Here is a 63,771-nt window from a genome sequence, read left to right on the forward strand (position 1 = left end):
TGCAGGGATTGCAAGGAAAACGAAGGGGCCAGGGTGGCAGCAGCGGAGGTGTAAGGGAGGCCCCAGAAAACTCAAGAGTGGCCCTTTTGGTGTCCCTTTGTGGGGAACAGCTTGGGGAAGAGGAGCCTCTCGGCTGTTCCAAGTGTTAGCCATGAGCTCCTCGGGTAAGTTCTACCCGCACCTTCTGAGCCGGCCGCGCCCCCATCTCGCTCCGCAAGCAGGCGTGGCGGCCGCGAAGAGGCTGCGGGCCGGCTGGGCGCCGCGGGAGCCCCGCCTTCCGCGCCCGGCGGGGGTGGAGCCAGAGCGAGCAGCCGGCCTGCAGCCGTCTCTCCCCGGATGACGAGTGGCAGGACAACATGGAGTCCGGCAAGATGGCGCCGCCCAAGAACGCTCCGAGAGATGCCTTGGTAAGTTCGAACGGTGACAGCCGGACGGGAAGCTCGGCGCGGCCAGGAACCGGGGAGGCAGGCCCAGGCGGAGGGCCTGAGAACGGTCTCGCGTGCTGGCTTCTGCCTAAGCCAGGTGGCCCGGAAGGAGTGGGATGCGGGTGTCTGGCTGCGGGTCGCTCTCCCGCCACCCCGGCAGCCCCGCCGGAGTGCGTAGGCCAGCCGGCCGGCTTTGTCTGCGGGACCCGGGCTCCCGGCCGCCTCTTCGTCTCGCCGGACCTGCGAACCCTGACTCGCGTCCACACTTGTGATGCGAGCTTCCCCCATCATAAGCCTAAATGACAACCAGCTGTAGCCACCCCCCCACCTCCGCCGGGAAAACCAACCCCGGTCTTTTTCTTCTCTTTGCCCCCGCCCCCACCCCCCGCCAGAAAAATAAAAGTTTTCAGCAAAGAGGGTACGACGGCATTTGGTGTGTTCCTGACACTTACTGGGGGAAAGTAAAGATAACTAAAACTTTGCAGCCCAGATAAGGGGGACCTTGCATCATAAATATAAATGCTACCTTGGGTCCAGTCTGGATTTCTAATAATTAGATCGCGCATCTGGCGTTTTTTATTTCAATCCACAGGTAATGGCACAGATCCTGAAGGATATGGGAATTACAGAGTACGAACCAAGGGTTATAAACCAAATGTTGGAATTTGCTTTCCGTAAGTTAACAAAACACAAAAAAACCCGCACAACTTGTGAATTTGAAAAGATTCCTTTATTCTAAGAACATTTTCAACCAAATTACTTTAACAGAATCATAAAATTCAGCCTAAAGCAATAAAAAAAGAGCTCAGGATAGGGGAAAATAGTATTTATACTGTGATATACTTTTAAAAATTGATCGTACGCAGAGGACAATTAGATATTAAAACCAAAATGCATAAACTTTGTGGAAATTAATGGATTCTTCCATTAGGAAAAATAGCCATATAAATAGTAAGCTATTGTCGTATCTGTTAAAAAAAATGTTTTGTTCTTAAAGGATATGTGACCACAATTCTGGATGATGCAAAAATTTATTCAAGCCATGCTAAGAAACCTAATGTTGATGCAGATGATGTCAGACTGGCAATCCAGTGTCGTGCTGATCAGTCTTTTACGTCTCCTCCCCCGAGAGATGTGAGCAAACTTTCATTTGAAGTTCATTTTACTTACAGTCTTTTCATTATAGGTCTAATTAACGATATTTTGCTTTTAGTTTTTACTGGATATCGCAAGGCAGAAAAACCAAACCCCTCTACCTCTGATTAAGCCATATTCAGGACCCAGACTGCCACCTGACAGATACTGCTTAACAGCTCCAAACTATAGGCTGAAGTCCTTACTTAAAAAGGTAAAACTTTTTGGCCAATTTAGCTTTTTAAAGACTTGAAATGTGTTAGCACAGCTGTAAAAAGCAAGTATCTGAACATAGTGCAGTAAATTAAAAGCTAATTTACTAGGATTTTTAAAAATTTACTGCTTTGGCTCAGGCTGGTATGGGTTGAGCGTTGGCCTGCCGACAGAAAGGTTGCTGGTTCGATTCCCAGTCAGGACACATGCCTGGGTTGCCGGCCAGGCCCCCAGTTGGGGGCATGCGAGAGGCAACCGATTCATGTATTCTTGCACACTGACATTTCTCTCCCTGTTTTTTCCCCTCCCTTTCTCTCTCTCTAAAAATAAATACAATCTTTTTAAAACATAAAATGTACTGCTTTGAAAATACCATGTATTTTAGCTGCTATGTAAAATATAAGGTTTTTAGAGCTAAAGGAATTTCAGTGTTCATCTAACACAACACTTATTTTTCACATCAGGAAACTGACCCTAAACTTTCCTGTTGGGTTAGTACCAAAGGTAGGACTGATTCTCAGGTAACTACCAATCTTTCCACTATACCATAGTTTTTTAGCGAAGCCCGATAACAGAGTAAATGCTGTACTGTCAGGAATTGGACTTGTTTTCTGAAATATGACCTAAGGCTCTCCCACCACTTAAAAAGTTCTCTTCTCACGGGGCTGCATTTGATGTCTGAAATTCCACTATAGGAGAGTTTATTTATTTGGGAGGGGCGGTTTAAGATGTTGATTAGTTAAGATTTAAAATTATAAGGAATTTACTTGTTATCAAAAAAAACCAAACACTCTACCTTAAACCAAACACTATATAAAATTATATATATGTGCATACACATACACTCATATCCACTTACAAAAACCCTAGTTTTCATGTGAAATGTAGAACACTAGAAGAACAAAAAACCGGACACTCTTGCCATGGATTATCCATTAATAATTCACATCAACAATCCTAATTTCATTCCTGGTAAATTCAGGTGTCAGATCTGAACAGTAAAACTAATTTGTTTGTTAAATCCCCTAGGGACCTAACCAAGGAAGACTAATTCCACGGTTAAGTGTTGGTGCTGTTAGTAGCAGACCTACCACTCCTACTATAGGTAAGTGAGAAAGGGAAATGCCTTTTCTGGCGGGTAAAGAAGAAGTGCCTCAGCACTTGATTTTGAACTATAATCCAAGTCCAAAGGTGAGTCAGAAATTCCCACATATATGTTGCCATTGTTCTGTTTACTCGTCCTCTAGTAAAGCGACATATATTTTATCAGACTTCAAAATGAGAAAGCCATAAAGAATATCTGATGCCAGATGAGTATGAAATGGGACATTAACCCCGTTGTTGGTATGAACGGTAATACCAAAACCAGGAGTTTAAGCTGTGCTCTTTGTGCCTTCTATACAAATCAAGTTGCCAAACACACTCACAGCAGTAGCCAACTTCTTATCAGAAATTACAGAAATTTCGGAGTACGTTGGCAAAAGAATGTAGTCAAGACAAAGTTCAAAAATGTACAAAAAGCGTAAGGATATTAAGGGGAAAAGTCATTCCGTTTTTAATACTAACCTTTTCAAAAGTAGTATTGACTGTCCTGGATTGGCCCCGTCATCTGTGCCATCTGTCTCCTTCATCCTTTGAGCATTTCTTGCTTTCCGGCACAAGATGTTCCAAGCTTATCTTTATTTTTAACCTCAGTCCTAGAATCAGCCATTTCTCCAAAGAGCTCTGCTTCCTTTTAGTGGAGAACGGTGTTTAGAAACCATTATTTCCACCTTTTTAAGGTCATTGTTTAGGTAATAAGAAAAATAGAAATAATGGACTTAGATTTCCTGATTTTTTTTTTTTTGGTCCTAAATTCTTGCTGGATTTCTTTCACAGTCCAAGTATTTTCAGAAAATAGTTCCCTTCTCTTGGATCTGCATTGGTTTTTTTTGGCTCTTATTGCTAATAACTGAGTCCTGTAGATGTCATATAGCTCTAGTGTAAGCAGCATTTGATTTTTCAGGTGTGTAGATAATCTCTTCATATTCTCAGGATGTGAATTTACATTTCAACATTTTCAAACCAGCCTGGTATAGTATTACTTGTACACTTCTAATTACCTGCATGCGACCTTTGTGGACAGAAATTTGCATGTATAATTTGTGTAACTTTGTGGTCATAAACTGTTTCTCTGTGGATTCATGTTAAGTGAATGCCATTTTTTTTAAAGTCAAGGCTTTGGTAATCACTTACACATATTGGCAAGTTAACCAATTTGAGTTATCAGTAGTGATTTTTATTTCTAGTTAGATCGCTTCTCAGCCTTTTTGCTGAGATGAATAGTGTAGCGTTCCTAGTTAGATATTGTACATGTTTTAGGTAATTTTTAAACCCATAGTTGAGGGAGCTGCTAAAAACTATTAAAGGTGCAGTTTTTAACTTTAAGCATTTTTTCAATGAGTTTTATAACATATAAGACCTCAGCATCTGTGCTGAATTTTAAAGCCTAAACTCCATACTTACCTAAATGTTAACAATTCCTTATAGTAGTGGCCAAGAAAACACCTACGTACTGTGAATTCCCTTGCCAAAATAAAAAATACTCATATTGACTGCTTCATTAAGCTTCACCAAATTGTTTGGACTGCTCCTTAATACATGAGAAACGTTGCCTAGGGATGAAGGTATATTAGAGTAAGATCTCACTTCCTGGGTTTGTGAGAGAAAGCACTAGAGCCTGGATTCCTGGGTACCTTGGGCCTTCCCTCTCCTTTGTGCCTGGTGAGGATGAGAGCTTTAGGGGTTTTTTGATGATAGTTGTAGTTGTCCCCTGCGCCAATAACTCTCTCTCTGGGCAGACTGCTAGTTCCAGAGGAAAGGGATGTATGGAAAGCCTGCATCCCCAAAGGAAAAACTAGGAACGTGTTTTCCGAAAAGGCATTTTTTTTTGAGAGAGCTGTGACGTCAGTACACATGTTGAGTCTTGCAAAATTCCTTCATTAAGCGAACATTTGTTGAGTGCCTGTTAGAAGCATGGCATGAAAGCCATGTGCTCACAAGAATAAAAGAACATTAGCTGAGGCTTGTAATTTAGTGAACAGTGTCTTAAGACACTAATAATAAGGCTCCTATATGGGATTAAGGGGGAATTTCGGAGACTGGCAACGACTTCTGAACAAATCAAAGATTTTATAAAATGGGAGTATTTGAATTTTACCTTGCAATAAAGGGTAGAATCAAAACGAGGGGCACTTGGAATAGTTCATCTCCAAGGTCCCTTTTACTGGGAAAAAAAAAATCTAGATATAGAAAAAGAACATTGTTGCGCCCACCTGGGACCCCAACGGCTGTATTTGATAGACTTTTGTTAGATGTATGTTGATTTAGCTTCGTGGGTATAGTAGACATCTTTGAATTCTCAGCAAGTGACAAAGATTAAAAGTGCCACATAGGGTAACTGATAGAACACTTGGGTCTTCATTATGGTAGTTCATATAAACGCTCACCTTTATGACTTCCTGTCACTAAAATTCAGTGCCAGTAGCTGTTTGAAGAGCTTTACATGGATGGACATTTTTTTTGTTTAATTCTCACAAGAATCCTATGAAATAGGTACCATTGTCCCCATTTGACAGATGAGAAAACAGAGGTACAAAAAGATTAAATAACTGGCCCAAGGACACTCAGCTAGTAGGCGATAAAAGCCTGAATTCAAACAAGCAGGTAGGCTCCAGAGCCTATATTCTTTTTTTTTTTTAAACCCTCACCCAAGGATATGTTTACTAGTATTTTTTTAGAGAGAGAGAAACATCGATTAGTTGCCTCCCACACACACTCTGACTGGGGATCAAACCCACAAACTTTTTTTTTCTTGGTGCACAGGATGACGCTCCAACTGACTGAGCCACCCGGCCAGGGCCAGCTTACATTCTTTACCACTACACTGTCCTCAACTTTTAGCCTCTAAAAGCTTATAAACACTTTTGAAGCTACTGTAGTCTCATACGTCTGATTTTTTCCTCACCTTTTATTATTTCCTGTGCTTTGAAGGTAGTTTCTGGTAAGCTAAGGAGGGCAGAATATGAGCCTGTTTCATAAGCCACCTAACTAATACGGTCTGTTAATTACAACTACAGCAACCCCACAAACAGTGTCTGTCCCAAATAAAGTTGCACCTCCCGTGTCAGTGACAAGCCAAAGGTTTACGGTGCAGATTCCACCTTCTCAGCCCGCACCCGTCAAACCAGGTAACGTCATATGCAGGGGGGAGGGGGTGTCAGCGGTTCTTTCAAAATATTTTTCCTGAATTTTAAAATCTCTGAATAACGTGATTATAGAACAGTCTGTGCTCCTATAGCAAGAGTTCAATTGTTTTAGTATTGTCACAGGAAGGGGGCAGCAATGCTGCCAATCTTCAGAGGGGATCTGTGAGCCCACTTAAAATTGTATCATATTTTAAATACATGTACCACTTGGGGGCAGGGAGAGTATAGAGTGTGATTCATTGATTCTCCAAAAAAAAAAAAAAAAAAAAAAAACGAAACAACAGCAACAAAAAAACCCCACTGAACTGAACTAAGTTAGGGCCACAGATCTAAGGCATCTTCAGGGAAAAGCACTTGGGGCAATATCTGAATCTGAAATGGAACCACACACAATAAACTGCTTATATAAAATATCGGCCTCTAAGGGAAGCATGACTGCTCACCTTGAACATACGTGTGCCTTTAGTGTGTGCCAAGAATCCAGTGCACTGCTTCCCATGACTAAGTACTAAGTAAAATTTTAGGTAGTTCAGTTAGGAAAAGACTAACAGAACTCCTTTAACATTATACTAGATACTAATTTAAGTATTTAAAAATTTAACTTTTAGTGCAGCATAATACATGCGTTTCTCCTACGATGTCGTTGCACTCCATGCTGTTGAAATGATTAATTATGGTCAGGTCTGCTGAATAATTTTTACCATATATTTCTGATCCTGGGTAATTCATACCTTGGGGGTGTTTTCTCCTCTGTTTACAGTTCCTACAACAACTGCAGTTCAAAATGTTCTGATTAATCCTTCAATGATTGGGCCCAAAAATATTCTTATTACCGCCAACATGGTCTCATCACAGAACACGGCCAATGAATCAAACCCGCTGAAGAGAAAACATGAAGATGATGATAACGATACTATGTAAGGAATACAGTCTAGAGGCCTTTCAGATGCGTAGTTGGTTTTGAGCCCAATATACTGAACTAGAACGTTCTAGATCTCAAGTTTTACCTTAAGAAACTTAAAGAGAGCTGCAGTATTTTTCATATTTCTGTAAACCATTAGATGTCTTAAGGCTGCCAGTGTGTTTTTCATTAGGCTTCCAGTAGAGAAAGTTGAGCACTTGTTTAATGGTTTCACTAATGTTGAGTCCTAGTACAGCAGTTCGGTTTTTGGAAGCAGTTTTCTGCCCTGTGTCACTGACAGGATGTAAGTTTCAGTTTGTGAGGCCTGATCAGTGGACTAATCTTTACCAGCACAGTTTCTCATCTACATTACAATACCATTTTCTCTTGTAAGGTAAAATAGTCACTTTTATTGTCACCAGCTTTTTAAACCAAATCTCTCAATTTAGAAGGCATTTTTGGAGAGGATGGATTTAGAAGGACTCTAAATCCGATTTTGAATGTATTTAAGTTGTTTTTGGTGTTTCCTAACCTCCTACCTCCTCAGCCCCATTTCTAGCTCCCATTCACTTTCTGCACCATCTCCTCTCGCCATTGCTCTTAAATTTAAAAGGCCAAAACTGGAATTTTAAAAATTATCATTCCCGATAATACACCTTAGCATCATTTTTATATTGTTAAAACCTACTTGATAATGCCTGCTGTTCCACAGTTCACTTCACCCTGAATGTTTCCATTTGCTTTTCTCTCTCCATACCAGAGTAGTCGAGTTTCATCCCTTGTCTTTTAAACCCATTCCATTGGACTCTGCTTATGACAGGTAGTTTTGGGTCAGGTACATTCAGTTTCAGTCTTTATTCCAAGTTGATAGCTCTACCGTACTTCGCATTTCTCAATGTAATGTAGCTAGTTTCAAATCTGCCTTGATAAGTACATTTACATTAGGCCTAGGCAAAACCACTAAAGAGCAAGGGTTTTTTTTTTTACTTTTTACCACATGCAGACATTTTTTTCCACCTTTGGTCACTACTGCTTGAACCCTCCTCCTATTGGTTTAGTTCAGATCCTTTTTCTAGCTTGTTGCTGAGGGCATCACACTTAACACATTGCGTACCGCTCATGGGTTTTCTCGTGTTTCACGCGCTGTTATGGACTTTAGATGTCAACACACTGTCTTGTCCACATCGAATGAAGCGATCTCATTGGTGGAAACTGTGCAGGTCAATCTACAAAAAATTATATAACTGCACGAACCCATAAAGCATTGCAGTTACACTGTATTTTGGTCATTCGACCCTGGCGTATGTCTTAGAGATTTCTACGCGGTACGCAATGTATTAAGATGGGATCACAACTGCAGGTGTTTGAATGGTTTTCCTTCCTCCAGAAGGGCAGCCACAAATACACGGAAGCGTGCGGTGAGCTGCACTTAGATGCACTCTATGTAGGTTTCCCAGTAATGTTACTATACACCTTTCCCTGTTTTCCATTTATACCCATCTAAACGCCTTAACTGGGGAAGATTTCAAAGTTTCCAAAAACAGAAGCAGGTTTGTAGTTTGACATATTCAACACGAGTACTTTTGCAGAATTTTCTAAGATTCATTTTCCTATTTGAAGATCCTCAAAATTTAAAACACAAGTAAGTTTCATCCTAGGATGGTGCTCGACACACCTGGTGAAACCAGTCCAGTAACGGAGGAACCGTCTCATCCTAGTTTGAGTGTTTTGGGATGTTAGGAAAAAGGTGTAAACTTCTATCAACAGATCTGATCAGCATCATAGGAGAGAAATGTTCATTATTTATAGCATAGGGTACCATTACTTGAATGTTCTCAGGGAGGCAGCACGTGAAAAGGCCTAGGTTCTAGTCCTGGCTCTTATCTCCTACCAACTGTGTGACCTTACTTCACCTCTGAGCCTTGTTCTCCTCACTAGTAACAGCAAAGTAACACCGACCCTGCCCTACCTCACAGGGATGTTGTGAGGGTGTAACTGGTGTATGCGAAAGTTCTTTGGAAATTGTAAAATGCTGTATTAACTAAAGGATTGTTAATGTATTTGTTCCAAGATTATTAATAAAAGTTGATGTTATCATTTCTCTTTCCTTTGTGACTTACGAGACCCGAGGAATGAACAAGGCCCAGACATTCTGAGGTCCAGAAAGCAATGATGATTTGCTTAATGGATGAATTAATAATAAAGCAGGGAATTGCTTGCTTCTATTTAGAATCGGCGTAGGATTCAGAGTGAAGCAAAATGAAAACGATAGAGGTTTAAACGTATCACGCTCTATCTTTGGCGGGAATCTGTACATGTAATTGAGTGTTCATCCACTTACTAGGCCAGCTAGTGCATAGTTTGCTCTTCCAGGGGAAGGCTGCTTGACCTCGCAGGCCTCCCTTGCCTAATTACACAGCCTCCGGCTTCCAGGTGGGGCTTTTAAAAAGATGTACTGATAGTAATTGCCGCGAGGACATTATCCCAGTTCTTTTACAAGTAGGAAGCAAGTGCCTTTGATCTCGGTATGAATATGGGAATGCAGCCAGCATGCCAGAGAATGGAAGCTATAATTCACACTGCAGTCTAAGGAGTCCAGAGTGAAGGGAAATACTCGAGTAAAGGAAGAAAACACTAATCAGAGTAGCAGATACAAAGTTGTGTGTTTGATATGCCACCATACACTTTAAAAGTTGTATGTATATACACATATGGTTATGCTTTTTTAAAAGATTTTATTTTTAGAAAGAAGGCAAGGGAGGGGGAAAGACAGGGAGAGAAACACCAATGTGTGGTTGCCTCCTAAGCACTCCCTGCTGGGGACCCAGCCCGCAACCCAGGCATGTGCCCTAAGTGGGAATCGATCCAGTGACGCTTCGGTTCGCAGGCCAGCACTCAATCCACCAAGGCACACTAGCCAGGGCTGGATATGCTTTTTATATGCACTAAGTAGCTCCAGTTGAAGGAAACCAGTCTTAGATTATTTCTAAGGCGGGAAACTGGCAGCAAGGGGACCGAGTTAGGAAGGAGTCTTCTCATTCCATATGACTTTCTAACTTTATCATGTGCCACAGGGAATGTTTGGATATGAAAAAGGAAAAGAAGGGATGCAGAAAACAGCGAGCCAAAGACGACACTGAATTCGTTTACGTCATGAAAATTATCTCTCTTCTGTATGCAGGCATGCATATATTATCTATGGGTTAAAAGTGAATTTGCTATACTTGAGCCCTAAAATTTTTCCTTTTGGTTAAAGAAACTACCAAATTTTTTTTCTTTTTTTTATCCAGAGTTGAGAAAAATGTCCTAGTCTAGAAGTCTTATTTTGGGGAGGCACAATGGCAAAGCAACAGCCTTTGGAGTCGGACAAACCTAAACCTGACTCCCTGCTGGTAATTACTCTGTGATCCTGTCCAAGAGTTCAAGTATCTCTTTTTATCCTTGAATGTGAAATACATATTTAGTATGTAAAATGCCCAGCAGAAAAATTCTGGTTAAACTTGGCCTTTTGAAATGGCATGTATACTTCTGCTCAGTCCAGAAACCTTATTAAATCATCAGACAATTAAATGCAAATTACAACCACAATGAGATACCACCTCACACTTAACCAGAATGGCCATCATTAAAAAATCAATGTACAAGTGCTGGCAAGGATGTGGGGAAAAGGGAACCCTAGTGCACTGCTGGTGGGAAGGCAGACGGGTGCTGCCACTGTGGAAAACGGTATGGCGTTTCCTCAAAAAAACTAAAAATGGCCCTGACTGGTGTGGCTTAGTGGGTTGGACATCGTCCTGCAAAGCGAAAGGTCGCGGTTTTGATTCCCAGTCAGGACACATGCCTGGGTTGTGGGCCAGGTCCCCAGTTGTGGGTGTGCGAGGGGCAGCCAATCAATGTTTCTCTCCCTCTCTTCCTCCCTTCCCCTCTTTCTAAAAAGAAATTTTAAAAATAATTTTTGAAAAATGGAACTACCTCATGACCCAGCAATTCCACTTCTGAAAATTTACCCAAAATAACTTGAAATACTAATTCTGGAGAATATATGCACCCCTATGTTCACCGCAGCATTAGTCACAATAGCCAGAATTTGGAAGCAGCCCAAGTGCCCATCAGTAGTTAAGTGGGGAAAAACTTTGTGGTACAGCCCTGGCCACATAGCATTGTTAGTTAGAGTATTATCTGATACCCCGAAGGTTGCAGGTTGGACTTTCGGTCAAGGGACATACAAGAATCAACCAATGAATGCATAAATAAGAGGAACGACAACGTTGATCCTTCTCTCTTTCTCTAAAACCAGTAAAAGACAAGTACCATATGATTTCACTCAGATATGGAATCTAATGAACAAACTAACAAGCAAAATAGTCCATAGAAACAGACCCATAGAGGGCAGGCTGACAGCTCTGAGAATGAAGCGAAGGGGCAGAGGGATTGACCAAAAAGATAAAGAGAAAACTTACGGACACAGACGACACTGTGGTGATTGCAGGGGGGAGGGAGTGAGTGGAGGTGGAAAAGGGTCTGTGGGGATAAATGGTGAGGGGGAAAAAGTAAAATCAGAAACAAAGAGAAAACCTGGTACATTTAGACAATGGCATACTACTCAGCCATAAAATAAAGAAGGAACTCTTATCCTTAGTGACAGCACAGATGGACCTAGAGGGCATTATACTGAGTGAAATAAGCCAGTCAGAGAAAAATAAATACCATATGATTTCACTCGTATGTGGAATCTAATGAACAAATTGAACTAACAAGGAAAATGGGGACAGACTCATGGACGGAGAGCAGGCTGGCAGCTAGTGGGGGCTGGTTAGAGGGTGATAAGATACAAAATCAATTTAATATTAAAATACTCTGTAAAGTAGGTATAAAAGGAAAATACCCCAGCATAATAAAGGCCACATGTGACAAACCCTCAAATACCATACTCGGGGGTGAAAGACTGAACGCTCTTCCTCTAAGATCAGGGACAAGACAGGGATGCCCACTCACCACTGTTCAGCAGACTGCTGGGAGTCCTCGCCAGAGCGACCAGGCAAGAGAAAGTAGTAAAAGGCTTCCAGATTGGGGAGGAAGAAGTAAAAGGGTCACTTTTTGCAGATGACATGATTCTGCATATAGAAAACCCTACAATCTCCACCAAAAAATTATTAGAAACAATAAACATAAACTTGCAGGATACAAAAATCAATGTTCAAAAATTCACTGCTTTCCTATATACTAACAATGAAACTTCAGAAAAAGAAATTTTAAAAAATTTCCTTTGCAATTGCAACGAGAATAAACTAGTTACAAAGGATGCAAAGGACCTATATACCGGAAACTATAACTGGAAAAAGGCACAATGAAATGGAAAGACATTTCATGTTTATGGATTGGAAGAATCAACAAAGTTTAAATGGCCATATTCTCTTAAGCAATGTACAGTTTTAATGCAATCCCCATGAAAATCCCAATGTCATTAAAAAAAAAAAAAAAAGAACAAAAGTCATCAGATTTGTATGGAACCACAAAAGACCCCCATAGCCAAAGCAATCCTAAGGGGGAAAAAAAATGAAGCCAGAAGTATCACACTGACTCCAAATTATACTACAGAGCTACGATAATCAAAACAGCATGGTATCAGCAGAAAAACAGACACACAGACCACTGAAACAGAATTGCAAGCCCAGAAATAAAACCACATGTACATGGGCAAATCATTTTTGACAAAGGATCCAAAACCCCGCAATGGAGAAAAGAAAGCCTCTTCAATAAACGGTGCAGGGATGTTTCCAGATCTTGGCTATTGTAAATGACCAAGTGCCAGTAGATGAGTGAATAAAAAAGATGTGGTACATTTATACAGTGGGATACTATTCAGCCGTAGAATGAAGGAAATCTTACTCTTTGCGACATCACAGATGTACCTGAAAACATTACGCTAAGTGGAGTGAGCCAGTCAGAGAAAGACAAATACCAATGATCTCACTCATATGTGGAATCGAATAAAAAAACCTGATGAACAAAATAAAAGCAGAGGCATGGATACATGGAACAGACCGAAAGATCCCAGAGGGGAGGGGGGATGAGGGGACTGGAAGAGATTAGCCAAAGAACATATACACATATATGCATGGCCCATGGACATAGACAGCAACGTGGGGAAGGCCGGGGTAGGGGGACAGGCGCTAGGTAGAGGTAGACAAAGAGGGAGGAGGAACGGGGGACATCTGTGATCATGTCAACATACAAATAAATAAAATGGTACTGGGAAAATTGGAAAGCCACATGCAAAAGAATGAAACTATACTAGTTTATCCCCATATACAAAAATTAATTCAAAATGAATTAAAGTCCTAAAATAAGATTTGAAACAATAAGTTACATAGAAAAAATAGCTACTAAATGTATGCACTGTGGACTTAGAACATTTTATGAGCTCACCCCCCAAAGGCAAGGGAAGTAAAGGCAAAAATAAATAAATGGGACTATATCAATCTGAAAAACTTCTGCACAGGGAAAATAAAAGCCAACAAAACAAAAAGGCAACCAACTGAATGTGAGGTGGTATTTGCAAACAGCTCGTACAAGGGGTTCATATCCAAAATATATAAAGAACTCAATACCAAACAAAGAATCCACTTAAAAAATGGCCAGAGGACCTGAGTAGATGCCTGTCCCAAGAAGACATAGAAATGGCCAACATTTATATGAAAAGATGTTCAGCTTCACTGCTGTTAGAGAACTGCAAATTAAAACTACAATGAGATACCACCTCACATCTGTTCAACAGGACAAGTAGTAACAAGTGTTGGAGAGGATGTGGAGAAAAAGGAACCCTCATTCACTGCTGGTGGGAATGTAAACTGGTGCAGCCACTGTGGAAAACAGTATGGTAGTTCCCCAAAAAATTAAGAATAGAGTTACCACATAACCCAGTAGTCCCTCTTCCGGGTATCTATCCAAAAATTTTAAAAACAGTTATTCACAACGATGTATGTATCCCTACTATGTTCACTGCAGCATTATTCACAGTGGCTAAGACATGGAGGCAAGCCCAGTGTCCTTGGATAGACGATTGGATAGAGAAGGTGGTACATGTATACAACGGAGTACAACTCAGCCACAAGAAAAGAAGAAATACCACCATTTGTGACAATATGGATGGACCTTGAGAATATTATGCTAAGCAAGATAAGTCAGAAAAGCCTAAGAACCATATGATCTCACTCACGTGGGATATAAAGCTGAAACTCATAGACACCAGCCAACAGTACAGTGGTTACCAGAGGGAAGGGCTACGAGGGCTTCGTAAAGGGTAAAGGGGGACAAATATGTGGTGACAGAGGATGATGTGACTTTGGGTGGTGGGCACACGATGAGATATACACAGCATGTGTCATAGAATGTACACCGGAAACCTATACGATCTTATTAACCAACGCCATCACAAGAAAGTCAATTTTACAAAAAGGTACTTAAGTACATATACTACAGCTTATGACGTAGCTCAGCTCTGAATAGTATTTATAATCACAATGTAATCTAATCTGGAATTATGACATTGGGAGAATGAAGAATGGGTAGTATTGTGGAACAGAGGCTGTAAGAGAGCTAAAGCATCCCATGTATGAAATAGGTAAGATTTAAAAAAAAAAAACCAAGAATTTAACAGCATGAGCATGTTACTCAGAAACATGGAGGGAAATGCTAGAAAAAGGCTACGTTACAAGCGGTCACTTGTGGGGACCGTCAATCACAAGCGGGAAAAATGGGATGAGGCCTGTTTTTTGTTATAAGCCTTAACTTTTTAAATTATATTCATCTGTAAAATATAAAAATAAAATTTAAAATAAAGGATCTATCACAGTGTCTGCCATAAAGTAGGACCTCGATAAAAGAGTAGCCGTTGATCTAATTCCCTCACACCTCCCCGTCACTGCTGCGTCATTTCTTCCCTTTGGAAACATAGATGATTTGATCGTTTGAAGATTCTGTTCTCGCTCTGACTAAGAAAGTATGACGAGGAAAAAAAAAATTCCAGTTTCAATGAATACTTTTTATTATTTATTTCATAGATCTCCAACTTCATCTCCCTCCCTCCCTGCAACTGGAATTTTATCCTGTTTTCATGCTGAGTGGCAAAACAATGACACCGCTAAATCGGAGCACGCTACTCCAAGAAGAGAATTAAGCGAACAGTTTGACAGGCAAAATATAAATATATGCGCTCTAGAATGCACAATGGTTTAGCCACTAAGAAACTCAAATGGGATCCTGAAGAATGTAGTCAAATCCAGGGTGCAGTAAAGATGAGCTGACAGGCTGCTGTGCAACTGCGTTAAGTGTTCCTGGGCTGCATCTCTTGGCCACTAGCTGAATCTTGACATGGGGAAAGATTTTAGCTAATACCAAGTAGAGATGTGGAAAGCACTAAGTAGAGTTAGGGGATGCACACAGGAACCAAAAGGCAGGAAAAGTACTAAACATTGCTGAGGGCATCCACCCCAGGAAGGACTTTACCTGTTTTTGAGAGAGCACACACACAGAGACAGTATTACTATAGGACCCACTAAGCCACGCCTCTCACTTTCTATTTTCCCAATAACATGTCAGCTCTTCTTTAGGATATACAGCCAGGAGTTGGGGACCGTTTACGTTTTGGGTCCCAGGTCTACTGGAGCGTAACCTTTTTGAGACTAAGTCTTCCTATCGGCCCCTCCCCACCTCAACGGGATGCTAGGAGCTTTATTTGAAGTTCCTCCACTTGTCTTGTCCGGCTAAAAATGACTACTAGTGACAACACTACCTACTACCTCTAGTCCCTTGTACATTCCTCTCACTACATAATCCCCATCCTTCCCCCAAATAAACTTAAACGCAGGGAAGAATCTCACCTTCCAGGAGCTCCAAACTGGCACCACCTCCAGTGCTGACATGGCTGACTTTGTCCTCCGTGTTCCATTTGGCACAGCAAGTGGCAGTGTCTCCACCACCTGTCGAATGAAAGCCAAGTAAAAATGGTAAAGGAGAGGCCAAAAAAAAAAAAAAAAAAAAAAAAAAAAAAAAAGGGGGATCGGCACTAAAACTTCAAGGCAGTGCACTCTCAAGCCCAAACAGCGGCTGATGAACCTGCCCTGACGTGTGGCTCAGTGGATTGCGCGCCAGCCTGCGAACCACAGGGTCGCTGATTCGATTCCCAGTCACGGCACAGGCCTGGGTTGCGGGTCAGGTCCCCAGTAGGGGGGTGTGTGAGAGGCAACCACACATTGATGTTTCTCTCCCTCTCCCTTTCCCTTCCCCTCTCTAAAACTAAATAAAATCTTTTAAAAAAAGCTGATGATGAACCCCCAACTCCATCCCATTAAAAGCCTCCTCCACGAATCATACACCTGTTTAGTTCTCAAGATTCACCCAGTGAAAACAAACCTAGGAAGACATACCCATCTCCCTCCTACTTTCCTCTGACCAGAACTCTGCCAGTTCACATGCATTAGGCCCATACAGGGCCACTTACCTATGATAGTGATGCAGCCCCTGGAAGTGGCTTTCACCACCTCGTCCATGAGGGCTTTGGTCCCTCGGGCAAAAGCTTCCCATTCAAATACACCCACAGGTCCGTTCCACACAATCTGCTTGGCCCTGCCGACAGCCTCGGCGTACTTCTTGCTGCTCTCAGGACCACAATCCAAGCCCTGTGGGAGACAGTTAAGAGACGATGAGCTGCCAAGTAAAGCTACTGGAAGGAGCAAACCCCACCTCCACCAAGACCAAAACTCAAGGCTGAACACCAGAGATTCTTCTAGAACCAAGATACCCTTCAGTCTTTTAAAATTATAAACCTGTTTATGCCCCTTATGGAAGACCAAGTCTAAGGGAGAAGCTCCAAAGTTCTTTGATAACAGCATTTGTAGCCACACCATTACTGTGAAGAACTAGATTGGTGGTTTTTAACCGGGCTCAGTTCTGCCCCTCCCCAGGGGGTTTGTGGAAATGTCTGCAGACATTTCTTGGCTGTCACAGCTGGGGTGGGGGTGGGGGTGGGGGTGTGCTACTGGCCCCTGGTGGCCAAAGATGCCTAAAACATCCTATAACGCAACTAAAGCCCGGGACAACAAAGCAAAAACCACCCGAGACGGCAACAGAGCCGACGCTGAGAAACACGGAACAAATCACGGAACAAATCGGCGCTGCGCAAACTTTGGCGAGCACCGGAATCACCGGCGGTGCTTGTCCGAGTGCGATCGCTGGGCTCCACCCCCAGAGCTTCCCACTCAGCAGGTCTGGGGTGAGCTCCAGGAACTTGCATTTTTTTTTTAACAAATTCCAAAATGGCGCTGCTCATGCTGTTCTTGGGACCATGCTCTGAGAAACACTGAACTAAATAAATAAAACCTACATGCCTAACAAAAATCACGAAGCAAATTAGTATATCAACATGCTATGATTTTTTACAGCTATTAAAATCGAGAACACTACAATCAACTAAATTAGTCTTCAATATACGCAATACATTCCCCCCTGCTTGTAATCAGTATACTTTGACTGCCTTTATGTTTTCAGAGAAGAAAGGTTTCTTACACAGGTTTCTAAGTCGCAACATAATTCAGAACGGCCCAAACCAAGAACGTACAGAGCACCTCCCCAGCGCATGATTAAATATGTAATAAACAACAAATAGATGAAGAAACAAAAAATGGCGTTGTCCCCACATTACTTATGAAGGGAACAGCAATCTGATTATCATTGCTTTTCCCCCATCCTGTAGAGATTCCTTTAAAATGCTTGTTGGTTGGTTGAATGAATGATACCAAATATTTTTGTCCACTCACACGACCGAGCACGCACGTGACTCACCATCCAGCCGGCGGGTATGCCAGAGGCCACGGTGGCTTGGCCAGTCTTAGCGTTCTCGTCAAACTTGTCAGCAGTGACAAAGTCAACCGGCAGGGTAATCTTCACACCGTTCTTCTCAGCTTTGGACATCAGATCTTTGACGATCTTGGCTCCTTCTTCATCAAACAGAGAAGTGCCAATCTACCCAGGAGACAGGATGATGGAGATCAGCCTCTATACTAAGGACATGATCAGCTCACAACGTGACATAAAGGAGGAAGTCCAAGACAAAGGGAAAACAATTTGTCAAAATGAATAAAAATGAGAGCTTTTTAGGGCTCGTGCCAAAAGCTGGCTTTCTTTGGAAATTTACATAAATTTCTATCTCATCAAGAGCTGTTGCACATCCACTTGGCATTGGTTTCCTACCTCCATGTTGTTCAGCACCTTAAGGAAGGTAAAGGCCATTCCACCACCAATAATCATCTCATTGACTTTGTCCAACATGTTATTGATCAGCTGGATCTTGTCTGCGACTTTAGCTCTAAAAGGGAAAGCAAGAATCATCACCAAAAGAACAAGGGGATATCGAAGCATGGGAACAGCAAAAAGTCCCACAAAGTGACAAAAGCATTGGCTAACTTTGCCTATGTTTCTCTAACCCAGAAGGCCAATTCATTTCTAAGAAATCCTGTTAGACCAAAAGGCTAAGACCTACTATCATCTAAAGGAACCATGAGTTCCAAATAGGTCTATTTTGCCTCTTCTTCCCCGCAAAATCAGAGAGTCAAGATCGGTTAGTTATGCCTGCGCCAGACTGCTAATTGTGGGATTCCCCGAGCCTACTCAGAAGTGTCTTAACCCTAAAGCAAGGGTCAGATTATATGAGATCTGTCCGGAAAAAAACCCAGCCATTGTTAATATAATGAGAACGGCTTGCACAACGTCAATGTAACCTGGCAGCCAAGAAGAGTGGACTGGAAAGCACACGTATGAACAATGATGACTTCACTGTACTTGCCAGTGGGGGCGGTAGATGCCACTGAGTGAGCATGTGTACTGTGCAGCCATCGCATTCAAAATGGCTGAGCAAGTAGAGCAGTGAATCTGCAACACATTTTGCGTTAAGCTTGAACTTTCCTCTGCGAAACTATGTGGATGATTTAGAAGGCCGCAGCTATGGCCTGCTGGTGATTGGCAGCTTCGTTATAACAACACACCTGCACATATGTCACATCCCATGTAGGTTTTTTTTTTTTGCAAAATATCAAATCACTCAGGAGACTCAGGCCCCCTACAGCCCATATTTGGCACCCTATGTCTTCTGGAGTTTCCCAAACTAAAATCACCTGTGAAAGGGAAGAAATTTCAGACCATCACTGAGATTGAGGAAAATATGACGGGGCAGCTGATGGCGATGGGGAGAACTGTGTGAGGTCCCAAGGTGCCTACTTTGAAGGGGACTGAGGCATCATTGTCCTATGGACAGTGTTTCCTGTATCTTCTACAATAAAGGTCTCTGTTTTTCAAAGTACATGGCTGGATACCTTCTGGACAGACCTCGCATACCAAATGAACACATATTGTGCAAAAACAGAAAGATATCCACACTCTTTAGTCTACTCTCAGTGACAGGGACATTCACTTTATGGCATTCATTATCCTGTTGGGCCACTTAACATTATTTATAAGCACCTACTCTGTGCGCCAAGCACTCACTGTTCTAGGTCTCAGAGAAAAATCACCTGACAAAAACAGAGATCCCTATACTTGGGAGCTTATATCCTAGTAGAGGGAAACCAGACAGTAAATACAGACTTCCTTTCATCTCTCTGTGAAAGAAAAAAATCCAAACTAAAAAGAAACAAATTCACTTGAAGCACAACTTTTAAAATCCATTATGTAAGTAACAGCTTGCCTTCCAAACACATTCCTATATATCTAAATCCCACTTAAATGACCATATCACCTTGGGCCTATTCCCTCTTCATTCAAGAAACAAGATGATGGCTACCCTGTAAGAGGCACTATACTAGGATTTGTGAAGTGGGGAGTCTAAACAACAGTGATGTGGGGAATGGGTGACAAGAGGCTATTTATCTGACTTATAAAGCTGATCATCATGAAGGGCAAGAATGGAGTACGTATTACACCAGGGAGAAGGGAGTGATGGAGGACGAAAACTACTAAAAAAGAGAAAAGTGACTCCACCTCTTCTAAAGAATGTGGGGTATTCTATAGCTCAAATTCCGTACTTCTTCAGTAAGTCAATGGCATAAAAATAGTAAAGAACAAGGGACTATTACAGAATAAAGGATACCTCACAACCAAGTGCGATGCATGGACCTCTTTTAGACCCTTATTCAAACAAACTACAAAAAGACATTTCTGAGACGATCAGTGACTTCTGAATACAGAGTAGGTGTAATCAGAAGAAATCGTTCAATTTTACCACGTGGTTATGTAAATCTTATCGGTTATGAGGTGCATACATAAGTATTATACAATAGCTAAGGCTTATTTTAAATTCCTCCTGATAAAAAAATATTAGATGCTGGGTGAAACAAGGTAGGCAAAAATTGTTGAAGCAGGGTGATAGGCACCTGGGGGTTTATTATATTGTTGTCTCAATTTCCATGCATGCTTTTTAATAAAAATTAGAAATTTTCTCCACGATCGTCAATGATCTAAGGAGGGTACACTGCAAGAAAGGTGGCAAACTCCCCCGAAAACAGCTATTTCAGGCTGAGTCTAAAACCTAATCATAACCATTACGTGGCACTCCCTCCCATATTCCATGTCTTGAGAAGGCTGGAGAACAAAACCAGACAGCTCAAATCCTCATCTCCAGGGAGGCAAAGATCAATCTGACCTTTATAACCCAGTGCATAAGAGGGGCACAGTGCTTCCAGGACACAGATAACCTGTACCCAGCTGAATTATTTTTAGGACCCTGACACTGGGCTCATGGAGCCTGGAGAGCAACTCTGCTACTTGGGAAATTGACACCCAAGTCCAGAGTCGGCTTTCATAGGGAAATGCTGAGTGTGTTCATTCCCGTCGGGGAAAGAGCCCTGCTCACAGTAGGGTCCGAGGCATCCGGTCAGAAAGAGGCCACCCCCTACAGAGCCAAAGTAAGTGACAGGAAGTTGTCTTTTCCAAGCAGCGCCACGTCCCTCTCCCTACTCTATCGCCCGAACTACACCCTGCTAGCCTGTTGACCCACAATTCGGAAATTTCTATTTTTAACCAAGCCACCACAATATAATTCTCCATGTGATACCGCTGCCCATAGGAGAAGATATAAAATGGCATGTGATCTGGAGAAATGAGTACTAAACGACATATTAAACACAAATGAACCCTGGCTGGTGTGGTTCAGTGGATTGAGCACCAGCCGGTGACCTGAAAGGTCACCGGTTCGATTCCCAGTCAGGGCACACGCCTGGGTTGTGCGCCAGGTCCCCACTGCGGGGTGCGCGAGAGGCAACCAACTGACTGATGCTTCTCTCCTTCCCTTCCCTCTCTCTAAAAGTAAATAAATAAAATATTTAAATAAACAAACACGGATGAGGAGATTCTCCTAGTTATTCCCTGTCAGACTGTATGTATGGGAAAGGCCCAAACGTTTCCCACTCTTCCCCGCAGAACCATCTTTTGTTCCTTCCCAGCCCTGTTCTCTGCCCCAGGAGGCTGACCTGCACGGACTTCCTCAAGGGACTCCCTGGCCCTCTGGCTTCCAGCTGGGTTGCAGCCCACCGGGGGTGGGAGAAGCACAGTAGTAGGAAACTGAAGGGATGTCAGAATATTTATGTCCCTGGCCGCTGCCCCCACCCCCGCCAGAGGACTGTCTCACTCACTATCCCTTGGGCAAAGGCTCAGTTCCTATCAGAGAGCCCTCTCCACACAACTACCCTCCCAGGATTCTGGTAACCATTCCCTCCCTTTTCCCCTGCAGGCCTAGGGATGGCGACAGCTGTCCCTAGCGCCAGGTTACTGTACTGTCCCTTTTGAGTGGCCCTAAAAGCTGGCCACGCCTTTGTAGACAGCCCCTCCACTGAACTCTCCGCTGTCACCCAGTGCGGTTGTGCTGTCTGACAATAAGCCGCCCAAGTTACAGCCTCCTACCAGGCAAACACACTAATGAAAGCACAATTTTGAAGAGTTCTTCATACCCGCCCAGGATGGCCAGGAAGGGTCGCTCTGGGCTTTCCAAGGCCTTGGCAAAGTAGTTCAGCTCCTTCTTCATCAGAAAACCTCCAGCTTTCTGCGGCAGATTGACTCCCACCATAGAGCTAGAAAAGACCAGAGACATTCAAATTGTGTACTAATTCTCTCGATTCTGGAAACCATCTCCTTCAAATACTTCAGAGGCCATGATTTTCATCCCTAAACTGCAACAAGGACACTTAGGTAGAAGGTAAAATTTCTGGCCAACAGTGCAGGGTCAAGGGGAACAAACAAAATGCAATGACCTTACATAGATATTAACATACTCAATTATTAGTAGTCTTCATGCCAATGGTTTAACCCCAGTAAATAATCAGCCAGTTGATAACAACAGAGGATTCCTCAATTTGCTTCCTACTGACAGTGTAAGACTGATTCCCAATGTTCACAGGGCATATCCCCTGTGAGAAAGAGCGACCGCTTACGGAAGCACAACAAAAAGTTCCGCGATTCTCAACTTTGACTTTTATTTCCTCCTTGGATCAGAGACACTCAGCAAGAGCCATGGTTGAATGAATTGGTAACTCCAAGGAGAGACAGAAGTCAATAGGATCACGCTGTAATACAGAAATTTCCAAAAGCAACCCAGAGTTCGGGATACTTGATAAAGAGGAGCATGACTCCTCCCAGCTCAACAGCAAACAAGACTCTTGGTACCTGTGGGCTCGGTGAGCAGTGCCAAACGCATCATTGACATAGACATCCCCCAGCTTGGAAAGTGAGGCTCGGAAAGCTTCTATTTTAGCTGGCTCGGCTTTAACCTGCAGAGGAATAAAAAAATGGAAAAACCAACAACAGTAAATTTTGATGGCTGCAAAGACAACTATAAAAGCATTTCATACCATAAGTCCTCTTGAACATCTCTAAAGACCCTGAGTTTGGTGGGACATCAATTTTTATAACTAGCAACAGGGTCTGTTCTTTCTTTCAAATATTCCAGGTCTTTTGGTCATTTCTGCAAGTTTCTGCTCTCCTCTGCCTTCCTTCAAATTGCAAACCAGAAATTCCTGAACCGTGGCTTAATCTCTAATCACAAAAAAGTAACTACATCCCTTCTTTTGTTAAATCCTCACCCGAGGACATTTTTTTCACTGCTTTTAGAGAGAGAGGGAGAGAGAAAAGAAAGGAGGGAGGGAGGGAGGGAGAGAAAAAGAGATAAGAAGATAGAGAAGCAGAGAGAGAGAGACATTGATGCGATAAACATCAACCGGTTGCCTCCTGAGCAACCACACCGGGGATTGTATGCACATGGACCAGGGATTGAACCCGCAACCTAGGTATGTGCCCTGACGGAGGATCGAATCCACAACCTTTTGGTGTACAGGACGATGCTCCAACCAACTGAGCCACCCAGCAAGGGCACATCCCATTTTTCATGGGCTTCTCCACAACTCCTACAACAAGACTCTGATTATTCTCCCCTCTCCTTGACTCATTTCATTTTTAACATGTTCTCCTGGTAAAGGAGATGGGAGAATGCTGGCGACCAAGGTCTTTCTGCAAAGGGGGCCCTCACACATATTCCTCATGAAAGCAACAAGGGCAGGCAGGGACAGAGGCAGCAGACGCAAACATGACACGAGCAAAGGACCGCGGAAATAGTTCATGTTACTTAAAAGAGGATATTTTATACCATATGATTGCACTCATATGTGGAATCTAACGAACACACTGAACTAACAGGAAAAAGAGATGGGAGAGCAGGATGACAGGTGGGGACAGGGACGTAAGGGGTGATTGAGCAAGAAGGAAAAAGGACTCATGGACATGGACAATAGTGTGGGGATTGCCAGAGGGATGGGGTATAAGGGGACTGAATGATAGTGAAAAAAAAATACTATAAAGATTAAATTAAAGCCCTGGCTGGTGTGGCTCAGTGGATTGAGCACTGGCCTATGAACGAAAAGGTCGCCAGTTCGATTCCCAGTCAGGGCACAGGCCCGAGTTGCGGGCCAGGTCCCCAGCTGGGGGTGCACAAGAGGCAACTGATGGATGTGTCTCTCACAGATCGATGTTTCTCTCCCTCTATTTCGCCCTCCCTCTAAAAATAAATAAATAAAATCTTTAAGAAGATTCAATGAAAATAAAAAAATAAAGGGAGGTATTTTCTATGGTCTTCCCTGAAGTTAGACATCTGAAAAAAAAACAAGAAATCATTTCTATGAAAAAGAGGGAGGAAAGAAGTAAACCATAGGGCTTTGAAATGTCAGCGCACTATCCGGGGATTCCCCCGAAAAGGGACAAAAAGCAGGATGGCAGGACAAAGAAAAAAGTGTTTGGCAGGAGACCAGGCAAAGACACACAGGGAGACATGCCAAAGAAGCGCACACAGCACAGAGGAGATGTTTCTTTTAGTCATGGCCTCTCCCGCCCTCCTGTGCGTCACGATGAAGGCGGCTACCACAAGAATGGGGGGCTTTCCTCTCATGACCCAAAGGATGCAGGGGCACTGGTGCTAAAACTGAAGTCTGCAGAGCCCCCATAACCTCTCCAGGATGGAGTATCACCTGCCACCGGTGACTCAAGATGATTCGTGTAGTAATGACAGTGGCCCAAATGGCCGGAGACCTGGGTTCTAGGCCCACTTTTAACATTAATTCATAGTGTAACTGTTGGCAAGTTACTCTCTGGTCCTGAAATCTTCCCATGTATTAGGAAGGCAGCCCTGGCTGGTGTGGCCCAGTGCAGTGAGCGCTGGCCTGCGAACCCATGGGTCACCGGTTTGATTCCCAGTCAGGGCACAGGCCTGGGTTCCAAGGCCAGGTCCCCTGTGGGGGCATATGAGAGTGAACCACATAGATGTTTCTTTCCTTCTCTTTCTCCATCCCTTCCCCTCTGTATAAAAATAAATAAATAAAGTCATTAAGGGGGGAAAAAAAACCACACATAATAACCCCTCCAGTCAAGAAATGTTTGAGGAAAAATGGCCAACTGAAAGCTCGCCGTGAAAAAGGTGCTATAGAAATTGATGATAATAATAATCAGAACTTATTTCTCCTTTTTTATTGCATTTTGTTGTTTGTGCTGTCACAGTTATCCCCGTTTTCCCCTTTGCCCACCTCCACCCAGCCCCCTGCAAGCCACCCCGTCATCCTTGCCCCTTTCTCATTTCTCACCTGCCAATAACTAGAAGAGAATGCTCCTAAAAGACCACTGCAGGGACTCAGGATAAAGAAAACATTTTATGCCCTCGCTTTGTTTGTTTGTTTTTTTTTTTTTTACCCATTTTAAATTCACAGCTGGCTCCCGGAACTTCAGACACTGAAAGCTACTGGACGGCGTAAGCATAATGTTAACTAACTAAAAAAGTCCAAGATGAGTGTGGTTGGCTCATCACTTTCTGAATAAAAGGTTCTGCCTTTATTTGCCAGTTGCCTCCTGCCATGTCGAAGCCCTGGAGCCTGGGCAGCTTGAGTTTCAGTCTAAAAGGGCACCAACTTTTCGGTCAGCATTTGAGTGCTACTATTAGAGCAAGAAAGAGCATGCCAAAGGCAAGGGTTATAAGGCAAGCCCGGGGCCCGTGGTACTAAGAAAAGAAACTGCCTGAAAGCAGGCGCGCCGATGATCTTAAGCAATGTCAGGGGTACAACAGGAGATTGAGACACTGGCCTCAGAACATCTTGTCCCCCAAGACACTGAGGGCCTAAGGAGTGCAAGGTACTCAGACGGTGCCTTCAGCTTCCCTGCTACCAGTAGGGCGAATTCCAAATCATCCTCCAAGAGCCGGCTGTATCATTTAATATTTGAATTGCAGCTGTCTGGTCATAGTAATCTGTTTCGTGGGTTACCTATGGTTGCTTTCGGATTTTTTTTTAAATATTTTATTTATTTATTTTCAGAGAGAGGGGAAGGGAGGGAGGGAGAAAGAGAGGGAGAGAAACATCAATGTGAGAAATATCGATCGGTTGCCTCCTATACGTGCCCCGACCAGGGACCAAACCTGCAACCTAGGTATGTGCTCTGACTGGGGATCAAACCTGCAATGCTTTGGTTTATGGCATGATGCTCTAACCAACTGAGCCATACCAGCCAGGCAGGGTCAAAGGTATTTTAGAGGAGATCGGGCACATTCAGGGTGGTATGGCCATAGACTCAAAGGTATTTTAAAACCACCTGAGCATATGGAGGGTTTCTAAGATGCTGATAATATCACGTTCCTTGACCTAGGTGGTGGTTACACCGGTGTTAGCTTACTTTTTGGTAAATCATCAAGCTGTACAGCTGTGTATTTATGCATTTTTGTATGTGTTACACTTCAATAAAATGAATCTAAGGAAAAATAAACACAAGCTTCCTCTATTCGTCAATCAGTCTCTTATAGACTCAGCCCGCCTCACCCGACTAATGCCACACATCACAGGCCCTACCTTGTTCCCGGAAGCGTCTTTTCCCTTCCCTTCCTCCTCCACGTGAAAGCGAAGGTTCTCCAGCAAGATGACAGACCCAGCAGCTGGGTTGGCACAAGCTTTCTCCACTTCGGGGCCCACGCAGTCCTTCAAGAACAAAACATCCCTGGGGAAGAGCATGAGATGGAGACACTTGAGCCATCTGAAACTGAAGAACCAGTCACGACATGCTTGACAACACTGCTGTGACAGAGTCCACCAGTGCCGGGGCTGCCACTTACTTGCCCAGCAGAGATTTGAGCTCTACAGCAACCGGCTGCAAGGAGTACTTGTCAGGCATGGGGACACCGTCGGGCCGACCCAGATGGCTCATGAGAACAACGGACTTGGCCCCGTTGTCCAAGCAGAACTTGATGCTTGGGATGGCTGCCTTGATCCTGCAACCAGAAAGACACAGCAGACAGAAGTTACTCCTAGGAATTAGCAGGAAATAGTTTATTCATGGCCTCGTAAAACATAAAGCCCCGCCCTGGCTGGTGTGGCTCGGCGGATTGAGCGCTGGCCTGCGAACCAAAGGGTCGCTGGTTCAATTCCCAGTCAGGGCACGTGCCTGGGTTGCAGGGTAGGGCCCCAGTAGGGGGTGTGCGAGAGGCAACCACACGTGGATGTTTCCCTCCCTCTCTCTAAAAATAAATAAATACAATCTTTGGGGGGCAAAACACATAAAGCCCCTTCTCTTTTCCAAATTCCTTTGACTCTACTTTTGGCACCTCAACAATGGTCCTCAGGTACACGTTCAGGGGAAGAAGTTAATCCTAATGGCCACCCCCTACCTAGGATTGTACATCCTCATCATGCTTTGCCCCTTCAGCAGAAAACATAACACAGCTAGCAGGCCCGACGCTGCTGTCTTTAGAGGGACCTGCTTTGCAAGGCTAACCCACTCTCCAAGAGATCCCTCAGTTCTTTAACTGACAAGGGTCGTCCACTCTTCCTAGAGTGTCTGTAAACACAGGGCAATTTCTGCTGAACACCTGCTTTCCTGTGGGGGCCTGGAATTTTAATAGTTGCTGGGCAGAAGGTACCTACATTACCAGCTCCCAGTAAAAATCTTGGAGGCCAGGTCTCTAATGGGCTTTTCTGGGCATAAACATCGCACACAATTACTGCATTTTTCTCACTGCTGGACAGAGGAACACACTCAGTGTCCCCTCATAAGCATCGGAAGCCCATGCAGCGATTTCTCCAGGCTCTACCTGTCTTTTCCCACTGCTGACCCTGCCATGCATCCTTTCAATGTAATAAACTGTCGCAGCGACATTATATGCTGTGTCTTGTGAGTCCTAGCAAATCACCCAATGTGTGGATGGTCTTATATGACTTGAGAAGAAATATAAAAGTCCTAAATCTTGCAACCATTAAAGGAAACCTAGGGAGAATTGTAGTAACGTTTCTGTACCCGCTGCATATCCCAAGTCACTGTTTTCCTTAAGAAAAAAAAATATGCATTATCTACAATGTTTATATAATGCATCACATTTACTCTATTATAGTTTAACTAAAAAATTATTCAACTTCCTTTAAACATTTCAAAATTTTGTTACAAACTTGATACTAACCTTCCATTTTTGCCAGTCTTTAAGAAATTAGAGCTGATAATTAACAAAACTATTTGCCTATTCAACAAATTTTTTAAAAAAGATTTTATTTATTTTTAGAGAGAGGGTAAGGGAAGGAGAAAGAGAGGGAGAGAAACATCAATGCGTGGTTGCCTCTCGTGCGCCTCCTACTGGGGGCCTGGCCCACAACCCACGTAGGTGCCCTGCACTGGGAATTGAACCGACGATCCTTTGGTTCGCAAGCCGGTGCTCAATCCACTGAGCCACACCAGCCAGGGCCAACAAATTTTTATTGAATACTTGTTTTATGCCAGGTCCTGTTCTAGATTCTGAGAATACAACAAAAAAAACTTTCTGCTCTTATGGAAGTGGAATTCTAATGATGGGAGAGATAATAAGCAATAAACACACAAACGAAATATATCTACGTCAGGTGGTCGTAAGAGCTATGGAGAAAAATAAAACAAGGGGAAAAGAATGACTGGGAACGGCGGTGGAGGGTGTCTGAGACAGGCGGGCCAGGGAAAGGCTCCTTAATAAGGTTACACTTCACCAGAGTATGCAGTAATAAAAAACAGAGTTATGTTTCTAAAGCATCTTAAGCTATTTGGCAGATATAAAAACTCATTTTTTTTGCCAAATAAACAGGAAACCTTTATCAGGTATAAAGTTTGCCCAATGGAACCAAATTAATCTTCACGGCTATCCTTCATCGACAAGTTCTACTATCTCTAATGCTTCATTTTGTTAATCGACTCCATGGGTTTCCAAAAATGAAAAGATCGCCTTAGACATGTTTCTCTGCTTTTCATTCATAAAATACCTTCGTAGGCACGCGTATTCCCAATCTCTTCTGTGTGCTAGAGAAAATAATGTAAATCAAGAAGGGTCAGAGCTGCCTCGTACAAAGCCTTCCACTACGGTGCGGCAGGAATGTGCTTGGCACACTGCCACGCTCCGCTCCGGGGCAACACTTACAAATGTTCTGGGTCTAGACCTGCGCTGTCCAACATGGTTCCTATCAGCCACATATGCCTCTCAAGTACTAGAAATGTGACCAGCCCAGGTTGAGATGTGCTACAGTGGAAAATACAAGCGAGATCTCAAAGACTTAATACCGAGACAAGTTAAATGTCCATTTGATTAATTGTTTTATTGATCACATATTGAAATGATTACTTGGGACTTACTGGACTAAATAAAATATGTTTCTTTTTACCTTTTCACTGTGGCATTGAAAAATTTTAAATTCCATGTAGCTCATACCGTAATTACATTATACGGCACTAGTCTGATCATTGGAAAGTGCCCTTCCAGCTCAAATCTTTCATTTAAAACTTAAAAACATTCTTTTACAACCTGGTGAAAAGCAAGAACAGAACTACCGCTTAAAATTTCTGCTTCTGAATCTAGGAGACAAAATATCTGAAGCAGCTTAAACAGACTGAAAATAGTTCTTTGGAAGTCTTTTCCCTTACATCAAAATTCTCAAAAACTGGTTTTTATCTGGGCTATCTGGAATGGGAGCTTGGAGAACGACCTGTAAGCTTGATAATTACTGGTAGTTTAAAAAAATCCTTCTCTTGCACAGTTCTTCATTCTGCAGAAGAAGCCACAGTAACCTTAAATTTTGACATTCTTTAAAAACACTTAACCCTAAACTGTGCCAGTGTTGCTCAGCTGGATGGAGCGTCGTCCTGTAAATCGAAAGGTTGCGGGTTCGATTCCCAGTCAGCATACACACCTAGGTTGCGGGTTCAGTTCCAGGTCAGAGAGCATGTGAGAGGCAACCAACTGATATTTCTCTCTTCCTCTCCAAACCCCCATTTCCCTTCTCTTTATAAAAAAAAAAATCACTAAGCATGCCCTCAGGTGAGGATTAAAAAAATAAATAAGAAAAATGTATAACCCCAAATTCTTCAATTTTTTTTTAAATGGAGGCATAAAAAGATCACTTTCTTAAGATGACTTTTTTTTTCCCCCAATTTCTATGTTCTCATAAGAAAGCAGACCGGGGAGCTACTGACATCTAGCTCCCTGGCATGTCAGTAGTTTGGCTAAAAAAAAAAAAAAAAAAAGCAGCAGATTGGAGGATAGCTTGCTGAAAATCCAAGATCACACAGCTTACGTTACCACACTTTTATAGTAAGAAAGGAAAAGCATTTCATCTTATAAGCCACACCAACACACATCTTAAACCCAACTCAGTGCTTAGCAGGCACCTCACCTCTGGTTGTTCGTTATCTGGTTGTTCTTCATAGGAACGTTGAAGTCCACTCTAAAAAAGAAACAAAGTTTCATGTTCAGAGCCACGACCAATGTAGTATTCTTTCCAAGGTAAGAGGGGTGCTTTTTGTAAACCAGTTAAATAAGTTGGAAGTTCAAAAGCACCCTAAAAATCATCAGTGGTATTGGAAATCAAGATAGTGGCTAGCCTTAGGAAGGAAGGTGGGAGCAGCAGCTGAGATAAGACTTCAGAGAGGGTCTCCAATGATGTTCTAGTTTTTGACCTGGGTGATTGTACAAACATGCTCGTTTTGTGATGATTCTTTGAGGTTATGATTTGTGCCCTTTTCAGTATGTATTTCATACTTTAAAGGAAATTTTTTTTAAATTACAAATAAAACCTTACTTAAATCACAGGAACTAGCCCTGGAGACCGGGATAGCTAAACATGTGTTCTATCTAAAAAGATCTCGCGTGGGCCTCGCATGATAGTATCTAATAACAGCGGCAGCTGGAGATGTGAGGCATAATAAGAAACACATCTTGATTCTGATTCCTTTGACATTATTTCTGGGGCCTAGTGAACTTAAATGAGGAAAAATAAAACACATCAAGAGACGATCCTGTTTTTTGGAGAAAACCTGGGGCCGCAAGACCAGAAGAAGCCCACTGTTCAAGACCAAGTTCACTCAGTATCCTTTCAAGCAAAACACAGACAATAAAAATAAGATAGGCTCTTTCAAAAAGCCCGAGAGGAGTGAGCGGAACATGTGACGCTGCCCACCAGACAAATGGGTGATTGGAAAGGAAGTGATCAGGAAGGACGGCATAAGCAGAAGTTTACTAAGCAGTGTCTCCTTTCTTACCCAAGAGATTACTGCTTTACCATTTACAAAGACCCGTGATTCTTTCCCCTTCTGAACTTCTAGGACCTTCAGCCTACTTCAATCTGACTAAAAACAAGGTGTGGTAGGTCTTTGTAAGGTCTAAGTTTTGCCTGCTAAGATCCTTTTTAGATGATTTCTTTCTGTATCTGCAAAATGCGGATGATAGTATCTGCCTCACAGTTACTGCGAGAAATAAATGAAGTAGTGGTTTGGAAAGTGCTTAGAAGAATACCTGGTATACAATAAGTGCCATAAAAGTGGTAACTATTATTACATATGTTAATGCTTCTCCCAAAGGATAATTCTATGATTTAAAAGGCAGATCAACCATTACTCATGTTAATCTAAAAATAAGAAATATTTCAAAGTGAGAGCCAACAAGCATTTACAGAGATCAGGAGGCATGCTGTTTGGGACTGACTCAGGCAGAAGCCCCAAACAGTGTTTGGATTAGGAGACACAGGCACGGGGTTTTTATAAGACACAGAAGGAGAATGATTCCATCAACAGGAGGGATGCATCTTTATTGGTGCACATAACGCAGTGAAGTTAATTCTAAGCAATGTTTTCAATTTCCATTGCAGTAGCCGTCAGCCCTCAATCACAACAATTGACTTCTTGTTATCACTGCAAACAGTTTTTTCGCAACAAAATGTTGTTCTAGGCCCAGTCCAAAGGTTATTTTGCCCTGGTTTATCATTCCAAAGATTTGAAGCATAAGAAGCGCCCTTCCCTTGGCATGGCAGCTCCGGCTCCATTTTAAAGTGGTTCCATTTATATTCCTCTTCACACCAGAAACAGCAACACATGCTAAGGGACTACAGGCAAAGTCCGACCTACTAGGGGTGTCCAACCTTTTGGCGTCTCTGGGCCACACTGGAAGAAGAGCTGCCTTGGGCCACACATTAAATACACAAACGCTTAGGAAAACTGATGAGCAAAAAAAGGAAAAAAAAGAAAAAAAAGTTTTTTCAGTAAATTTACGATTTTGTGTTGGGCAGCGTTCATAACCATCCTGGGCTGCATGTGGCCGCGGGCTAGACACCCCCGATAGGCAATGCTACCACGCTTGACCATAAAGCGCCATTCCTGGTCTTTCCTCTCAAAGACCGAGGCCTGGCAGATAACTATAAGATTTTAGACCCACTAGACGCCCACCAATATCCTACTCCCTAGTCCTGTAGAGGCAAACCTCAGAGATAATGCAAGAGCCATTCCAGACCATCACGACATAGTGAATATCGCAATAAAATGAGTCTCACAATTTTTTTTGGTTTCCCACTGAATATAAAAGTATGTTCATACTATGCTGTCATCTCTTGAGAGTGCAATAGCATTATGTCTTAAAAAACAATGTACAAACCTTAATTTAAACATACTTTACTGCTAAAAAATGCTAACCATCACCTGAGCCTTCAGCAAGTCATACTCTTTGCCGGTGGAGGGTCTTGCCTGGATGTTGATGGCTGCTGACTGAACAGATGATGGTTGCCGAAGGCTGGGGGTAGCCGTGGAAATTTCTTAATACATTGCGTACCACATAGAAATCTCTAAGACATACGCCAGGGTCGAATGACCAAAATACAATGTAACTGCAATGCTTTATGGGTTCGTGCAATGATATAGTTTTTTGTAGATTGACCTGCATGGTTTCCACCAATGAGATCGCTTCATTCGACGTGGACAAGACAGTGTGTTGACATCTAAAGTCCTTAACAGATGGCGCGCGAAACACGAGAAAACCCATGAGCGGTACGCAATGTGTTAAAATAAGACAACAATGAAGTCTGCCACACTGACTGTCTCTTCCTTTCATGAATAATTTCTTTGTAGCATGCAATGCTGCTTGACAGCATTTTACTCACAGTAGAACTTCTTTTAAAACTGGAGTAAATCCACCCTGGCTGGTGGGGCTCAGTGGACTGAGCAGCGGCCTGCAGACCACAGGGCTGCCAGTTCGATTCCCAGTCAGGGCACATGCCTGGGTTGTGGGCCAAACCCCAGCAGGGGGCACTTCAGAGGCAACAACACATTGATGCTTCTCTCCCTCTTTTTCCCTCCCTTCTCCTGTCTAAAAATAAATAAATAAATAACCAACCAACCTTTTTTTTTTTTTTAAATTGGAGTCAATCCTCTCAAACCCTGCCACCGCTTTGTCAACAAAGTTTATGTAATACTCTAAGTCTTTTGTCATTTCAATAATCTTCACAGCATCTTCACTAGGAGGAGATTCCATCTCAAGAAATCACTTTCGGCCCTGGCTGGGTGGCTCAGCTGGTTGGAGCGTCATCCCATACACCAAAAGGCGGGTTTGATATCTGGTTGGGGAGCATAGGGAAGCAACCAATTAATATTTCTCACACTGATTTTTCTCTCTCAAAAAACAAAATCAATAAACATATCCTCAGGTGAAGATTAAAAAATAATAATAAAGAAAAAAAAGAAAACAGCCCTGTCTGGTGTGTTCAGTGGATTGAGCGCCAGCCTGTGAACCAAAGGGTCGCTGGTTCGATTCCCAGTCAGGGCACAGGCCTGGGTTGCGGGCCAGGTCCCCAGCAGGGGGCACTTGAGAGGCAACCACATATGGATGTTTCTTTCCCTTTCTCCATCCTTCCCCGCTCTAAAAATAAATGAAATCTTTAAAAAAAAAAAAACAAAGAAAGCAGTTTCTTTGCTCATCCATAAGAAGCAACTCCTCATTCATTAAAGTTTTACCATGAGATCGCAGCAATTGAGTTCCATCTTCAGCCTCCACTTCTAATTCTAGTCCTCTTGCTATTTCCACCACAGTTTCCATCTATAATTACTTCCTCCACTGAAATCTTGAGCCCCTCATTCATCTATGAGGGTTGGAATCAATTTCTCCGAAAATCCCGTTGATGTTGATATTTTGACCTCCTCCTGTGAACCCTGAATATTCTTAATGGCATTTAGAATAGCGAATGCTTTCCAGGTTCTCAACGGGCTTTGCCCAGATCCAGCAGAGGAATCACTATCTGTGGCAGCTACGGCCTTACGCAATGTATTTCTTAAATTATAAGACCTCGAAGTTGAAATTACTCTTCCATGGGCTGCAGAGTGGAGGCTGTTAGCAGGCATGAAAACAACACCGTTCTCCCCCTACAGCTCCGTTAGAGCTCTCGGGTGACCAGGTGTGTTGTCAATGAGCAGCAACGTTTGGAAAGGAATCTTTTTTTCTGAGCAGTAGGTCTCAACAGTGGTCTTAAAATATTCAGTAACCCATCTTGTAAACACATGTGCTGTCATTCAGGCTTTTTATTCCCTTCATAGAGCACAGGTAGAGTCGATATAGCGTAATTCTGAAGGGCCCTAGGATTTTCAGATAGTAAATGAGCACCGGCTTCAGCTTCAAGCCACCGGCTCTATTAGCCCCTAACAAGAGAGTCAGCCTGTCCCTTGATGCTTTGAAGCCTGGCGCTGTCCTCTGCTCTCTAGCTATGGAAGTCCTGGATGGCAGCTTCTTCCAATGCAAGGCCATTTCATCTACATTGCAAATCTGTTGTTTAGCATAGCTGCCTTCATTAATTGTCTTAGCTAGATCTTCTGGAGAACTTGCTGCAGCTTCTATGCCAGCACTTGCTGCCTCACCTTGTACTTTGCTATGGAGTTAGCTTGTTTCCTTAAACCTCTTGAAACAACCTCTGCTGGCTTCAAAGTGTCCCTCCTTCCCCTTCTCAGCCTTCATAGATCTGAAGTGAGTCAGGGCCTCCTTGCCCTGGGCGAGGCTTTGGCTTAAGGCAATGTTGTACTGTGGCTGATCTGATCTTCTACCCAGACCGCAACTTTCTCCTTATCAGCAATAAAGCTGTTTTGCTTTCTTATTGTTACTGTGTTCACTGGACCGGCACAATTTTCTTCCAAAACTTTGCCTTTGCATTTACAACTTGGCTAACTGCACAAAAGCGTAGGGTTTAGCCTAGCTCAGCTTGGCTAAACTAGCTTGCCGTCCTCACTAAGCTTAATCATTTCTAGCTTTGGACTTAAAGTGACAGGTATGTGAGACTCTTTCTTTCCCTCGAACACTTAAGAGGCCGCTGTAAGGTTCTCAACTGGCCTAAATGCAATATGGTTGTGACTCCAGGAGTAGGAAGCTCAAGGAGAGGGAGAGAGACGGGGAGCAGCCAGTTGGTGGAGTAGTCAAAACACACACAATATTTATTAAGTCTGCTATCTTACTATGTGGAGTTTGTGGCACCCCAAAACAATCAAAATGGGTACGATCAGAAATCACCATAACAAATATAATAATGAAAAAGCCTGAAATATCACAAGAATTACTTTACCAAAATGTGACAGAGACACAAAGTGACCAAATGCTTTGAAACACGGGCACCCGCATGCTTGCTCAATGCAGGGTTGCACAAACCTTCAATTTGTAACAAAAACACAGTGTCTGTTAAGTGCAGGAAGACAACACGCAATACAATGCAGCCTGCCTGTACTCCAATCCACCTAACTGAAGAGCGGTCTTTCCAAAGGTGGGTTGAGGGACTAATTTTATATACAAACATTTTCATTAAAGAAAAGTCTTTGAAAATGGAAGCAGTATACATATGCCTCTGAATAAAAAGAAATGCACTCTCCTTAGTTTCAGGCTACCTGATTCTGATTCGAAGCATCTTCTTTAAATATCTTGCCAGCCATTAGGTGCATTCCGAAGAGGGTAGAGTATCCCATTACCGCGGGTCATTTTCTCCCTCTGCAGCCTCCCAGAAGGCCTGTGGTCAAAAGGGCTAAGAGCAAGGGGCAGAGCACCCTCCTCGCAGTGCTTACTCTGTACCCCAAGCCCTTACAAGGAGGAAACTCATTGGGCGGAAACACTGGAGAATCTGTCTTACCTATTCAAGCTTACACAGCTTACTGATGAGAACTGCACTTGTACTCTCTTCTCACGGAATGTAGATGGCCTTCCCTTACCATCTCCCGGACCAGCAGCAACAGCTCCTTTGAGCCCCTCCTCTCGGCGGGCTCCGCCACCAGATGCTGCCCTTGCCTACGCATTCCACTTGTTCCACTCTCCGTAAAACGTGCGCCCCCCCCTTCCTTTTCCACTTCCCTGAAACACTCAGGCATGAAATCAGGTATCACTACATACCTATCAGAATGGCTGGAATAAAAAAACAAGGACGACACCAAATGCTGGTGAGGACGCAGAGACTGACCACACTCACACACTGCTCGTGGGAACGTAAAATGGTGGGGCTGCTTTGGCAAATGGTATGCAAGTTCCTCAGAAGGTAAAGTGTGAGATCCAGCAATTCCACTCCTAGGCGTGTTTATCCAACGGAAATGGCAACATATGTCCATATCAAGATTTGTGCAGGAATGGATGTTAGATGTTCACAACAGCTTTATTTGTAGTAGCCCAAAGCTGGAAACCATGTAGATATCCTTTAATGGCCTAAACAACTGGTAGAACATCCATACCATAGAACACTATTCAGCAATATAAGGACTGACTGAACCAACTTGCAGAAATTTCAGGGGCATTATGTTGAATGAAAAAAAAAAAAAAAAGCTAATGACAGCCCTGGCTGGTGTGGCTCAGTGGACTGAGTGCCAGCCTACGAACCAAAAGGTCACCCGTTCGATTCCCAGTAAGGGCACATGCCTGGGTTGCGGGCCAGGTCCCCAGTAGGGGGCATGTGACAGAAATACAATGATATTTCTCTCCCTCTCTTTTTCTCCCTCCCTAAAAATAAATAAATATAAGGTTTAAAAAAATAAAAATAAGCAAAATATTTTTTTTACAAAAGCCAATGACAGATTAGTCAGTAGCAGAGGTTAGGAATGAGGAAGAGGGACCATACCTTTAAAGGGGTAGCAGGAGGGAGACCTTAGTGATGATCAAACAAAATAATTATGGTGGGAGTTATACACATCTGTGCATGCACTAAAACAGCTTAGAATTATACACTTCATTCTAAAGTCAACTTTTTACTTTTGATATTGTACTACAAGCATGTAAGATATATCCAAAGGAGCAAACTGGGCGAACACAGGACCTCTCTGCTATCTTTGCAAAGTCCTGTGAGTCTATAATGATTTCAAAATAAAATGTTAAAAATACTGATTTAGTATAAGTATCAAGTCTTTGCCTCCTAAAATCTAAGGTGTCCAGGCCCAGTTCCATTAAAAGGTCTCAACGGAACTATGTCCACCCTGGCTTTACTGCCCCTGACTGGAAAATTGGGATCTCATGGCTGTCTCAGAGACTTTTTAAAAAATCTGCTCTCAGTTTTTGTGTTTCTTGTTTTTACTACATCAAGTCTGTTGCTTAACAAGTTACAACAGGTTAGAGAAAACACTGAGGCTTTTTTTAAAAATGTGGGGAGGGACAAGCAAAAGGGAAGTGTTTTACAGTCAGGAAAGGGGTAGGACTGGCATCCTATGAGAGGAAGAAAGAAAACGACATCAAAAAAATAAGCAGAAGTTTCTTCAAAGGTAGGGTCAGCTGATGCCCTAAAGAACTGAGGTGGAACCTGGTAATTATTCAGTCAGGTTTCTGGCTCTCCGGAGTTCCCTCAACAACAGGAAAAAAAGAAAAATTTCCCCAGGCGATTCCAAGCAGGAGTCAGAAGACTCAACGTACTGGGGAGTTCTCATTTGCAAGACAAAGAGAGGAGCTAAGTGAGGAAGCCATTACTCCGGAGGCCCCATTTCCAAAACACTGCCGGCAACCACAAGTAACATTGAAACAAAAAGAAACTTGAGCTGACAAAGCATGGCTACCTAGGCTCCTCCAAAGAGTAGTGCTACAATGTGATTCTCCTTCCAAAGAGGCGTTAATGATCAGGGAACAAAGTGACTTCCTGTCCCCAGGCCAAAGAAGCACAATTGATCCAGATTACACGGGAAAAATTATAGATCGCAACTGCAGCAAACAAAAGGTCTTTTTTAACTGCCTTTGGTCAGTATGTCCCAGTATTTAGAGGATCTGGTCGGTTGCCAAGGAGACCGAACTCCAGTCCAGGCTCTGCCGGCAACTTGCTAGTTCAGTGACCTTGGACAGGTCATTTTCCATCAGCAAAACAGGACCAGCCAATCGTTTCAAGGCTCAGAGTCTACCTGCATCGAATGAAACTGAGTCCGTGGGCATAAAGATGTTTCATATTAGATCCAGGGGGAGAAAAGACAAGCACCTTCTCTAGTCCCTCTCCCAGCCAACCCAGTTAATTCCTCAAGCCAGGGCAGAGAGGAGATAAAGCCCAAAACTGAAATTGTAGGAAGGGGCCCCACCACTTGTCTTGCAGCTGGTGCCTGCATCTGGAAAGGTCCAGCTTTTGAGCAGAGAGGAGATGGGAGGCGATAATTAAAACCTAAGATCTAGTTGCCAATGTCCACCTGTTTTTCAGAGGATCTGTCCTCTTTCCTAACATCATCCGAGGGGTGGAAAGGGCCCTTGTCTATTACCAGGATGACTGCAATTCCTACTTTGTCCAGACTGGAAGGGCTGGGTCATCTGGGACAATGTGGACACCAGGTATTTTTCATGGCCATAAGCTACTGAGTTCTTTTGACTATTTCCATAGTGAAGGCACAGGAAGTCAGTTGCAAACTAACAGTGGCCACAGTGAAATTAAAGAGAAGGAAGAGCTACATGAATTTTAGGGCACCCATACAGTTTTCTAATTCATAGTGCCTTCACAGTGCCTGGGGTGAAGGAAGAGCCCCTACTATTTATGTATCTGTTAATGTCCAAAAAATACTTTCACTTGAACCAATCCAAATTGAGAAAGACGCTCAATCACACCATTTGCATGCCTGCCTATCATCTCCCAAAAAAGACAATACAGCACAACGCTATAATAGCAAGTCCTTAGGACACCCCCCCCAAAGCACCATACTTGCATCCTCTGAAGTTATATAACAGTCAAGTGCATCAGCTGCATAACTTTCCTCATGCACTTTGCCCCGGCCATGGACACTTGTACCACGCGTTACAAAAAGAAATGTAAAAGCTCCATACACCATACTGATAATTGAGGCAAATAAGAGAGACGCTATATTGGTAAGTGACCAGGGATCCACATGTGCAGATTAAGATACCCCCAAAGTGCATGGGGAGCTCTCCCCACTTGTAATATCCTGCTTCTCTGGCCACCTGCGGGGTGAAGCTGGAGAACACCAAGAATGCGTAGCCACACCCTGCTCTGCCTTTACGCAGCCTGTGTCACGATGCTGATGCAAACCCCGCTGCCTGGAGTCCAACGACCAGGTAGGGTGCAGAGGCCTGTTACATAAACTGGGAAGGGCCGCCTGCCGCGCGTCCCACCCCTCTTCACCCTCCTACCCCCGATGCTTTAGGGGCTTCTACTCCCGACCATCTAAATCAAAGCCCTCTGGGAAATATTTCCTTTTACGCATGGACTTTGGAAATGTGGGCCGTTTTTCATTTGCTTGCCATGGTCTAGGGCGGAGGGTAAGGGAAAGTAACCAAATGACCTTTCAAGGTCCCCGCCTTGGGGCCTAGGCATTTGCAGACTATGCCTTCGGTGCCACCTCGCAGACTAGGAACTGGAGGAGACGGAACTGCATCGCAGGCATAGTAAAGAGGGTAAAATGGGTCCCGGCAATCTGAGCCGTGCCTCGCCGGATCCACCCCAAAAGGGCAACTAGAGCTCGCTTAGTGGACTGGGAGAAATGAGGTTAGAAACCGTCCAACCCGGGCAAAGCCTCAGCCACAACGGTCAGCAGCGTCACCCAGCGTGACTAAAACCCACAAGACCGAGTCCAGGACTTCAAGCAACTTCGCGCAGGCGGGGAAGCAAGTCGGCCCGGGCCGGAGGGCTGCAGCAGAGCCCCGGGGTCGCGAGGGCAGACGTGCAGAATTACCTCATGACGACCCGCTTCCCCTTCACGTCCAGCTTGTCCAGAGTGAGCTTGTTAGAAAGCGACATCTTGGCAATACAGCAGCGGGAAGAAGCCGAGAGAACGCACAGCGACGGGGACAGCAGCGAGTGTGCGCTGGGGAACGCGTGCAGACGGCTGAGCTGCGCGCGGGCCTCAGCACCCCGCCCCCAGCCCCGCCCTAGCCCCGCCCCTTCCCGGCAGCAGCGCGGCGCGCGCCACTTACAGCAGCTGCTATTGGACGCAGCCCAAAAGCGCCGGCGCGCTTCCATTGCTCCAAATCTCTGTCAGTCTGTGAGGGAGCTAGTGGGACGTGCGGCTACTATTTGTCACGTACCGCACGCACCGACTGGGAACATTCCTGACCTGGGGCAGCGCTGGAAGGTGGCGCCGCAGGGCCCCTGTTGAAGGAGAAAGGAGCCTGGTGGCGCCACGGGAAGAAAGTGAAAGGACACATGCCACAGGCTGTCGCTCTGATCACCGCCGCCTCGCCTAGAGCAGCTGAAACTCAGCGCAAACCTACGACATTGTGGGGGGAAAGCGCCACCCCCAAGCCCATGAAATTCCCAGCAGGCCTACTGGCATTGATGAAAATGGCACCTCCCTTTGGAAAACTTCTCTGATTTCCTGGCTCCCCAAAATAGTACAGTCAATCTGGAAAACAGCTTAGCAGTTTCCTATAAAATTAAACCTACACTTATAATATAACCCATCAATCCCACATGGTTATAGCAGCTCTATTCATAACTTGTGAAAACTGGAAACAATCCAGATGTCCTTGAATGGACAGACAAACTAAGGCACATCCTTACGATGGAATGAATACTCACCAGCAATACAAACGAATGAACCATTGATAGAAGCAACAGTTTGCATGGGAATCATTTTGAATAAAAGAAGGCACATTCCAAGAGTTAGATATTGTGTAAGATTCTAAATGTATGACATTGAAAAGGCAAAAGTGGACGAAGATGAGATCATTAATTGCGAAGGACTAGCAGTGGGGGGAACGTGTGAGTACAAAGAAGTGAATGACAAACATTTTGTGGTAATGAAACTATTTTGTGCCCTGAGTGTGGAAACAGTTGCATGAATCTATCTATACATGTGTTAAAACTCATACAACTGCCCCCCCAAATAAATAAAATGGAAAAAAGAAAAATCTCTGCAGGCCAGTATTGCATGATTCAAACAGAACATGTCTAGCAGCTGGATTCACCGGATGAGCCATGAGGTTGTAACTTCTACTCTTTAGTTTGTAGTGCTGGTATTAAAATAAAGCACCTCAAAAATAAACTACCGTATGAGAAGCCAGGATACTGGTTTCTGTTGGAGAGGAGGATTGTACTAACTGACCATGCATATGAGGGCTTCTAAGGTACTGGTAATTTTCTATTTCTTAATCTGCATGGGTTAGGGTAACCAACTATCTGGTTCGCCCAGGACCAAGGGGTTTCACAGAGTGCAAGACTTTCAGCGCTAAAACCAGGACAGTCCTGGGAAAACAGGAGCACTGGGCCACCCTAGCAGTTATATGGGTTTGTTCACTTTGTTAAAATTCATTGTGCTGTATATTTATGATTGATGAACTTTCCGATATGAATGCTATACAATACTTTGCCTTGAACTGGAAACAGATGAGCTCTGGTTTGCACAGCTTACAGTAGAAATATCATTGACAGTGACCTACACTTCTATTGGCTCCACTTAAGGTTGCATTATCATTCTACTCAGTCATGTCATACAACTAAACCTTGTGGTAAATTAAACCATTTTTCACATGAACTTCTATTTGTTTTTTTTAAGATGTTATTTATTTATTTTTAGAGAGGAAGTGATGGGAATAGAGAGGGAGAGAAACATCAGTGTGTGGTTGCCTCTCAGGCACCCCCAACTGGGGACCTGGTCTGCAACCCAGGCCTGTGTCCCAACTGGGAATTGAACCGGTGACCCTTTGGTTCGCAGACCTATCCACTAAGCCACACCATCCAGGGCATGAACTGCCATTTAGACATGCTTTCCTTCATTTATAGAGATAATTTCTAAACCTAGAGACAGGTTTTTCAATTTTTCCCTATTAAAGTTCAGCCTGCTTCTACTCTTACTTTATTTTACTGAAACATGTATTTGGCTTTGGGGATTCAATGTTTTACCCCACACCCCCATGATCTTTTGCATGCTCTGAAAAGGTGTGGAAGAGCTCACCAGCCACCCAACTCTATCCCTCTCACCCACCTTTGACATTCTATATCACTACCACAATTTTTCCCTAAGTAAAACCTCCCCAAACACCAATTCAAAAAAATATATGCACTGCTATGTTCATAGCAGTGTTGTCTATAATAGCCAAGATCTGGAAACAGCCCAAGTGCCCATCAGTAAAAGAGTAGATTTTTAAAAAAACCTGTGGTACATATATACAGTGGGATGCTATGCAGCAGTACAAAAGAAACAATTCTTACCTTTTGCGACACTATGGATGGCTGGACCTGGAGAGCATTATGCTAAGTGAGACAAGCCAAAGAAAGACAAATACTATATGATCTCACTTACACATGGAACGTAATAAACAAAGTAGACTAGCAATCAGAGAAGAGAGAGAGGTGTGGATGCGTGGAACAGACTGACAGCTGTCAGAGGGGAGGGAGAAATGGGACTGGATGAAAGAAGGGGAAGGGACAAGCCAAGGAACATGTATGTATGTCCCATGGACATGGACACTGATACAGGGATGGCCTGAGGGAGGAGAGGTATGGGAAGGTTGGGTAGAAACGGGCAAAGGGAGAAAGAGCACAGACAATTGTAATAGCATAAACAATAAAATACAATACAAAAGAAAGGCAGAGATTGGAGTGATGCAGCAATGAGCTCAGGAATGGCAGCTGGCAGCCACTAGAGGCTGGAAAACTCAGGGAACAAACAGATCTCCTTTAGGGCTTCTGCAGGGATCATGGTCCTGCCCACATCTTGATTTTGGATTTCTGGCCTCCAGAACTGTGAGAGAATAAATTCCTGTTGTTTTAAGCCACCATCTTTATAGTAATTTCTTACAGCAGCCACAGGAAGCCAATACAATGCATCAATCACCCTATTCTTTCCGTTAATACCTTAGGACTGCACCGTGGCGGAGGGTAGGTGTGCGGCGGGGAAGCCGGGAGATAGTGTGATTTCTTAAATAACCACCAGGTGGCAGTGCTGTGCAAGGGATCGCAGGAAAACCTGTTCCAGTGTGTCTTCACGTTCTCCCTCTCGCCTCGGATAGCAACTTTCATCAATCCAACGCACTGACCCCGAAACTTCCTTCTGGCCCTAAAAACTGCACACTTGCGCCTTGAACATCCACAGGTTAGATGATGGGTATTAGGTTGAGCATGTCAGGGGGTGGTAAGCAATAAATGGAAAAATCTTTTAGTACTCTACAAAGTTTTAAGCACTGTCAACACTATAACCTTTGGGGAAACACAGGATTCCCTTCCGGATCATCCTTTAGCAAATGGCGAGGTGGACAAAGCTGGTGGCTTTCATATTTCTAGCTGCTTTTCTTCAATAAGCCCATCCTGTGACACCCATTACTCTTTCTGCCCCAGGTCCTTCAATCAGGAGGAAGGTGAATTTCATAGCTAACATCTATGAGCCACACATCCTGCTAAGCCCTGCTACACATTATTCCATTTTATCCTTCAACCGGCCTAGAAAAGCTATTTTACTTATTCTGATTTTACAGAATGAAAAGCAGATTTGGAGCCCTGGCTAGTGTGGCTCACTGGATTGAGCGCTGACCTGCGAACCAAAGGGTCACTGGTTCGATTCCCAGTCAGGGCACACACCTGGGTTGCAGGCCAGGTCCCCAATGGGGGCATGTGAAAGACAACCACACATTGATGTTTCTCTCCCTCTCTTTCTTCCTCCCTTCCCCTCTCTCTAAAAATAAATAAATAAAATCTTTTTAAAAAAAGAAGAAAACAGGTTTGGAGAGGTTAGGCAACAGGGTTACAATTCCTAAGCAGTTGAGTCAAGCTTCAAACCTTAGTCAGCTGATATTAATTGCTATACTTAGTGCTATCTGGCTTCTATCTTTGCATTAAGGCCCAGTTTCAAGACCAGGGAAAGGACAGAGGTCCGCTGTTTCCTTGGGTGGTGGGATCCAAGACACACTCCATCTCCAGGGAGGTGGTAGCACTTCAGGAAGGAACGGTTGTAACCAATCTCAGCAAAGACACAATGCCAAGCCTAGCTCAGAGGCAGAAGAGCCCTCAGGTTCCAGCGATCCGGCTTGGACAATGGGCATATAAGTGGTAATTAGTGTGGACAAAGATTGGAAAAACTGTTCTAACTTTTTTTTTTTGAAAATGCAGGAAAAAGGTCAGTTTTAGGTTTTTGCTCCTGAATGCATCATTTCTACAAAAGTCCTCCATTTTTTGTTCTTATGCAAGAGCAGGAGGGGTTAGTGGGTAAGGGTGACGAACCCATAACGATTTGAGATTGAGTTTTCCACCAGTCTAGCAGAACAGAGCCTCAAAATCAGATATCATTTGATTTAAAGAAAATTAAGCAATGTGATCTTTCTTGCATGTCCCACATGGCAGTTGTAAATTATATCCTGCTACGACGTAATATTTATCCCATAAACATCCAAATGATGACATCATTTCCCACGCAAATGCCCTTGCATTATTTTTTACACTTTTCCCAAACGTTCATCCTTTTGTATGCAATCCAGGAGACTGGGAAATGTTCGAATACACCTTGAAGGATGAACAAGATCAACAAAGTAGTCGATATCAGTTATTTGGATGCAGGGAATCCTGAAGTGATGTTTACCGTATTTCGCCATGTATAATGCATGCTTTTTTGCCCAAATATTTGAGGGGAAAATAAGGATACACACTATACATGGGCATAACAATTACATACCATGGGCATAACAATGGCCATAATAATCCCGTGTATAATGTGCACAAAAACACAGGCGCGCATTATACATGGAAAAATACAGGCTCTATGCAGGGCTTCAATAAGCCATTTTATTTTTGAGTCAGTTCTCCAGCAAAGACCCACAGGAGGAAGGTGAGAGGATGGCAGCCGCGGGACAAGCACTCACCGAGGGTGACACAATGCCCGTCTCCGTGCCCCGGATTGTTTGCTAACAGTTTAACAAAGTTCCTTCCCAAAACATGCCAAGCTTTCTTCATTTATATTACGAAGAGGCCTGGCTGGGGGCCACTGAAGTAATCATTCGGCTACCCCAGCCACTGAAAATTCTGCCCTGCGGGGTCTCTTCCTCAGCAAACTCTTCCCAGAGTCTGAGGGACCAGGGGAAGGCTGCAGGAGGAAGCCAGCAACTAAAGCAGTCCCTGTGGAGAGACAATCAGAAAAGAGAAGCATTGGTACGCGGCTACTCTCACTGCGGCTCTAACTGCAGGCTGATACTCTCTGGGACCCTGTGGTCCCTCTTGCTCCAGGAATTTGTAACACTTTTCCTGAAGGAAGAGTTCTTCCTACAGGAATGTGAAGCACTTTTGCCTCATGCAAGAGCCATGGCTCTTAAGCTGGGTGTTGCTTCCACCAGGTAGTACCTGCTACAGAACCCTGGTGTGCGTCTGGTGCCTGGAGCATGAAGTCCCAAGAGACCACGTCCCTGCCAGAAACTGCTCTATGAAGTCTGTTTTATCACAGCGAGGTGATCATTTCCCTTTTAAGAAAAAAAAAAAAGATTTTATTTATTTATTTTTAGGGAGAGGGGAAAGGAGGGAGAGAGACATCCATGTGTGGCCATCTCTCACACACCCCCTGCTGGGGACCTGGCCCGCAACACAAGCCTGTGCCCTGACTGGGAATTGAACTGGTGACCCTTTGGTTCGCAGGCCAGCGCTCAGTCCACTGAGCCACACTGAGATGATCATTTCTGAAGGCATCATTGCATGGCTAGTTCATCAAGGCTGCTTTCCATGAAGTAAATTGATGGACACCCAACTAGGACTCTCTTAACTCTTGGGCTCTGACTTAAACAGAGGAAAAAGCTGCCCTTTGGAATCTTATGCTCTAAAGAAGACTATACCAGAATTTTTTTTTTTTTTTGCCTTTATTAAGGTCCGTATGTGGTCTTTCTGTTGTTACAGATTCTTAGAAGAAGCACAGTTTGATCTATCTTGACAGGAACTGATTTGGAGAAAGTTGCCGAACAATGTTTTCAGGCACATACGAGGGCTCTCTTGATTGCCAGACTTTCAGGTGACTTGTCTTCCCAGTCTTCCCCTTGATGAAAGATATACTTTCCAGATAACTAATCCCCTAGAGTGAGGTCACTGTTCCTGAAGCTTCCTCAAGCAGCCCCCTTCACTCTTCCAATCGCCCAAGTGATCTCGGGTCTAACGCTCATAAGCATCTCATGTCATTTTCCCTGCAGAACACGTACATTCAGTCCCACCGTTAGCCTCTGCATCCCTCAGGCAACAGTAGATTGGAGGTCACCAAGACTTCCAGTCATTCAACCACAATTAGCTGCACGTTGTTCTTCTCCACGGATTTGTTGCCCAATGCATTTCTAATACGAGCCCAGAAGAGTGGCCTCTCGTGGACACTGTCTGGCCAGGTGATAAATGTCTTCCTGTTCACAAGTTTCCTGAGTCGGTGGTAGCTGGATAACTTGTAGCTTGGGATCTCTTCCAGGAAGATCAAGATGATAACGTCCTCGTGCTCATAGAACATCTTGATGCTGGCCAGCTGCACTTCGAGGCGGCACCATTCGCTCTGCAGGTAGTGGTTACTGACCACACACAGGGTCTTCCTGCTGGCGTTGATGGCATTCTGAATGTTCTCGAAGATGTCCATCCCTGGTTCAAAGTCCCGCTGGTGAAGACACAGCTTAAAGGTGGGCTGGCCGTCTTTTTCGAGGGCTGGAACAAGCTCTTCATAGACCCACTGCTCATCAGTGGCAGTGAAAGAGACAAAGGCATCGTAGATGAACTCCTTCTCTGTCCTGTGCCACCTGGCCAGGTACCGGGTTCGAAATATGTACAGCCCGTACCACAGAAATGACGTTATCTTGGCACTGAACCAAGAGAAGACCATTGTCGCGAGGACCAGACTGAAGGAGCAGAAGAAGCAAACCCTCGCCAGGTCAAAATTGCACAGAGCATCATCAAAATCCACCAACAGACTCTGAGTGTTTGGCTGCTGACAGGGGTAGCTCCAGAGGTAAGGTATGTGGACATTGGGCGTGTTTATCGACCAGTTCTTGAGCCACACATTCTCACAGTTGCACCTGAGTTTGTTCCCATAGAGATCAAAGTATTTAAGAGACTTCAAGTTCTCCAGATGACTTTGATTAATGACTTCGAGGTTGTTGAATCTTAAAGAGAAGACCTGAAGTCTTTCTAAGCCCGAGAACATACTGGGAGTCAGCGACTCAATGTTGTTGTTTTCCAGGCGCAGCATTTGTAGTCTTTTGAGTTTCTGGAATAAGGAAATATTTAAATAGAGACTTCGCTCTCCAGATTTGGTTCCTGAGATATCCAACTTTGTGAGGTTAGTCAGGCAGTCGAATTGGAGATGGTCCAAGAATACCACGGGATTTTTGCCCAGGAGTAGCTCCTGCAAGCTGCTCAGCCCTTGGAAGAAGTTGGTGGGGACAACCTGAACCCCATGCACCTGTCCTTCGAGGTTGAGTTGTTTCAAAGACTTGAGGTTCATAAATGGGGGAAAGTGAAAGGTCCTACTGGTCTCATATGTAATTTTATTAAAACCGAGATTCAAAACTTCTAGATTTTCAAGGCCCAAGAAAAAACTTGCCCTTACACTTGACAAGATATTGTATGTCAAGTCAAGGGTGTTAAGGTAAGTAAGGCCAGAGAATGCATTCGTCTCGATAATACTCAGGCGGTTCTGGGAGAGAATCAGAACTTGGAGTTTCTTCAGAAAATGAAAGGTTCTGCGTTTTAGAGTTCGAAGATTGTTGTAGCCGAGGTCTAAAATTTCTAAATTTGGAAATTGAGCAAAGGTGTATTTGTCAATTTCCACTATCCAGCACCCAGCCAGGTTGAATTCCTTCAAAGAATACAGCCCATAGAAGGCCCTGCCGCTGAGTTCTGTGATGGGATTTCTAGAGAGGAAGAGAACTTCTAAGGACCTCAAGGGTGAAAATGCAAAATCGGGAAATCCTTTAAACTTGTTGTGGCTCATATGTAAGGTGGTCAAGTTCTGGAGGGCGCTCCAGGTCTGGTTGGTGACAGAGGAAAGTTGGCACCTATCTAGTTGCAGGCTCTTGAGGCTGGGCATACCATTGAACTCGCTGTCATTGAGGTGAACCAGGTTATTGTTTTGTCTCAGGTCAAGGGACAAAAGCCTGGTACAGTTGGCGAGACGCTTTATGTCCCCTGCATCGGTGGCCTTTTTCCTAAAGACAAAAGCCTCTAACATGGGCAAGTTTCTGAGGAGGTGACACACACTGTTGATGTTTAAGTGACCACTTCTAAACTCCCAGCTGCTAAGGTCTAGTTCACTGAGATTCTGTAGATATTTGGCTGGAAGCCTCTCCAGGTTTACCAATGTGCCGCTCAGATTCAAGCTCCTCAGCTGGGGCAGAGTTTCCAGAGCCACATGCTGGATGGCTTTATGGCTGTTCTGAGAGACATCCAGAGTGGTCACGTTAGGCAGTGACAAAGCAGAGAAATTTAATTCTGTTAGCTTGTTCCCCTGCAGGCTCAGCCAGGTCAGGGAGACCAAAGACCCGGGACTGTGGTCCAAGGACTTGATGCTGTTGTTAGTAAGATCGAGGTATTCCAGGTGTGGAAGATGCTGGACGGCTTCGAGAACATTGGAAAAGTTGGTAATACTGTTTCTAGACAAGCTTAAGTGTTTCAATTTGAGAAGAGGGACAAAGGCATTTTTGTGAATATTGGTAATTTGATTATGGCTCAGGAGCAAAGTCTCCAAGTTGGACAGGCCCTCAAAGGAGTCATTCACACTTTGAATCTTATTTTCTACCAAGTTCAAAAGGGTCAGATTTGCAAGTCCCCAAAAAGCCCTCTTCTCGATCTTCCAAATGGAGTTCCACTCCAGTCGCAAATCCACCAGAGCGGACAGATTAGTAAAGCCATAGGCAGGAAGGACTTGAATTTCGTTTTGTGTCAGGTTGAGGTGAGTAGTGTACCCAGGGATGTCAGAAATGGCCTCTGCCAAGTTGGTGATCTTCTTCCGAATGCAGAAAACGTGGTGAATGTCCAATTCATACTGTGCACATTTGCTGAATCCGTACGTCTCTGCCAAAGACAGCAGAGACAATCCCATTAAAACAAGCCAGAGCTGCTGGGAAGGCTGGAAGTTCTCAAAGCCCATGGTGTCAGCCCCAGGCTTCAGAGTTGCCATGAGAAAAAAAAAAAAAAAAGGCCCTTCCCATGTATGATGCTCATTTTTGAAGAAATGGTCTTTCCATGTGGCTTTCCTGCAAAGGAAAAAGAGAAAGTTGTTTTGTTTCCATTTCTCTCTCAACATTTCCTAGCTGCTTCAAGAAAATGAAACAAAAATTCGCCCACAGTTAACTTCCACAGTAAACCCATGTCTAAAGCAATCTCTATGTGTATCCGCGAAAGACCATTGTTATTTCTCCTATGATAAAAATTGTTAGCACGCAGAGGCACAGAAGGCACTTAACTGCATATTTGATTTAATTTAAAAAATCAAGAAACTTCCCAACCCTCCTCTCAGCCCTGCACAATCAAATGCCTCCCTTGGTGTTGGAGGCTGACACCTGAAATTTCACCACTGGAGATGCGCCTGGGAGGTCTATGGATCTCAGTCCAGTTAAAAGAAACATCCATGGACCCTGGCTGGTGTGGCTCAGTGGACTGAGCGCCAGCCTGGAAACCAAAGAGTCACAGGTTCAATTCCCAGTCAGGGCACACGCCTGGTACGGGGCGAGTGAGAGGCAGCCACACACTGGTGTTTCTCTCCCTCTCTTTCTCCCTCGCTTCCCTTCTCTCTAAAAATAAATAAATGAAATCTTTAAAAAAGGGAAAAAAATCATCCATGGTAGGGGGAAAAAAACAAGGTTGACAAAGTTTACAGGTCACGCATGTCTGAACGTGAATGAATACAGAGAATACAAAGTCCTTGCTGCAGAGTCACTCATTTCACCGCAATCTGCATTCACACGCCTCAGACGATTAAACCCGTGAGTAGCATAGGACATTTCTGGTAAGCGGAAAAAAAAACAACTAACGACAATAGCTCTAGCTCTGCCAGTTTACTTTCTGATGTGTGCAGACCAAGTTTTCTCCAGCTTCGCCACCCAGTTTCAATCTGCCCCCACGGTTATGGTGCTGTACTAAAAAGACCACCAGCCCAAACAGAACCAGGCTCTAACCCTGTGCTTAAAACAGAAAAGATGCTATATATTTACTTTTAGAGAGAGGGAAAGGAAGGGAGAGAAACATCGATGTGCGAGGGAAACACATTGATTGGTTGCCTCTTGCACACCCCCTCGCTGGCACCAGGCACGCAGCCCAGGCATGTGCCCTGACTGGGAATCGAACCGATGACCTTCCAGTTGGCAGGATGACCTTCAACCCACTGAGCTACACCGGTCATCACTAATCCTGTGCTTTTGACAAACGATTTTACCCTTCTGAACCTCTTTTCTTATCCATACAATGGGAAAATAATACCTACTCCCTCATAATGTGGTTCAGATTGAACAGACAACTGAAAGTGCCCAGATTGAAGCCTGGTACACTGTCTAGCTCCATAAAAGGTTATTCCCTTCTTTTCACCTTAACGCTAGGCCACCACTTTTCACAGAGGAAGAAAGGAAATAGCACAGTTGCATTGGGTTCTTGTCTTTCCTTTGTATACATGTATTTTCATGGGCACACGTAAATATACGGCATTGCCTAGCACTATTTTGTAATTCTAAGAATCACAAAACAAGCACCTATTATAGAAACATACACCTAATAAAAGAGGCCTTTTGGGGATTGATACAATAACAGTCGCTGCGGTATTACAACAAATAGAATCACAAAACATGACTTTAAAAAGCTTTTATAAATGAAGTAAGGTACTTACTGCTTACAACATCAGTGGCACTATCCACTTCTATAATTTTGGTAATTCTTGTGGTATTAAAGTGATATCTCGTTGTCTTTTACTGACATATTTCTGAATATTTGAGATTTTAAGAATCTTTCGATATATTTGGTAGCCATTTGGACTTTTCTTTCAGTGACCTGCTTAGTTATTAGTTACATCCTTTTTCCATTTCTCTGTGGGGTTTCCCATATATCCTAGATATTAATCCCCTGTTGGCTTAATGACTTAAATATCTTCTATCTGTCACCTATCACTTAACATTGTCTATATATTCTTTGTTGACCGGAACTTTGTAATCATTATGTGATAAAAAGACTTTTTTTTTTTGGCCTTATGATTTTGCATGTGGAAACCAAAAAATTGTTTCCCTCTTTAGATTACATTAAGTGCTGTACATTTAACTTTACCTCTTCCATTTATGTCTAATTCATCTAAATCCTACTGTTGTATATTATGTAAGGTAGGAATCCACCTATAGTCCTCAATTAGCAAAGTAGTTCACTATAAACTAAAAAACAACCTGTTTCTTTTCTGATGCTTCGAGGGGCATCTTTATCATAAAGCAAATTACTATATATACTTGAAGGTATTTCTGAGCTCTCTTTTCTTTTTTTCTTGAGGCACCATTTTTTAATTTATTTTTCTTTTTAAATTAAATTTATTGGGGTGACATTGGTTAATAAAATTATACAGGTTTCAAGTGTATAATTCTGTAATACATCACCTCTCTTTTCTGCTCCTTCGTTTACCTATTAGTTCCTACACGGGTACCGTGCCATGTTATTACTATGGCTTTAAAGTATATCTTAATATCTAATAGGGTGAATCCTTTGTCTTCGCTCTTCTCTCTCAAGTTGATTAGCAATTTATGAAAATTTTTCCTTTATAAATGTAAGCCAGTCTACCAACTTTCCCCCAAAGTCTTGATGGAATTTGATTTTGGACCACATTGAATTTGCTAATTAATATGAAGTGGATTGCTACCATTATCATGTTAAATCACCCCAAATATGAACATGGTATATCTTCATTTGGTCAAAACTCCCCTAATATTTATAAAGAGTTTTTAAATGTTCTCTGTACAATTTTCTGTTTTCCGTGTTGTTTTCTAGAAACTTTTAGATCTTATTATTTTAAGGGATATCTTATTTTTTTTCCTATTTAACTTTCTAGTTATATATAGGAAGGGTGCCATAAATTTTGAATTGTTTGTGTTATTGTTAATCATAAGTAACAGAAAGCTTTCTGACCTCTCTTATTAGTTTTTAAAATGTGACTGTATAGTCTGTTAGGTTTATCTGTTAGTGATTCTATTCTGTACAAGTAATGGAATTTATATATTTCTTTTTTAAATTCATATTGAATGTATTTCTTATGCTTTTCCTTTATGTTGGTCTTATAAAATATTGGTCGCAGCCTCCAATACTACATTAAATTATAGTTTTGATAGAAAATGATTTTTGGTTAATGGGATGGTATCTATAGATTTTCCATTAATTATTTTATTTTTTGTAGGTTTAGGTATATATCAAGTCAGAAAAGTTCCCTCCTACTCCTAATTTTTAAAGGAAGAATATAGTTGAGTTTGACCAGAACACAAATGAGGGAGCAGGAAACAGAGCCATCAACTAAGGGAGAGTGTACAAGGAAAATAATTGTCTTGTGCAAATGATAAATTGGCTCTAATATGGGAGCATGAACATGGGCATGATTGACTCACTACAAAACTCAGCAAGACCAATAATCTTAACTGCATTTTATTTTCCTTACTTTTTAAATATTTTTAAAAGACTTTATTTATTTATTTATTTTTAGAGAGAAGGGAAGGAAAGGAGAAAGAGAGGGAGAGAAACATGGATGTGGGAGAGAAACATAGATTGGTTGTGTCTTGCACGCCCCCTACTGGGGACCTGGTTCACAACCCAGGCGTGTGCCCTGATTGGGGATTGAAATGGTGACTTTGGGTCACAGGCCAGCATTCAGTCCACTAAACCACACCAGCCAGGGCTTAACCTCATTTTATACATGGGGAAGTGAAAGTTCTGAGAGAGGAACTTGCACAGCATTGCACAGCTAATGTGTGACAGACTAGTGGTTCAGATAATCTCAGAACCTCATGTTCTTCCTACTATATTCTAATTCCAAAAGAGGAGTCACGAAACATTTGTGACAATATTATATCATAGGGATATTTGTGTTACCCATCTTGGTGATTGCTTTGAAGGATGCAAATTTGGTGTATAAATTCTAGAATATTCCAGAAAACGTGGTGTCATAAGTTTATGCTTACACTTTATATTCACGTCCATGACAGATAAAATGAAAAAGAAATGCTCTCATGATAATGTCAATTTCAATTTCAAGGCCTGAGATGAATAGATTGATTTAATGCTTTAAGGCATTTTGAGTTTGTTAGGCAATAAGAAAAGAAATGGTTCAAAGGAGGAGAGATTTCATTGTAAAAGCAAATATAAGAAGGAGAAAGAGGAAGAGAGGCAGAAGAGGAAGAAGAAGTAGTGTAAGTGACTATGTCTTGCCTAAGTGTTGGGTGGTATGGGAAACTAGGTAGAACAAGCACCACCAGATTAACATATTCTCTGCTCTCAGAGATGACAAGGGATACCAATAGGACCCCTAAAATCTATCCCTGTTTGTTAGAGGAAATTTTAAGTGAAGGAAAAATGTTAACATCCAAACTTGTCCAAACATCAAAATTTCCTGCCCTGACAAGAGACAGAAAGGGACAAGACTTCTTGGTAAAGTTTCCCCGAGGACAGGACTAGTGGAAGGGATTTCTTGTACCTGAAGCTGGTGGTGTGGCTGCAATTGAAGAAGCATTGAGAGCCGATGCCAGAGCCAGGAGCTGTTAGCTATGAGCCAGAGGAGAGACGTTCTTAAAGTGGTCAAAATGAAGGGATGGTGTGGAACGAAGTTTGGCATGCTGGGGAAACGAGAGCAGAGAGTAGACAGTCAAAAGAGTGAATAATAGGGAGGAACCTGTGCAAAGACCCAAACGATGCTGTGTTTTGCAGCTTCCTTGGAGGCCAATCACAGTAGATGTGATGCACAGAGCCTTTTAAAGGGCTGGAACAGAGCACAGAGCCCAAAACGCTTCTGGTTATAGCATTCAAAATAAGGCAAGGATTGTGAAGAAATAAGAATTTTTTATAGCAGACTATATATCCTACTTAATAAAATTTTGCAGTACTATTTTACTGCGTTGGTCTACTTAATTTATATACATTTTGGAAAAATTCTATCTAAGCTAACCATATTTTCTGAACCAAAAACCAAGACTGGCTACTACACATTTGTCTTATGTAGGGTTAGAATATTTTTCAGTAGATCTAACTAAAAAATCAAGAGAGATTTTTTTTTACCACATTTATAAAGTTTAGACTATAAGCATAAGCATAGGATTTAGCATTTGATTAAATATGGTATCTGTGGTCATTTTAATAAACAGTGCCATCAGAATAAGTCAGAGAAAAACAAATACTGTATAATTTCACTTACATGAGGAATCTAATGAACAAACAAAACAGAAACAGACTCAAATATACAGAGAATAGACTGATGGATGTCAGATGGGAGGAGTGTTGAGGGACTGGATAAAAAAGGTGAAGAGATTGAGAAGTTCAAATTAGCAGTTACAAAATAATCATGAGAATGGAAAGTACAGCATAGGGAATATAGTCAATAATTTTGTAACAGCTCTGGGGGGTACCAGGTGGGGACTGGAAATATCAGGGAGATAACTTTGTAAAGGGTATGATTGTCTAAGCACTATGCTGTACACCTGATACTAATACAAAATAATATTGAATGCAAACTGTAATCGAGAAAACATTTAAAAAATAACAAAACCTATTTCTCATACATGTGAGCATTGTTATTTCTTATGTGCTATACAAAGAGTTGAAGGTTAATTAGCAGTATAACTAAATAGTAATGCTGCCAGTCTCCTTCAGACAAATAAAAAAAAAATAACAAAAACTGCATAAGGCTCTCAGTTTAAAATGTAACCCTTTATTTCTAACAGAGCACAGATCCCAAAACACTTCTGGTTATAGCATTAAAAATAAGGCGATACTGTTTTTATAAGAAAACAAGGTTTGATCTATACCACTTCAATCTAGAACATCTTCCCCCTAAATGTTATAAGCTGTGGACTGCCTGGATAGTCAATTCTTTACTGAAAAATGATTTTAAAATTTTGTTTTAATTTTTTCCCAACAGGTGCTACATGCAAATATATAAAATTCAAACAGCACAAAATGTTACATAGGAGACACTTGTCTCCCTCTCAGCCCGACCCCTGAGAAACCTATGTATCTTCTTCCCTAGAGGTAACCTCTGTTACCAGTTTCTCCTGTGTCCTTCCAGAGAGGGAACTGTCAAAAATGGCATTAAGGACAAGGTATGAGGATGCTGATTGGGGCAGGGAGGAAGGAGCCCAGTGAGGGGACAGAAGGGAACACATACAGGGGTGTCCAACCCGTGACCCGTGGGCTGCATGTGGCCTAGGATGGCTATGAATGCTGTCCAACACAACATCGTAAATTTACTTAAAACATTTTCTTGTTTTTCTCATGAGTTTTCGTTAGTGTTTGTGTACTGAATGTGTGGCCCAAGACAACTCTTCTTTCAGTGTGGCCAAGAGGCGCCAAAAATTTGGACACCCCTGGTACACAAGTGAGGAAACAAGAGTCATGAAAGACAACTTTGACTAGTTTATAAATTTCTCATTACTTCACCTTTTTTAGAGAGTCACAAGCCTAAAGCTTTACTTCCTGGTAGCAGAGTTTGCTATACCAAAAGCGTGCAAAGGCTAAGCATCTGATTCTATGTTCCTTAATATTTTTTCTCCACAGTTAAAAAAAAAACTAGCACAAAAATAAAATGTGTAGATACCATCTATCCCAAAGCTGCTGTCAAAATTGTAAAACTCCGCTTCTTGAAATACCTGTAAGTTGGCCTCCCCTAGTCATTTAAGGAGCAAAATATGTGAGAAGAAAAGGAGGGAAATATATTAGCAACTGGAGAGCACATAAGCGAGCTCATAGGGTAAAACAGAAAGTTGGGTGCTTTCTCCCTTAGCCGCCAGATTTCATTCCTGGTCCTCCCCTGTCTACTCTATGCTTCTAAATTGACATTCCTGTTTGTGTCCTTTGCTCTGCTTTGGCCCCTTGGCAGCCAGACACACCCCCTTCCCCTCCCCACAAAGATGCAGACCAGACGAACCAGCCTATCCAACTTGAAGTGGGCTGCCCACACAGGGAAAAAGGAGCTGCTGTTCTCTCTGCATGGGAGCCAAGTCAACTGACTTGCAAATCTCCCTGTGATGTGCCCACTGCAGAAACTAACAAGATCAAGGGAGACGTTCAGGAAACATTCAGGGGGAGACTTCAAAATGGAAGAGGAGTGAGTGGAAGTTACACTGACCTCCTCCCAGGACCAACCTGGAATTACAACTAAATTGTGGAGAAATCACCTGGAAAACAACTGAACAGTAGCAAGAAAGGAGACTTAAAATGTCAGACAGGCAGAAGAATCAGCTTTAGCACATCCTAACTGGTAAGGAGTGTGGTAGAGACTAGAGAAGGCGGGCAGGGCGTCCACGGGTTGCAATGCCAGAGGGATATTTAAAGTATCAATTGGATCCCCCTGAGAAAAGTGGGGTCTGAACCATCAGTGGGGATCTCCAGCCTACAGCACCAGATCCCATAAAGTATACAGATAACAGCCAGTGTGAAAACTGGCAGGGTTGCCCTCTGCCAGAGAGAGGCAGCTGGAGACACAAAGAGCCATTTAAAGGGCCGATGCATAAATTTTTATTTGCAGCCACTTACCCTGGTCTCTGGCAAAGGTGGGGGCAGAGTGGGCTGGGGATGCCTGAGGAGAGACTGGAGAAGGAAGCTTTAGGGAGAGAATGGAGAGAGTAGCTGGCGGGATCCCAGTGCTCTCATTCCACAGCTGCTATCTTGCTCAGGCAGACCATGCCCCTGAGCGGCAGCAGTGTGAGTGGACACAATAACCACACACACAGGAGGGACTCTGTCCTGCCCTGTGGTACCTAAGCCTGACTGCTGAGAGCAGAGTGACTAGATTAACAACTGAAGGAGAGAGCCACAGACAGTAGATTCCTGGAAGTGTCTAGACTGCCTAAGGTCTGACAGGGTCAACAGCTGACATCATCAGAGGCAGATCCAGAAAAACAAAAACAAAAACTCAGCAGTCTCCTACCATAGAAGTTCATACCACAAAGTCAGGAAGTCAAGATAGACCAACTTAAGAAGCAGAAGCAAAAAAGAAGAGTCTCACAAATAATGGGAAGACAAAGAAACACCTTCCCCAATCGAAGGGGAAGGAGAAATCCCCACAAAGAGAACTAAATGAAATAGAGTCAAATAAACTTTCAGATATTGAGTTCAGAACAATGGTTCTAAAGAAGCTCAATGAGCTCAGGGAGCTCAAAGAGAATTACCAAAAACTACAGGGAAACTAGGAGGAACTTACTGCAAACTATATCAACATGAAAAAAATGACATAGAAACTATCAGTAAGAGGCAAGAGGAAATAAAAAATAAAATTTTGGAATTGAAGAACACAGTAGAAGGAATCAAAAGCAGACTCAATGAAGCAAACCAGCACTCCAAGATATGCTAAAGGGACTGCTTTAAGAAGATGAAGAAAAAGAGTTAGAAAGAGAGGAACACTGGTACAAAGGGAAAAAAAGGAATAAGTACCTATCAATAATAACTTTAAATGTAAATGGATCATATGCCCCAAACAAAAGACATAGGATAGCTGAATGGATAAGAAAACTTGAGACAAATAGTAGATTCATGGAAGTCTTGAATAGACTGCCTCAGGTCAGACAGGGTGAACTTCCGACATCATCAGAGGCAGATCCACAAAGTAAAAACGGCAGACTCCAACCATAGAAGTTCATACCATAAAGTCAGGAAATCAAGACAGATAAACTTAAGAATCAGAAGCAAAGAAGAAGAGTCTCACAAATAATGGGAAGACAAAGAAATACATCCCACTCGAAGGGAAAGGAGGAATCCCCAGAAAGAAAACTAAACGAAATAGAGGCAAGTAAACTATCAGATATTGAGTTCAAAACAATGGTTCTAAGGAAGCTCAATGAGCTCAGTGAGCTCAGAGAGAATTACCAAGAACTACGGGGAAACTATGAGGAACTTACTGCAAACTATATCAGCATGAAAAAGGACATAGAAACTATCAAAAAGAGACAAGTGGAAATGAAGAATACAATTTCTGAATGGAAGAACAGAGTAGAAGGAATCCAAAGCAGGCTAGATGAAGCTGAAGACTGAATCAGCGAGCTGGATGACAAGGTAGAAAAAAGCTCCCAGAAAGAGCAAGAAAATGAAAAAAGACTCAAAAAGAATGAAGACGCACTGAGAGAAATGCAGGACAACCTGAAACATAATAACATCCATATAATAGGGATTATAATACGTATAATAGGGAAAACTTCCCAAATTGGAGGAGAGAAAAAATCACACAAGTCTGGGAAGCACAGAGGGTCCCATTCAAGAGGAACCCAATGAAGCCCACTCCAAGACACATCATCATTAAAATGGCAAATAGCAAAGACAAACAGAGAATCCTAAAGCAAGCAAGGGAGAAAGAGGTAGTAACACATAAGGGAGCCCCAATACGGGTAGCAGCTGACTTCTCAACAGAAACATTGCAAGCCAGAAGGGAATGGCAAGAAATATTCCAAGTCATGAAAAGCAAAGGTCTGCAACCAAGACTGCTCTACCCAGCAAGGCTCTCCATTAAAATGGAAGGCGAAATACGGAGTTTCCCAGACAAAAGAAGACTAAAAGGATACATCTCCACCAAACCAGCACTGCAAAATATGCTAAAAAGACTACTTTAAGATGAAGAAAAAGTTTCTATGAATACCCAGTTCCTTTCAGAGTTGCCAATATTTGATATTACCAATATTTTTAATACTCGTTAATCTGATTGTGACAATGATGTTATTTTAATTGTTCCTTTACTATTTAAACCTGTTTTGTATATTTCTTGCCTATTTCTATTGTTTTTAAAAAACCTTTAAATGACTTTTTGGTATTCTTTATCCATTTATTGATTAAAGGTTTGTAGAACTTTTTTTGTAAAAACAAAAACAAAAAACCTATTAACCATGTTTTAGATGTGTTGCAAATACTTTCCTATTCTATTCCTTGTCCTTTAACTTTTTTTAATGTATATTACTATATAGTTAAAGTTTAATATAGTCATATTGTCAATATTTACTTTATAGCTTCTGGGTTTGAGTATTTTACTTCAGGTCATAAAAAATATTAGTTCTATTTTTTTCTAAACTCCTTAGATTCTACATATTGATTTTTAATTCATCTGAATATTTCTTGTATAATGTGTGAAACAGGGCTCTATATTTGTTTTATTTCAAGTAATAGTGGTCCATGCACTTATTTGCTGAATAAGCCTTATTTTACCCATTGATTTGAAATATCAGCTTAATCATATATTATATTGTTAAATAGATATATACAAAAAAATAAAAAGAAAGCTTGACTCATACATATGCTGCCCACAAGAGACCCACCGCAGAACCAAGGACCCGCACAGACTGAAAGTAAAGGGATGAAAAAAGATATTCCAAGCAAATGGACAGGAAAAAAAAGCTGGTGTAGCCATACTTATATCAGACAAAATAGATTTCAAAACAAAGGACATAATAAGAGACCCAGAAGGACACTTCATAATACTCAAAGGTAGAATCCATCAAGAAGACATAAACATTGTAAATCTATATGCACCCAACATAGGAGCACCCAAATATAAAAGGAAGATCTTGGAGGACTTCAAGAACGATATAGGCAGCAACACACTGATAGTAGGGGATTTTAACACCCCACTGTCAAAAATGGATAGATTTTCCAAGCAAAACATTAGCAAGGATATTGTGGAACTGAACAACACTAGATCAAAAGAACTTAACTGACATATATAATAAAACCTTTCATCCCAAAGAAGCAAAATATACATTCTTTTCAAATGCACATGGAACATTTTCAAAGATAGACCACATTAAAGGACACAAAACAAGCCTCAACAAATTCAGGAAATTGGAATTATAACAAACATTTTCTCGGACCACAAGGGCTTGAAACTAGAAACCAACCTCAAGGAAAAAACTCAAAACAATTTAAACTCTTGGAGACTGAATAGCATGCTATTAAACAATGAATGGGTCAATAATGAGATCAAAGAAGAAATCAAAAATTTTCTGGCAACAAATGAAAATGAACACACAACAGTCCAGAGAACCTATAGGACACAGTGAAGGCAGTCCTGAGAGGGAAGTTCATAGCATTGCAGACCTACCTAAAAAAGATAGAAACATTTCAAATAAACAACCTAACCCTACAGCTCAAGAACTGGAGAAAAAACAACAAACAAAGCCCAGAGCGAGTAGAAGAAAGGAAATAATCAAGATCAGAGCAGAATTGAATGACATAGAGACTAAAAGAACAATTCAAAGCCTCAACAAATCCAGGATCTGGGGCATAAGAACAGACACATAGATCAATAGAACAGAATAGAGAGACCAGAAGTAAACCCATGTCTCTATGGTCAATTAATATTTGACAAATGGAACAGAAGCATAAAATGGAGTAAAAATAGCCTCTTGAACAAATGGTGTTGGAAGAGCTGGACAGCTACATGGAAAAAATTGAAATTCGACCACCAACTTTAACCATACACAAAAATAAACTCGAGCCCTGGCTGGTGTGGCTCAGTGGACTGAGTGCTGGCCTGTGAACCAAAGGGTCCCTGGTTCAATTCCCGGTCAGGGCACATGCCTGGGTTGCAAGCCAGGTCCCCAGTACAGGGTGCACGAGAGGCAACCACATATTGATGTTTCTGTCCCTCTCTTTCTCTCTCCCTTCCCCTCTCTAAAAATAAATAAATAAAATCTTTAAAAAAAATAAAATTAAATAAATAAACTCGAGATGGATAAAAGACTGAAATATAAGTTGCAACATCATAAAAATTCTAGAGAAGAACATAGGCAGTAAACTCTCAGATATCCCACGCAGCAATATTTTCATCAATGTCTCCTAGAGCAAGGAACATAAAGGAAAGAATAAACAAATGAGACTTCATCAAAATAAGAAGCTTCTGCAAGGCTAAAGAAAACATCAGCAAAATGAAAAGGGAACCATTTAAAAAAATATATATTTGCCATTGATACCTTGGATAGGGGTTTGATCTCCAAAATACATAAAGAAGTCACACGACTTCACTCCAGGAGGACAAACAACCCAATTAAAAAATGGGGGATTATACCCTAAGAATCCCAAAACACCCATTCAAAAGAACCTATGCACCCCAATGTTCATAGCAGCACAATTTACAATAGCCAAGTTGTGGAAGCAACCTAAGTGCCCATCAGTAAATGAGTGGATAAAAAAACTAGGGTACATTTACACAATGGAATACTACGCGGCAGAAACAAAGAAAGAGCTACTGCCCTTCGCGACACCATGGATGGAACTGGAGAGCATTACGCTAAGTGAAATAAGCCAGGGGATAAAAGACAAATACCATATGATCTCACCTATAAGTGGAACCTAATCAACAAAACAAACAAGCAGGGAAAATATAACCGGCAACATTGAAAGAAAAAAGAAACCAACAGTGGTGAGGAGGAAGGAAGGAGGAGGGTAACGGGGAAAGGAAAGGGAAGGGTCAAGTCCAGGAACATGTATAAAGGACCCATGGGCAAAGCCAAAGTGGGGAAGGTTGGAGGGTGGGAGGTTAGGTGGGGGAAAGTGGTGGCGGGAAAAAGGAGACAAATGTATTTGAACAATAAAAAAAAGAAGAAGAAGAAAACAATTCAACCAAGGTTTTTCAAGGCACAGATAAGATTGTGCCTAAAATAAGCACCCAGGAGATTCTAAACCTTTTAAAATTTCCTCAAAACTTCACTTCAGGGTAGGACATTTTAACGGATAAAAGGGAGACATAATTTACTTTGTTTGCAAATTAAACTTTTTATTTTGAGATAATTGTAGATTTATGTGAGTTGCAAGAAATAATACAGAGAAGTACTTTGTATACTTTGCCCAGCTTCCCCCAATGAGAACATGTTGCAAAATTATAGTACAATACCACAACCAGGATATTGACATTGATACAGTCCACCCACCTTGTTCAGATTTCTCTGGTTTTACATGCATTTATGTGTGTGTGTATATTTAGCTTTATAAAATTTTATCACATCTGTATGTTTGTATATCCACCACTCTAGTCAGGATACAGAAAAATTGTATCACCACAAATAACCACTAATTTGCTCTTCAGCTCTATAGGTTCATCATTTCAAGAATGTTACATACCGGTAATTGGAACCATACAGTATGGGACCTTTTGGGGTTGATTTTTTTTTTTTCACTCAGCATAATTCTCTAAAGATTCACACAGGTGTATATGGGTAGTTTGTCCCTTTTTATTTCTGAGTAGGAGTCCACAGAATGCATGTACCAGAGTTGGCTTATCCATTCATCAACTGATGGACCCCTGGATTGTTTCTACTTTTTGACTATAACAAATAAAGTTGTTATGAATATTCATGTACAAGTTTTTGTGTGAACGTGTTTTCATTTTTCAGGGCTAAATGCTAATTAACTTTTAAACTCAGCCATTTTTATTAAGAAGGACAAGTGACATAAAAGTTTTTCATAAACACTGGATTCACTTGTCAAACTGTGAAAGACTAGCCCATCTCTATCATGACTCAGCACAAACACTGAAAAAGAATATGTTTAGAGAAGTGAAGTGATGTGTTGAAAGAAAACCCATGAGAAGAAATCAAGTTTCCTGATTTCTGTTTGCTTTCCCTTCCACCAGGTTGACCAAGTAGGTTCCAGTCTCACAAGAGAGGGCAACGAAATTTCCACTAGAGATGATGTGATTTTGCAAGATGGCTGGCTGGCACACAAACAAGTCTTGATGCAGGGATTCCTTAAGGATAAGAGCAATAAAAAGGGAAAAGGGGACAATTCTCTCTTAACAATCTCATTGCCACATGACTTCATATATTTAATACTAATTCTAATCATATATTGGAACAATATATCAGCAAATCGAATCACATGATACACCACATAAACACAATTAAGGATTAAAAAATCACATGATCATATCAATAGATGCAGAAAAAGCTTTTGATTAAACCTAGCATCCATTTGTGATTAAAAAAACTTTCAGCAAAATGGGAAGAGAGGGAACATATCTCATTATAATATGGGCCATATATGACAAACACACAGTTAACGTCATAATCAGTGGGGAAAAACTAAAAGTATGTCCCTTAAGATCAGGAACAATACAGGGATGTTTGCTTTCACCACTCTTATTCAACATGGAACTGGAAGTCCTAGACACAGTGATCAGGCAAGAAGAGGAAGTAAAAGCCATTCAAACTGGAAAGGAGGAAGTAAAAATGTCATTATTTGCAGATAACATGATACTGTATATAGAGAACACTAAAGATTCCACCAAAAAACTACTACAACCTATAACTTCAGTAAAGGAGCATGATACAAAATAAACATCCAGCCCTGACTAGGTAGCTCTGTTGGCTAGAGCATTGTCCTGATTCGCCAAGGTTGTGGGTTTGATCCCGTGTCAGGGCACATACAAGAATCAACCAGTGAATGCATAAATAAGTGGGACAAGAAATCAA

At 42.4% G+C, this 63,771-nt stretch overlaps 3 protein-coding genes and 1 non-coding gene across 4 annotated transcripts; 2 read left to right on the plus strand and 2 right to left on the minus strand.

Annotated features, from left to right (window-relative positions):
• Positions 1-344: 344 nt before the first annotated feature.
• On the plus strand, positions 345-7,534 carry TAF9B (TATA-box binding protein associated factor 9b). The gene is made up of 7 exons (XM_054566659.1): positions 345-407; positions 1,018-1,099; positions 1,423-1,559; positions 1,639-1,773; positions 2,802-2,877; positions 5,891-6,001; positions 6,780-7,534. Exons 1-7 carry the CDS (start codon positions 357-359, stop codon positions 6,938-6,940), a joined length of 753 nt encoding a protein of 250 aa, XP_054422634.1. The 5' UTR covers positions 345-356; the 3' UTR covers positions 6,941-7,534.
• Positions 7,535-14,935: 7,401 nt separating this feature from the next.
• Positions 14,936-40,086, minus strand: PGK1 (phosphoglycerate kinase 1). Its single transcript, XM_054566660.1, has 11 exons — positions 39,906-40,086; positions 30,164-30,214; positions 26,599-26,754; positions 26,339-26,483; positions 22,629-22,732; positions 21,917-22,036; positions 18,171-18,285; positions 17,763-17,942; positions 16,423-16,600; positions 15,803-15,901; positions 14,936-15,428 (listed from the first exon to the last, which is right to left on the minus strand). Exons 1-11 carry the CDS (start codon positions 39,968-39,970, stop codon positions 15,388-15,390), a joined length of 1,254 nt encoding a protein of 417 aa, XP_054422635.1. The 5' UTR covers positions 39,971-40,086; the 3' UTR covers positions 14,936-15,387.
• A 5,904-nt stretch (positions 40,087-45,990) lies between these two features.
• On the minus strand, positions 45,991-49,256 carry LOC129065348 (toll-like receptor 13). Its single transcript, XM_054566613.1, has one exon. It carries the CDS (start codon positions 49,254-49,256, stop codon positions 46,404-46,406), a length of 2,853 nt encoding a protein of 950 aa, XP_054422588.1. The 3' UTR covers positions 45,991-46,403.
• Positions 49,257-54,866: 5,610 nt separating this feature from the next.
• On the plus strand, positions 54,867-54,985 carry LOC129065412 (small nucleolar RNA SNORA19). The gene has a single exon (XR_008528586.1). It is a non-coding gene; the product is annotated as a small nucleolar RNA SNORA19 (small nucleolar RNA).
• The last annotated feature ends 8,786 nt before the right edge of the window (positions 54,986-63,771 follow it).

The sequence above is a fragment of the Pteronotus mesoamericanus genome, unplaced genomic scaffold, assembly GCF_021234165.1.
Source record: "Pteronotus mesoamericanus isolate MK-2021 breed Mesoamerican mustached bat unplaced genomic scaffold, CSHL_Meso_final contig_177, whole genome shotgun sequence".
Lineage (NCBI taxonomy): Eukaryota > Metazoa > Chordata > Mammalia > Chiroptera > Mormoopidae > Pteronotus > Pteronotus mesoamericanus.

Excerpts from the sequence above, each read along its gene's own strand:
- PGK1 (XM_054566660.1), bottom strand. The coding sequence starts at position 39,970 with ATGTCGCTTTCTAACAAGCTCACTCTGGACAAGCTGGACGTGAAGGGG. Across the intron at positions 30,215-39,905 it reads GGGAAGCGGGTCGTCATGAG|AGTGGACTTCAACGTTCCTA; the intron begins GTAATTCTGCAC and ends TTTCTTTTTTAG. Across the intron at positions 15,429-15,802 it reads CAGTTTGGAGCTCCTGGAAG|GTAAAGTCCTTCCTGGGGTG; the intron begins GTGAGATTCTTC and ends TCTCAAAAACAG.
- TAF9B (XM_054566659.1), top strand. The coding sequence starts at position 357 with ATGGAGTCCGGCAAGATGGCGCCGCCCAAGAACGCTCCGAGAGATGCC. Across the intron at positions 1,100-1,422 it reads AATGTTGGAATTTGCTTTCC|GATATGTGACCACAATTCTG; the intron begins GTAAGTTAACAA and ends TTGTTCTTAAAG. Across the intron at positions 1,560-1,638 it reads CGTCTCCTCCCCCGAGAGAT|TTTTTACTGGATATCGCAAG; the intron begins GTGAGCAAACTT and ends TTTTGCTTTTAG.
- LOC129065348 (XM_054566613.1), bottom strand. The coding sequence starts at position 49,256 with ATGGGCTTTGAGAACTTCCAGCCTTCCCAGCAGCTCTGGCTTGTTTTA.